Source organism: Euwallacea fornicatus, chromosome 9 (assembly GCF_040115645.1).
Source record: "Euwallacea fornicatus isolate EFF26 chromosome 9, ASM4011564v1, whole genome shotgun sequence".
NCBI classification, from domain to species: Eukaryota; Metazoa; Arthropoda; class Insecta; order Coleoptera; family Curculionidae; genus Euwallacea; species Euwallacea fornicatus.
In genome coordinates, this window is record NC_089549.1 from 2,339,027 (window position 1) to 2,410,371 (window position 71,345).

The 71,345-nt window shown below is 37.6% G+C and overlaps 4 protein-coding genes across 12 annotated transcripts in view; 1 reads left to right on the forward strand and 3 right to left on the reverse strand.

Annotated features, from left to right (window-relative positions):
* Positions 1-324: 324 nt before the first annotated feature.
* On the reverse strand, positions 325-27,778 carry LOC136341340 (scavenger receptor class B member 1-like). Of its 3 annotated transcripts, none has more exons than XM_066286220.1 (6): positions 27,657-27,778; positions 5,684-5,775; positions 5,427-5,587; positions 5,226-5,373; positions 4,966-5,166; positions 325-2,310 (listed from the first exon to the last, which is right to left on the reverse strand). In XM_066286220.1, exons 1-6 carry the CDS (start codon positions 27,721-27,723, stop codon positions 1,351-1,353), a joined length of 1,629 nt encoding a protein of 542 aa, XP_066142317.1. In that variant the 5' UTR covers positions 27,724-27,778; the 3' UTR covers positions 325-1,350. The 3 variants fall into 3 exon arrangements, with proteins under 3 accessions (XP_066142317.1, XP_066142319.1, XP_066142318.1); XM_066286222.1 differs by lacking the exon at positions 27,657-27,778 and adding an exon at positions 24,973-25,233; XM_066286221.1 differs by lacking the exon at positions 27,657-27,778 and adding an exon at positions 5,843-5,954.
* Positions 27,779-39,165: 11,387 nt separating this feature from the next.
* Positions 39,166-54,531, reverse strand: na (sodium leak channel non-selective protein na). 5 transcript variants are annotated; one of them, XM_066285511.1, is made up of 28 exons: positions 54,288-54,531; positions 54,095-54,237; positions 53,860-54,045; positions 53,585-53,808; positions 53,389-53,520; positions 53,182-53,330; positions 52,743-52,990; positions 52,335-52,692; positions 51,922-52,280; positions 51,658-51,864; positions 51,400-51,608; positions 49,626-49,751; positions 49,225-49,407; positions 48,996-49,175; positions 47,260-47,512; positions 46,983-47,211; positions 46,783-46,930; positions 46,605-46,725; positions 46,253-46,552; positions 45,964-46,158; positions 44,793-45,010; positions 44,519-44,742; positions 44,318-44,454; positions 44,073-44,209; positions 42,722-42,878; positions 41,183-41,390; positions 40,704-40,867; positions 39,166-40,605 (listed from the first exon to the last, which is right to left on the reverse strand). In XM_066285511.1, exons 2-28 carry the CDS (start codon positions 54,197-54,199, stop codon positions 40,495-40,497), a joined length of 5,268 nt encoding a protein of 1,755 aa, XP_066141608.1. In that variant the 5' UTR covers positions 54,200-54,237; positions 54,288-54,531; the 3' UTR covers positions 39,166-40,494. The 5 variants fall into 5 exon arrangements, with proteins under 5 accessions (XP_066141608.1, XP_066141609.1, XP_066141607.1 ...); XM_066285512.1 differs by having other exon boundaries at positions 39,166-40,608; positions 49,647-49,751; positions 54,288-54,530; XM_066285510.1 differs by having other exon boundaries at positions 39,166-40,608; positions 44,519-44,739; positions 54,288-54,530.
* A 756-nt stretch (positions 54,532-55,287) lies between these two features.
* Positions 55,288-58,663, reverse strand: Tango10 (transport and golgi organization 10). 2 transcript variants are annotated; one of them, XM_066285750.1, is made up of 8 exons: positions 58,553-58,663; positions 57,685-57,894; positions 57,111-57,251; positions 56,853-57,032; positions 56,522-56,790; positions 56,245-56,450; positions 55,687-55,944; positions 55,288-55,627 (listed from the first exon to the last, which is right to left on the reverse strand). In XM_066285750.1, the coding sequence occupies exons 2-8, from the start codon at positions 57,796-57,798 to the stop codon at positions 55,308-55,310; spliced, it is 1,488 nt and encodes a 495-aa protein (XP_066141847.1). In that variant the 5' UTR covers positions 57,799-57,894; positions 58,553-58,663; the 3' UTR covers positions 55,288-55,307. The 2 variants fall into 2 exon arrangements, with proteins under 2 accessions (XP_066141847.1, XP_066141846.1); XM_066285749.1 differs by lacking the exon at positions 58,553-58,663 and having other exon boundaries at positions 57,685-58,108.
* Positions 58,664-61,174: 2,511 nt separating this feature from the next.
* Positions 61,175-71,345, forward strand: part of hlk (hulk) — a 26,604-nt gene continuing 16,433 nt past the window's right edge. Inside the window, exons 1-11 of one of the 2 annotated variants that reach the window (XM_066285743.1) lie at positions 61,175-61,412; positions 65,094-65,276; positions 67,702-67,842; positions 68,231-68,266; positions 68,697-68,879; positions 68,931-69,074; positions 69,127-69,249; positions 70,642-70,833; positions 70,890-71,012; positions 71,071-71,262; positions 71,315-71,345. The exon at positions 71,315-71,345 is cut by the window's right edge and continues 152 nt beyond it. In XM_066285743.1, coding sequence (XP_066141840.1) covers positions 61,268-61,412; positions 65,094-65,276; positions 67,702-67,842; positions 68,231-68,266; positions 68,697-68,879; positions 68,931-69,074; positions 69,127-69,249; positions 70,642-70,833; positions 70,890-71,012; positions 71,071-71,262; positions 71,315-71,345 — 1,493 coding nt within the window. In that variant the 5' untranslated portion in view covers positions 61,175-61,267. The remainder of the gene's footprint in view (positions 61,413-65,093; positions 65,277-67,701; positions 67,843-68,230; positions 68,267-68,696; positions 68,880-68,930; positions 69,075-69,126; positions 69,250-70,641; positions 70,834-70,889; positions 71,013-71,070; positions 71,263-71,314) is intronic. The other variant, XM_066285744.1, reaches the window with a different exon arrangement.

Below are 71,345 nucleotides of genomic sequence, written 5' to 3' on the forward strand. Positions count from 1 at the left end.
TAAAGCACCTCGCAGTTCTCTGATGATGCCACCGTTGCCAGTAACGTTAGGGTCAAGGAGGCATCAGATGGAGCAGAGGGAGACAAATTGCTGGAGGCTCTATCATCTTCCATGGGCATGCGCAGTATCAGCTTGGAGATAATGGACTAATGTGTCTAAAGAAGCGAAAGAAAGGGCACTACACAACAGAGGTTTCAATGGTATCGGATAATGTAGATGTCCCGCCTGGAAAGACGTGGACCATCCACTTTTGCCCGGTAAATAAAAAAAATTATACCATGGAAATGGTCGTATACACCTTGATAGTTAGTTAAATTTCCACGATTGGCGTTCCAAAAATATTCCTTTATTTAAAAATATTGAGCACTCAGAAATTATTGACAAACTCGTAGCTCTACACGTTTGAGCCCACAAACCTTCTAACTACCCTACTTTGTAAATTACTCCCTTAATTTAAATTTAAAAAATTGGCGTATGAAATTAGTAGCATAATATTTACAGTAAAACTACCTCTATTTCATTTAAAAACTTAAATCAGTCTCTATTTACAATAATTTCTATCTAATGCTTAAAAAATAATATTTTTCCACATACCTGACAAATTTAAGTATTCTTAGGGATCTATCACATTTAAGTTCCTTACTCATTTGACAGTAATATTAAGTGGAACTGACTTATGATTCAGTTAGCTACCGCCCCTCTTAATCCGATAAAATAAACTTATAAATCAACGACAATCAACCATTAACTGATTAAGGGTGAATATGTCCCAGGGGCCTGTCCTGAACGCACAGGTGGGATAACTTACACACCCTATAAAATGCATTTTTAGGCATCATCACATTATTCAGGCAAGGATATATTGGCATTCCTGCATGAAGAAATACTTACAACGTGAATTCTACTATAAACTATTTATTGCTTAGCAACTGAAAAACGTGGGCCCCTGCCCCGTGGAACGCATTCATCCACACGAATTGACTCTCTCACAGCCAATAAACGACATTAAGGGCCAGTTGCGTGAAAGACGATTTATCTGATGGTACTTAAACCAACCCACAAGAATGGAATATTGCTCAATTGGATTCTGATGGCAAGGCTCGGAAAGGTGGTACTGATGGAGGTGCCAGTTTTGATTCGACTGTACCAACTCTTATACAACTAGTGTTAAAACTGAATCACCTGAGCCATTATAATACTAGACTCACTTCTCTAATGGCCATGTAAATTGTGGCGAAAATATCAACGATCAAAGTACCTCTAATGACCCACCAATGATGCTTCTATATCACCGAGAAATATTTGTACATCTTTCTCATTAATAATATCTTATGGCAAAAGTGCCATTACCTATTTAAGAGAGAACCTCTTTTCACATTTATCTATGAACTCGTTGGGTATAGATATAATAGGGATGGATGTATAATCTGAATGGCCCAGACTAATACTCGCGGGAATTTGAACCTTAGTCCTGACCAAAGTATAAAGGGCTGATCCAGAAACCAACGCTAAACCCCCCAAGAGAAGGAGATACTTGGCAATTTCCAAAGCAACTGGCAATACATTGCAAAGCAAGTACAACAGGAATATCACTATTGAGGGTAAATCTGTGGTAGTTATCTCCAACCAGAACAGTGGAACTTGCAGACCGTTGAACGGGGCTACGACATGGTTGGCCATAGTATTTCTTACATCTAAATTAACTTGCACCTTCATACTCCCACTTAGGGGAATCCCAAGTTCAGGTTGAATCACACATACACTACCATGTTTTTCAACACTTGGGTTCAATCCGTTCACTGTTTGGACCATTTTTGGATCAACGTTGAGGAAGTGGGGCTGAGACAACGAAATTGGTATTCCATAATAGCACGGAGCTATGCTTTGGAAGCCGTTCATGCAGTTATTCTTGTAGCAGTAACATTTGTTTTCTTCATTGATATTGAATACGTCTTTTGCAAATTGGTACTCATACTGCCTGAAACCATATTCGCCCACCATCTCCTTGACGAAGGCCAGTTGAACTGGACGGCAGAAAGCCCTGCGGAATAGCTTTATGGTTTGGTTAGGCTTAATGTTTCTGGGGAAGATAGTTCCATCGAAAGATCCTTCTACCAAGTGGCATTTCGTCACCTCCTCAGGAGACAAGTGTTCGTATCCCCAGTCTTTCAGACTGGCTAAGTGGTTCCACTTGGCGATGTGATATTGGAAGTTTTTTTCAGTCTCTGTAAAGAGGCTCTCAGTTGGTGAGTGGTACTTCTTAGGTTCGTTGACGATGGTGGCTACGTTGCCGTTGTCTTTGCTCATAAGCTGAAAGGAAATTCGAAATTAATGTATTGATCAAAACTACACTCCCGAGCGTTAAATTAGGATCACTTGAGAAATTTCTCGAACTTTGTACAGGGGCGTTCAACTTCGGCACCCCAGCAATTTTATACGAAAACAGACGAGCTTCGCGAAGTAATTTTTTCACCACATTTAACCTTAAATAAGAGGACGTAGACTAAAATAAATGCTAAAAACATCAAAATTTGAAAAGCGACGGTCGGCGTCGCGACTCCGACGCTGTGTCGTATAAAAAGTATTTACCCAATATGTTAATAGTTGTTTCTCCTGTAGCTTTTAAATGATTACAAATTTCAAAAAACTTTTTATACAAAACCTGTTTGGAATGTCTTTATGTTCACATTTTTGGGAAAAAAGGGCTATGATTTAAAAAAAAATAATATCGTCGGCGTCGCGACGACGAGCGGCGCTCTGCGATTTTTAATGTTTTTAGCGTTTATTTTAGCTTACGTAGTCATATTTAATGTGATAGAAAAATTACTTTGCTAAGCCCATCCGTCTTCTCACAAAATGGGTAGGGCTTCGAATTTGAAACACCCTGTACAAATAAATTCAGGGGAGCATTTTTCCAGCTTAGGATGGCTTCTCTTCGAAATCTAAAACGACTTTAAACAATTATCACGTGTTTCGATGAGCGCCTTCGACAAAAACGCGGCCTCGTACCAAAATGCTTAGAATGCTTTATCAGCATTTTTTTCTGTGCTTTTATCTCTCTATTGCGAATTCTACGACTGGTTTCATTATTATTGTCATTTTGTGCTTTGTGGAGGCTAAGAAAGATGATTGCGGATGGCAAGAAACTACTAGAAATTCTAGTGTAAGTTGGTTTAGAGTGCAACCAGTGTTTCAGAGGCATGAAGAGCCTGAGCTGCTCACCCGAAGACCCGGATCAGGACGAGGAAGAGCTACAACAGCTAGAGCTACGGCAGTTTTCCTTCAAACTCATCTGCAAGAAGTGAGAAATAGGGGACTGGACACTTAGGAGGCGACTTCGAGCTGCTGGACTGTCCTCTCGAATTCGAGTCACAGAGCCTTCGCTTTCTTGTGAACACTGGATTGCTGGGTCGAATTTGAGACCAAAACACTTCGCTCGAACCATAGAGAATTGGAGTCGCGTATCATTTTCCGATGATTCGCATCGAAAGAGTGTAGCAATGACCGCGCGAGAGATATGCCCAAACGTGAATTGCTGAACAGCTTCCATTTGGTGGAGGCTCAGTTATCGATGGAGAAGAATTTCGTCTGAAGTAGTCTCCATCCAAACTGGGCATCTGAATGCGCACAGGTGCCTGGCAGGGGTTCTAGGAGACCATATTCACCGGTTATTTTTGAAGAGAACTCAATCTTTACGCATGACAATTTACGGCCCCACACTGCGCACATGTTTACAGCTTTTCTGGATGAGGTCCAAATGGCGCGATTTGTCTGGACTGCTCGACGTCCGGATTTGAATCCGATAGAGCGTGTTTGAGATGTGCCGACTTCTAGAAATTTCAAGAAGCTTCGCGAAATGCTGGAGTAAGAATTCGATCCAGAACCTAATTCACAGCATACCTGGTTGTCTACAAGCTGTTGTCATTGGTAGAGAAAGAAATACTCGGTAGTGAAGTTCGCGAAAACTTTCATGTTCGGGATAAATGCATCTTTTTTAATTTCGTTATTTTTACTTCTTGTAGCTACGTCAAAAATTCCTTTTCATTCGAAAAATCATGATAAAATCAGCACATAAAGTTAGTAAATTGCGTTATAGGTTGAAGAAATTGGAACAAACTAATTAAATGCGATTTATGGGGTGACTCTCATCTTATACTCGAGAGTGTAGGTGAGAGAGATTTGAAAGCATTTGGGACACGCTATAAACACTGAGTAATAACAAGTATAAAATCTTGTTCAAAAGAAGTTTAGATAAATCATAAATCTCTTCAGTCCCATAAGTTCAGGTTTGTAAAAATCCCTGAACATTACTTCATAATGTGAGCTCGCGATAGACCAATATTTTGCCGAAGTCTTCAAAATCCCAAAAATTGCTGAACAGAGACAGATATAGTTCGTCGATTATCTTAAATTTTCCTCGAAAAAACGCCAAGTAGGTTCATTTCATTTCTCTGAAAAATCCAGTGACTAAAGTTAATATAAATTATTTATAACAATTAATTGTCGCCTCTTCAGAGCCCCAAATATTTTTGCTGGGGTCGGCTCAGGTTCGTGAAACTCATTTTAAACTTGCTCTCAGTGATCAGTAATTCGGGTTAGGTAAAATTCCTGATAAGTGCCCTTCGTAATCAATTCGAGTAATAATGAATTTTCTGCTCTAAAGGTCTTGGCAGTAATCCAAGGAAAAATGGATGAGTCCGAACTTAATGGAATCCCAATGGAAGTTTAGTGATTGAACTTAAACTGAATTATGCGATTTTACCAGAATTGATTACCGAAATCTGTGGAACACGTGCCCCACCCAGTCTAGGCCTACAATTAATAAAAACGCCAGAAAATTGCTTCTTAAGGCCGATCTGGCTTAAACCAAGAATAATAGTATTTGGTTCGTCTAATTCATATTCCGTGACGACATTCTCTCTTTAAATTGATATCTCTCTATGTTTTTGTATCTGCTGTACTCACCCTCTCAAATATCCCAAAGGTGTTGAAATCGATCCAATGGGGCAAAAATGTGTTTGCATACGTGAGCAATGTATCTTTATATCCCCATAAATACTCATGGACAGACAAGTTCTTAATAGGCTGCGATGCTAAGGTTTTCGATAGAGTTGTTAGAGCCAAGCTGGCGAAAAATCCCTTTTCATAAACAAATGCTTGAAGACCCTATAAATCACACCACAATATGTTTTATCATAACTTTAAGGCCGGTTTCTATGACTTACAACTAGCGGGATGTTAGTGGTCATCATGTGGTCCTCATGGGGATCGCCAATAGATTTCTCTGGAACGAAGAAGAACTCTCTATGGGGGTAATACGTGACTGTCCCATCTGTGCTGTTCAATGTGCCATTTTCGTTGGTCAAAACCTCTCTGAAATGTCCATAATTGGAGAACTAAATTAATTTAACAATAAATTAGGTTACCGATAAACATATGGCCCAACTTCGCTGACGTTCATCTTCTCGCTGCCGCTGAGGAACTCTTTGGCATTGGTGATGTTGAACATGTACACTTTGACGAATACTTCGTAAGGAGGGTTGCTCCAGAGGTTAAAGAACAGGCTTCCTTCTGAGAGATTTAAAATCTAGAAGGGAGAAGATTTAGGTAAGAGATTCCTTTGCGGTTGTCGCACGTTGCAGCAGTGAGTACGCGGTGACTTTAGATTAGACAAACGGCTTACCATGCCAATCAGGGTCTGTCGTGGATTGTGGACGAACATCAACGTAGACGTGCAGACCATCAGCAATCCCACAGCTACCAGAGATATTACGCCTGTGAACAAAAAGGCACAATTACGAAACTGGAAGAGCGCACTTGCTGCTTCGTCAAAATCTCACACCTGAGCAATGTTTGCCACATGAACTGAATAAAAAAATCCGCATTTCGTTCAAAGAACAATAGCCGTAGAATGCATTAAACAACTAATCAAATAATATTTAAATTGCAATAAATTTCCTCGCAGAACAACATTGCATACTAATTATTTGTTATTATTTATTTATTTTGCATTGATGGCCTTGATAATTAGATCAAAGATTGTTTATAATACGTCTAGAAAAATCAAGATTAACACTCGTTTCTGCAATTTTTCTATACGTATTGTTAGTGTTAATTGAAAATCAAGCATGACAGAATACTTTCTAACTTGAGGTAGTTTAGTCCAACTGGGAGAATTGCAGAGAGCAAATGTAGTAATACATGCGCGTGCTGTAATTTTTCATTTAACGATGAGATAAAGTTGCAGGTATCGGCAAGACTTTTATCACATAATTGTCGTGTAATTTATTGTTTCACAAAAGCGCGATTTTACAGCACGTTTAAGCTTGATCCGTTGTTCTCCTCGGGGAGATGTCTGAAAGTGTAAGAGACGCAGCGTTGCTAAGTTAGTTTCTTTCAAATTTAGAACCTCATCCCTAATTTAACAGAAACGATTCGCTCAAGGAAATGGCTAATGCTTCTCTAAATCACGTTCCATGCTTCTGCAATCAAGGAACCCAATTTCTCCCTTAACTATTTCAAGCTACTTCAACTTTACTATAAAGCACACAAGCAAAACTCCACAATAATATTTGTGAAGCTTTTAAAGTCTTTATTGTTTCTCGAAGTGCACGGCACGAAGATCGATGCACTCTCCATGAAACCATTTCTGGAAGCAGTTATTTCCCCCTGCTTTGGTACTGTCAAAATTATCTTTTTGAAGTGGAATTTAAGACCACGCAGTAAGTTATTGATTTTCGGAAAAGTGACTAAATCGCTGGAACTCAGGTCCGGTCAGCACGGAGGACTGTCTAAGAATTCAACGTTTCGTTGCGTCGATTTCCGCGTTTAAATTCAATTGTCTTGCGAACTGTGTGAGAGTTTCCATTGTCGTGATGGAGGGTGCTTCGTCGTTTGGGGTTAATTCTTCCAAGCTCAGCGATGACTTCGAATGGTTCTACAGCAATCGCCAGTAACAGTTCTTTGATCTTGCAGGGGAAATTTGGATACGTAGCCTGCAAATATCGCCACGGTCTGTTTGGATACCCTTCGGGAAGGGATGGCTTTTGTCAATTTTTCTTCAATCAAGTCGACGACTGGCACTGATTTTCGGATTCATATGAGTAAATTCGCTATTGGTGTTTGATACCAATTGCTCCTAGCTCTTTACAGCTGCGGTGCCCAGCAGGACACTGAATTTTTATCGGTAAATCTTCATGGATTTTAAAAAAATTCAAATCCCCAATGATCCTTCAATTTCGCGACACGTCACGTGTCAATCCTCCTTGATGCGCTTGCGCACAACGTCGACATTTCTCTGAGTGGCTGCCGTTTTTGGCGTACTTCCACCAACGAGAAGAAATTGTCCGGCGCGTCATTACCGAAAACAGAAACAAACTCGGAGAGATATTTTCGGTTAAATAATTCTCATCAAAAGTTGTCACAAATTTTTGACACCTTTCGAGTTTTTTCGAAAATTTTTGACGACTTTCGAATTTTCTCGAAAATTGTCCGGACAACTTGTCACCTTTGAAAATTCACTTGACATGTAACACTATACGTGTCGCACCGGAACTTTGGATTTGCTGAAGATTGAAGTTGAATTTTATTAGTGACAGTTGCGTAGCGCCGCCATCCGTGTCCCTGTATAACATAGAAGACGTCCCCCGTATCCATCCAGCAATTGTTGTCTGGGTTGTAGCAATAATTCATCCTGAGTTAATTAATTTTGTTCATTAAGCAAACTGTTAATTAAACAATCTTGAACCAAAAAATACGGCAGTGCTAGGGCAGTTGTACCATAAATTTCTGGCACTTTCTTCCCCGTTACATGTTACACGAATTTATTATCGTGTAAGAAATTTTTCAGTTTTCTTGATAACCCTCGTTCACACTGACGCAAAGCGTAATTCATAATCCTCATGTCTTCGTTAAGAATTAATCTCGTGCCGTATGTTATGACGTTCAGTAAATCAGATTAAAGCTATCAACGATTAAAAATACGAGACATCCTGTGGAATTTCAGACATACATTATAGAGCATTTTATTACTGTTTTAGGCTAGTTTATTGCCCTCATCAAGAACCGTTGGTATTCAACGTCACTGACATAAACTACAAGCAAATCTCTTATCTTCATGGGAATGGATGAATTGACGGTGAATCTAACCTTGAGCCTTTTTTGCTAATTGCTTCCACTAAAAAAAAGACCAGTTTTGATGAACTTATTGACGTAGTTAAGGACACAGATGCTGCAGAGCTTTGCTTAATTTATGAATGTAACACAGAGAGAAGTAGTTGTAGTTTTTTTTCGTATTCTTGAACTTTCATGGCCTCTTAAAACCATTTGTAATCTTTCAAGCAAACAAAAAAATAACTAATCACATCTCAGATAACCTGAATGCTGTTTTATGAGATGATTGAAGATAATGTGAACGTTTTAGTATCATTTAAAGCTCCGTATATGAAAAAACCTCAAGGAAGAAGTCAGGTAGGCACGTGTATCTTGGTCAAGGATCATCTAGGCTAATAGATTCGGTAAAATTCTGAGTATTATGATGTTATGATTGTCTGTAATGATTCTTCATTTATCATCTGCTTTTGTAGCACGTTGTGGTATTTCGAACGCAAACACTAAGAGACTTTGAATACGGTACTAAGGAAATATTTATCAGTGGAATTATGATTTCAATATCGTCCATGAGATCTGCAAAATTGCAAAAAATCTATAAAACGCAAACTGGCGAATACTGATTAAACAATTGCGCCGTTAAGAAGCGCCAAAAACCAACGAATTATTGTTAAACAAACAAAACCCATATTTGCTCGTAATTATCTGTGAGAAACATTGAAAAATTCCTAACATTGTACATCAATTTACTATTTTCTATTTTTCTCACACGTGCTGCGATTCGAGTTGAGCCTTTCGGGTATTCGAAGTAGGAGAATGTTAAAAATATAATGAAGGAATAATAAGGAAAACGTCTAGAGGCGAAAAAGCTCGAAAGTTCAATGACTAATCATGAGAAGTTCAATCTAGCGAGAACACTGCATATTTGGAAGAAATTTCCATTGGTCACATAGATACGACGCGTGCAAAGACTAAAAATCTAGATTTTAGAGTCACTGAAGCGACTGCCTTGTCCCGATGAAGAACCAGGTGTCTTACACGGCTGAAAGTACTTGATCCAGAAATCAGATCAGAAATGAGGTGCTTTCACCAAGTTTCTATGAAGATCATTATGGAGGAGTATTCAGTCATGACGATAATTTTGGAGTGGAGGTTTCGTGTTTGTGCCACCCTGAGTTCCCAGCCGCAGAGGCCCTGTTTTGTGAATAAAGTAACCGAAGACCTTCCCTGCTTGCGTTAAGCCTAAGAAATGATTCGAAACGTAGGAGGGTTGTCCCGGAAATGCCACTTGAAGAAAAAAAAATTGGAAAATATTACATTATTGCATTGCTCTATACGAAGTTCACAGTAAGAAACTTCGAATATTTCATGAAACTCGAACTCCACCATTTAATTATTCACAAATCCCCTATCGCCGAGCCGTTCTTTCGAGTTTGGAAAATAATCTGAGGGGGTTAAATCTGGCGAGCAGGGGGGGCGAGGGAAAAGTTCGAAACCAAGTTGATTGATGTTGACCATCGCCATGACGGATGTGTGGACTGGGGCGTTGCCTTGATGAAGCAACGCCCTTTTTCCTCATGTCTTCGCGCAAACTCTACAATAGATTTGTATAATATTCTGCGCTTATTGTCTTTCCTCTAGGGACATAATCAAGACAAATTTTACCGCGTGCATCCCCAAAAACTGACGCCATCGCCCCCTTGGGGCGACGACTGCTGAGTTCGTTTTGGCAGCTCGTAGGACCGCGTTTAAGCTCTGCCACTTCATATTTCACAGTTGTTAACGAAGGGCCAGAGTCTCCCAAAGCAGAATCTACTTCTAAAATCAACTTTGGAGGTAAGCTTTTTAAGGTTATGTCTTTGTAATATCGGAAAATTTTTAACAAAAAAATCACCATCTACATGCCATGTTGGGTAGTTCTGAGGCTATCTTTGCGGCCAACAAAAAAGCGACCAAGATGAGGACGAGCCATTACTCGAGGCCACGGGTGTTAGCTGAGTATCGGTCAAAGGGTTTTGTTCTCTTATTGAAATTCCCATCGAAAAGCAAACGATATAAAACCGTTTAGAGAATTGACAGGTCTTAGGACTTGCCTAAATTTAAAATTTGAAAAAATACGGACGGTACAAATATGGTCTAAATGGAGCAAGGATTGTAAGACCATCTAACGAGATACTCCGATTACCACATTGACCCGAGTTTAATGATGCAGGCCTAAGCAGTTACAGTAACTAAAACATATTTATCCAACAGTTTTTCTTTATAGACAATATAGTGACTATCCCTAATCTCAACATTATCATTTATCCCTGATCGCGTCCTCTTCAATGAACAATAAAAACCATTAAAACTGGAAATTTTTATTTTTAACCTTTGTGACCTTTCCTTTAAAACTGTTTTCTCGTTATTGAGTCAAATGTCTGTATTTTCCAAAATTAATCAACATCATGAAACATGTATAATTATGTTGGAGCAATGTTCTTTTCTGAAACCGATGGCGCAATAACCGCATCTTAGGTTCATTAAGAGAGATAGATTAGCATTTTTATCTAATTTTCGTTTAGTTGTTTTTTGTTTTGTGTATATTAATGTTACTAATGTGGCTTCTGTTGCCGTAAAGAATACCAAATTAAGTGAAAAAAATTAATTTCTGAAAGAGAATTCTATGCTGAATTAATAAGCAAAAGCTCCTTTAGTCTTGGAACTAGAAGCTCTAGCTGCGTTTCACTGGAATTCAAATTGATCGAGAAACTATAAAATATTTAATCCTGTTGGTCCTGATTTGACCCCCTACATGTACTTAACAATTTTAATTCACGATTCCAGATAGAATGAGTTTTTGACTTTAACGCACCGTCGGTCTCCTTCGTTTTGGAGCAAAATTCTAACGAAACTTTTGTATTTTTGTTCGAATTCCAATATCAATGACTTAACCTGCAGCGTCTCTTGTGGATCTCCCTTTAATAGCCCCATATTGGTTTCTTGACAGCTCACCATTAGCTATGATTTCTTCGTCCAGTTTAGTCTCTTTTACATGCCTCTACAGCTTAGCAGTGAAGTCTACCTGGCACATAGTTATATTCCAACTGTCAAGCACCAACACCTGAACTTGAACATCAAATACTTAACTGCCTCCGGGGGTGTAAAAAGGAGACCTGGAGTCTTCCTGCACTTGACTTTTTCCTTTACCTAATTAAACTCATCTAGCATAAAGGGCATTGGGATATTTTGCGTCAGCTCTGGAGGAAACTGCTTCAGGAAATATTATATCTGTTGTTTCTTCTTTTCTTTCTGTTGAAGTCGGGAACTCGGGCTTGGTGAAAAAACACTTTTCATGACGATTTGTATCTTTGCCCCCTCATGTCAATATTGAGTTCCTCAAAGCGAAGGCTCAGCCAACATCCTTTCTTCCTTCTGTTGATTTTCCTTGCCAGCAATTTTTTTCAGGATTTCATAATTTCCCCAATTTTCCTCGATGACGACCAAATCTGTGTTGCTTGGCTCGCTTTTATGTAAACTCTTCTCGTTTTTTGAGGTTCTTGAAAAAAATTCGTTTCTTTCTTGAAAATTATCTTTCATGTAATGCAGAAATCTGGTTGTTACGTGAAATTATTCAATGCAAAGTTAATAGGCGCCAGACAGCCCTTCTCAGAGAATTCCATTCGGATGAAATATGTACCACCATGGGTCGTTGCTAAGGTAACTTCAAAACGCAGCTTCAGAGGATGATGCCGACGATAGACTTCGTTGAAACGAGGAATATTCTTCGGGATAAATTATATCTTCCCAAATGGCCGCGGAAGGTCCCGCGGCCATTTGGGGAGGTATAAGTTACGGTCGAAAAGTACACGCAGATACTCTCGAGCGTCCAAAGGAAAGCCCTTACGGTGTCCCTAGAGAAAAATCAGACCCCCCACCAATCGACCTTTTACTGCAGGAGTGCTTCATTCTCAGGGCTCTTCGTTGGACCATGGAAACAAATAGGCGTGAGGCCAGGGAAACGACCATCCAGAAGTGGTAAACACGAGGGGCACAACTGGCGGCAAGGCGGTAGTAGACCAAGCGATTGATCCCTAACCCAGTGCTATGGACGTTATGCAAATGTAGGCGTCTTTAACTCGGATACTCTGCGACTGCAGTAGCATCAAGACTCACAGAATAGAGAAAACAGGCCCGAATGGCCGGAACTGCGGATTCCTCAGAATATTACATTTTCCAATACCCGTTATCCCAAGTTAAGCGAAAGGTGCTAAAAAAAACACGCGAACAACCTAACTTCAACATCCCTCATCAAAGGGATGTTGACACAGGGGAAAAGGGGATTGCTATGGCAATGTCATTTCTGCGATGGCTAGGAAAAAGGGGCGCAGGGACTGCGCTACTCAAGAGAGACCACCACCCCGGGCATAAAAGCAACTGACAGTCGAGTCCTCGCGACAGTAACGATTTGTCCCCCAGGGACAATCCCGGGTCGTTGTAAGCTGTGGCAAAGGGAAACATGAGGTTTTTAGTAGGTAGGCTCCCCGAAGAATCCCACAATATCTGGTGGTCAAAGCACGTGACCGGACGTCTTTAAAAGAGTTTCCTCGAGAGGACACCAACAACAACTGCAAATAAGCACCTTCCCTATGTTGAGGGGTGCTATTGGCGCTATTGAGCGAACTGCGAAAAACATGATCATTTGAACGAAGTGACCAGTGGCGACCAAACAATTTAAGCTGAATCTAGAAAATATATGTAGAGTTTGTGTGGGTGCACATGTGAATATTTTGGAAGGTATTCCGAGAAGAGGAAAGTAGGGTACCCTTGGCATGCGCTGCGAAGCAATTATGGAAAATAAGGAAGAAAATGGGATTCCTTGCCTTGCACTGTAATGCTTTGTTGGCGTGTTTTCTGAACGCGGACTTCCTAGGATGTAAAAATTAACGCACGGGAAAGCTTCGTGGGCTCTAAAAGGGCACTTCATGCATTTCTAACCATTCGGAGCCAGGAGAAGAACTTCGAAATGCATCTTAGATTCGGCATAACAAATCGATTTATATACCCGGAGAGGAACGGAGTACGACCTGAGACACAGCATACAATCAACAAGCACGATCTTCGTGGTGGAGGGTTGTTCTTAGATTAGTGCCCGGAGCATCTGAGTATTTTAATTTAAAATTTCTTAGTGATTGAAGTATTAAACTCGATATAATTTAGATGTCCTAGTATTCACTTCAAGCTTTTAGAATTTTCCTAATCGTCTGTGGATAAGTCATACCTTCCGACACTACCATTTTCTGGGTTGAATGTTAACTTGTAGTCTACAGGTATAGGAAAGCGAGCTTTAATTTTGTAGTATAGATAAATCAAACGCGATGAGGCGATACTTAGCATGCAAACATACTTTCCCAGTGGTTCGAATTTTTCAACATGGTAACAACCACCCATTATTAGCCGACAAAACACCAACTTACAGTAATTTGATAAAATTCAAGTTTTTCCACAGTTTCGACGCAAATTGGAATCGCGTCATATAGAAACACATGTAAGGCCCGATAAAATATGCAGTGACATGTCTGACGCATTTTTTTTATCCAAGAATGATGTCAGTTGGTCAGTTTAATTTCGACTAGTAATTTAAGGAAACGACAATGAGCGGTAATCATCGTACAACCAAAGCTGTAGTGGCGAATCGACTTTGGAACAATTTAATTGATTCGGCTTTAATTTAGTCCAAATAAGGTACATTATAGTCCAATTCTATATTCTCATTTTCTAGTTCCACTTTTCGTTTCCAATACGGCAGACGCTCGATAGTGTGGCCGCGCCATAACGGAAACATTGCGTTAACGTGAACAGAAAATCCGCCCTCCGGCTCGTTAACGTAAACAGCTCTTGGCGACAATTAACATCACGAGAAGCTGTGTTAAATTTGCATGTGGCCTTGAATACAATTAATTGGAAAATTATTCAAAAACGTTGGAACAGTCTCGTTTGTACCGATGAGCGAGATGAAGATGACGTTTCTTTAAACCTAATTAGGAAACAGACGCAATCCAATGACGATGTTCTTGATTTATAGAAGATAATGAATCTCAACGTTTTTTGCGCCCCAGTTGACATTAATTTATGGAACGAAGACAAGCAGACTAATTATGCTAATCAGGAGGAAGATGTGGACAGTGAGGACTATTAGGTCGTTGCCACTGATGATAGATGTGTGGCGACTGACGTGCGAGTTATACAAGTTTTTAACAAAGCTTTGGACTGGATTGAAAGAAAAAAGTCTCATACCAGAATATGTTAGTCCTCGAATTACGGGCGCAGGCCCGTGAAGACGGCGCTGAGCGCCCAGTTGCGAAGACTAAAATTGCAGATCATTTCCCTCTAATTTAAAAATACTTACATTAGAATTTTTGTCTATTTTGTTATAGATTCCACTTCATTATTACAATACAATTCATTCCAACGTGCAAATTTCATCGAAATATCTCAAGCAGTTTCGGAAACATTCATTAAGTTCCATTTTTTTTTAACTTTGCGAGTCCGCATCTTCCTAACGAAGCCTTTTTGGACCATACTTTATGTAACAAACTATCATCATTATTTTGCAAACCGAATCCCATCTTAAAATCTCCGCGCATCGTTAAGGAACGCCCTGTATGCAGCGTGTTCCAGGATAGATGTAACGAGAGGACAAATGGATAAAAGAAATTTGAATTTGTGAATGAGATTTGGGGGTTGAGTCCTGCTTGTTGCAAAACTCTGGAATGCAAAACATGAGTTAATTCGGTGTTATACAGTGTAGCTTATAAACAAATTTATTAAAATCATCACCAATAAATTGTCTTTATTTTTCAAGGTACGAAGCAATTCGACTAAGAAAAGTTGTTTAGAATTCAATCTTACATCTGCCTATCAAATTTCAGGAACATCAAACCATTTTTTGGAAAACAAAATATTTAAATTTATGAAACGAACACCGCGTAAACATTATGACAAACACTAAATATAAAATTTGACACTTCAGCTCCATAAACAAACTACTCAGCCATGGGTTTATCACTTGGTAATAACGTCGTAACCACCACCCATATCCGCGTATCTTTCGATCCTTCGTCTGAATCCCTTAAAAGTGTTTAGGATACGTTCCAACGTTAAAGAGTTAACAACATTTATCATTTTTGCTTCAATGTTGCTGCATCGTGAGAAAGGGATTTATTATAAACCAATTGAGTCGACCCCATAAAAAGAAGTTCAATATTTAAAGGTCTGGGCATCTCGGGGGCCACCTCCATTTCGTTGGGTACGGAGATGTAAGATTGCATTCTAAACAGCTTTTTTTAGACGATTTCTTTCTTATCTTGAAGGAGAAAGACACTGTATTGGTCATGATTTTTACATTTTTTTTTGTAAAACACCCCGTACAACACCGAATCAACTTATTTTTTGTATACCATAGTTTCACGACAAGCAGGACTAAGCACTCCACCTCCAATCAAGAAATCAAACATTTTCCGTCGACTCGTCCTTTTATTACGTCTATCCTAGGACACACTGTATATGTATTAAACGCTTCTTCAATAAATTGTTTATTACATAAATTACCTTCACTAATGTAAACATTTCCATAATGTGAAACACACTTGCCCTGAATTGGTTTGCCTTATCGAGTATGTGCTGTATTACCATATTCTTCGAAAATCAGTTCATGTTTTATTGCAAAGGTTGTTTGCCAAATAAAGATAGTGCCAGAGGACTTAGAAGCGATAGAAAAGACTGAAAGTGAGTCAGATTATCAAAAGATATAAATTTTGTACTCTTTCAGAGAATTAAAACAAGAAAACTCTATGCACAATTCACAGGGTCTTCCAGGGTTTTTCCTAAAAATATGCACAGCCAACCCCTTTACGTGCTTTTAGTGATTGAAGTATGTACGGGGGTTGGCTGAATACGAGCAAAAAACGTACAAATGTGGCTTTTCAAATTCTTAAATCAGAACTTACACGAGAGAAAGCGAAGGAACAAACTTAGAACTGAACCATCCACAGTGAATTATACGAAATATGGCAAATTGTCACTGTCGGTGATTACCATTAGAATGGCGATTTCAGAATTTCTCTCTAAATTTCGCAGAACCATCACCATGAAGCCCGCTTTAGTTAGGACATCCTGTATAAGCACTTAATTTATTGCTTCGCATTAAATCGGTTGCAACACAGAGAACCATATGTTTAAATATTTATGATGTTTTTTTTTTAATCCCCAAAACACGCAGGAAATGATTAATTCAGCAAACGCCCCGTGAGGGGGTAATTCTATTCCCGGGCAGACCTAAACTACCCTTGAGCTACCTCAAGCCTTCAGTTTATTCTATAGATAAACCAATCCGAATGTTATTGTAAGTCGCATGTTCCATCTTTTTCATGAGTTAAGTCTGATCTCTTTGATATGCTGCTCTGATGAGTTTTAATTGCCAGTAAGGGTAGCAAAGGGACTAAGTTAAGTTTCTGCTATTAGAGCCTATCTCCGTTTAAAGTGATAACGTAATTGCAGGTGAATCATTGGCACCTGACATTAATCTTGACCTTAAACTTTTTTCTAATTTGTTAAAACAATTCTTACATTAACCAATGACTTATGTTAATTAAAAGGAAATTTCTGTTTTCGTTACATTGCGTGATTGCTTTTTCTACCAATTAGTTAACAACAAACACTTAGTCACAGACAACCAAATTAAAATTCTAGTAAAATGCTTTAAAATTCACGTAGGTGTTTTAATTTTAACGAGTTTACTAGATAGGAGACGTTAAAATCCGATCATTAAATGAGGCTTACGCCATGCTCACCACAAGCTTCAGCTCACTCAAGCCTTCCAGTAAGAAACCTACTGCTGTCGAATCAATTTCATTTGCGCCAGCAACCTGAATCTCATCGAAGAACTGAAGTGAGCTGAAGCTCACGCAGAGCAAAGCTCAGCAGGAAGCAGAAAGGCAAAGGCTTAATCTCGCGATTCGGCCCTAAGGGTCCCTTTCGCTCCCCAATTCACCCCTTTTCATTGTACAGAGGCCCCCTCCCCTTCGACAAAACGACCCGTCCGCTTTATAAAGGACAAAATTCACCCATTCAAGAGCTAGAAAGACCTTTTGCACTGCGTGATGTGTTAATTTCTTCTGCTCTAACGCTTATCGAAGGAGAAACTCGGATGTATCTCCAAAAAGGAATAGAAAATAATGCTGAGCTGGTATTTCTTGTTACAGGTCTCGATACGAAACGCAATAAATGTTTAGCACATCGAGTTTTTTTTTGTACTTGAAAAAACGGTTTGTGAATAAATTCTTACCACTTTTGTAGCTGAAGACGACGCTAAGAGAAATTCAATAAAACCGTTAAAAAGAGTTCAATTGCGTTAAAGTATAGATGTGAACATGTGACGCATCAAAAACAAGAAAACACACTGAATTCGAAAATTGGAAAATTCAAAATGGCACCTACAAGAAAAGCCAAAGTTGATGCCGAAATCGAAACGTCGAGCTTCAAGTATGACGTCATCACGTCGTGAAGAGTCTGAGGACAGCGCCAAAACGTTTTTCCGAAATTTTAGTTTTTTTCGAGTATTTCCGAAAACCATGAGGATTTTTCAAATTTTCACGCGGTAATTTTTTAACTTGAAACTGCGCAAATTTGCCCAAATTCAACCGATCACGTGGTGTGCCTACCGAGATCCCTGGGGCCGAGCCCCAGTAACGACTCCTCTATGCAGTTGGGGCAAATTTCGAATGTAAATCTGATGATCAGTTTTGAAGGTAACGATGAAAAAAGTTTATTCGGGGAATTTTAAAAGTAAATCACTTCTGTTGAGGTACCTGGAAAATAAGAAAAGATATCCAGATGCATTATGAAACGATCTGAAAAATAACCGAATCTGAAAGTCAACGAGGGTCGGTTCAGGTTCGGTAAGTTTAAGTTCCTGGTTAATAAATAAGGGGAAAAATAGATGACGATGAAGACGTCTACTTTGCCGAAAGTGTAGTTTTTTGTGTCTAAATCGATCATCCAACCACTCGATCATTAATAAATAACTTTTTTAAAGCTAATAAAGGTCAGATCCGAGGGTTTCATTTGAGCAATCGTGTTCATCCACTCCATCATTAGTTCGCAGAACTTAGCCGGTACTTAACGGCAAAACGAGGACATGATTAAATGTTGTCCTCATTCAAATGAAATGTGACTACAAGCAAACGGCATCTTTCGCGAAATAACTTTCCTATCTTGACGTCGACGTTTTCGCGGATAGCGAGCACAATCTCATCGGACCCAAACCTAACTTCGCGGGTATAGAAGAGGTCCTCCACAAGTCAACCACCAACAAACGATCAAATTTAGGACGTGCCCTCACAATTTCGAATCATAACGAAAAATCAAAATTTAGCAACCTGTAACGTAAAATTTAACAAGACAAGAATCTTGACATAGTTCTGCGAGCCCAAAAAGTTGCACAGAACCGCCCATTATTTCGTTTGGGTCTTAACCTTAACGATACGCCTTAAACTTTATTAGCGCAACTTTTTATAATTAATTAGTGAAATTACCAATTGTGGACTAAATTATTTACCAAGGGCAGCAGACTTGGACGATAAAACAAGACCCTACATTGCAAAAAAGTTGCTCAGAACAGGTGATGTTGCAATGATACGTGCAGAAGGGGGACTTGATTTGATTATGAGTATATGTTACAAATGCAATAAAGTAATTGGATTTGATAAAAGACAGGTTTGGTGTAAGTATGTCCTGTTTTTAGCATGTTTCGAATTTTACAGGACATTAATTTTGATATAAGAAGAACAACATGTGCGATTGGGCAATCACTCTAAATAATATTAGTAATTACAGCATATATAAATTGATATCGCTTATTTGTTTTTAATCATATTTATTTTAATTCCCGAATAGCGAATTTCTTGTTGTTTACTGTTGCTGATAAATAGCAATAAAAATACTGCAGTAATTGCTGTATAATAGCTGGAATTTTCAACGTTTACACAAAAGTAGCTACAAGTCAACACACGCAATAAATGGGTAAAAAAACTTGCCCATTTTTGGATAACGACCGAGGAATCGCTTCCTGGAGATGCGTGACGCACTTACTTCATCAGTACTCTGTCCCTCGCTAATCTTAATCACCAAAATCTGCGACCCATTGAATGGGCGCAAGCAGATTCGCTTGGAAATTTCCACCACGTAATATTTGTAACTTCATGTTCATTCTATCCATTTTTGCCGAAACGCTGAAAATCCGAAAAACAGACAAATTTCTCGTAAAGAGATGTCTCAGAGAAAAAATCTCAGTTTCAAATATTGGCCTAACTTAAAGGAACTTACTCTCATGGATCGTGTGAGAATCAGCTTGGAGGAATATTGACAGTACCTAATTTCCTACATGAAAATTTTATGGGAGACTGGACCGGGCGACGTGGTCCAATCGAATGGCCTCCAAGATCTGCCGATTTGACGCCCCCGGACTGTTTTTTATGGGGCTGAATCAAGTCGGAGCAATTCGTTACACCACCAGAGAACTTGGCAAGAATACTACGTCGAATCATGGAAATTTGCAGATCTATTAACCCACAAACAATCGTTAAAGTAAGGCAGGAATTTGTTGACAAGTTACATTTTTGACACGAGCAAAATTGTGCCCATTTCCAACGTTTAATTTCCTATCAACCAACAGTTTTCTTTTAATCTTTATCTGTTTTCAAACTAAATTTGTATTGAATTTTTTGCGTGTATTTTTTTGTATGTCGACCCACGCAGTATATAAATTGTTAATTGTCAAAAAACTCGTGAGATTTTCTCCCGCTCGGTCCGAACCGGGCGGAATAGAATCTCACGAGTCTCTCCATCCTCCTCAATCTCCCCGAGGTGAGTTTCGAGAGGACATACCCTTATAAATCCTTGTACAGGGGAGGTCAGGAGGATCGTGCCAAATTTCAGCAGCGTATTGCACATGAAAAATAGATATAAAAGAAACTCAAATGCGGTTATCTGATTTTCATTTGTGTACAAGTTATCAAAAAATGTACAAATTTCGTGGCTCGTTCGTTTCGTGAGATATGGAAAGTACCGAGTGGATGGACATAATGAAAAGTCAGAGTTAGAGCTTTCAGGTGAATTCTTGGCCGAATTCTCAATCATTTTGAGAGTCGAATGTAGGTTTTTGTGGATAATTCACTTATTACGATTTAATTTAAAGAGTTTCGAAATTGATTTAAATAATTTTGATATTTTCAAAAGAGTACCCATACCTACCGAATGTTTATGGAAAAACTGTCTAAATTTTAATTTTTATTCTGTTACGTAATATAGTTATTTACGTGGGAGAATTAAGGTTTTTCAACTTTTTTCTTTTAGATTGAACCACCAGAATTTTGGTTTTAGAGGAGGTTTTGCCTGTGCCAATGAGAGGCGAGACACGCCCGCGCAATACGTACATAAAACGCAAATGAAGCGGAAACTTCCGAATTGATTTGATAGCCAAAAACGGCGTTAGGTGTGAGAGGAGGTAGAATTTTTCAGCAATTTCAAATTGCACATTAACATGGAGAATTTTTTTTTTTTAACACGTACTTTAGGACACGATTAAATTTCGGTTTAGAAACTATGGACGCCTAATTAAAAGACCAACAGACAAGTCACCATAAATAACTTATATGTGATCAGTTTCCGAGGAAAAATATAAATGATGAACAATTACAACTGCGAGTGGTTCTGCGAATTATTGGCGTGCCGCGCTGGTACTGCATAGTACCAGTGCGTGAGTTAAGCTTTAAAAAAATTACCACAATGTCGACAACAATTACGTTTTGTTAAATGTGGTTGACAATTAATTACGAGATTTAATAGCATCGAAATGGTCTTTTGGCTAAACCAACTCCGCAGAAATGGAAAAAACCTTAAAGTCGGAATAGGCATTAAACTTCTCATATTTTTCGCAAATTTTTGGACAACGTTAACATTCTAATTTTAAAAAGGGACACATCTGATTAAAGACAACCAAGCCCTTTGCACACTCGCTATTTAAACTAACTAGTATTATCTCTCTTTTTGGACCACTCTCAAATATGACTCTATATCCGGTCCATGAAGATTTATCTAGTGGCCACACCAGAGCTTTTTCCGCTCCTTTATGGTTTTTATCGAACCTGAATGTATGTTTCCAACTTTCCACTTTCACGTGAGATTTTCATATTTTCGAATTTGCATATACAACAATATGAGCCATTTTACCTCCTATTCATTTTAGTTATTTTAGATGCATCATCATAAGAATTAAGTGTCAAAAAAACCTATTTAATTCAATACTAATTCCATTATCAAGCTGTGACAAATTACGTCAACAAGTTAATAAATGTTTCTTAACAATATTAACATGTAATTAAAGGCCAAAATACACCATTAACAAAAATATCTACTCCTACACGTACGGAGAAGTACCTGCATGAGACACTGTTATTGTTGTAAATTATTAGGTAACCTCACATTAAAATTTTAGTGGCCTGACTGTGCCGAGTACTAGTTTATTGGGCACGTGTAGGATAATAAATTGTTTATGTTTATGACGAAAAGACGCACTATTTTTTAGCTCCGACTAGATAAATCCATTAAATTAATTGATGTACCCCATACATTCTACCAGGACGTCACCACGATGTAAAAAATGTTTAAATTTTTGAATCTAATACGTCAAAAAGTGTCCAATTTTCAAAACTGAGAATGTCAAATTTTTCAATCTAAGAATGTCAAAAAATATCAAATTTTTCAAATCAAAAAGTCAAAAAGTGACACATTTTTTGACAATTGCTCGATTGCCACTTTAGGACATATAGAGTGTCACAACGAATAACGATCTTTTGAAAAGAAGACCCGTTCGAAGATACGATAAAGGGCAAGTATGTATAATGAATCAAAAGTGAGTTTAATTAGAGAGAGTCCTTTCATAAGAAAATTAATAATCATTATTTAGGTGAAAGCGATACTAATTTGTAGATTTTCTTGGAATGTATCAAATCTCAGAAAGAACAAGTCTTCTAAGTGCACATAATCCATTTTCAATGTTGATAATTGTGTAATAATTGACATTTGCCTTTTCTTCTCTATTTCATCAATTTTCCGTTATTGACCGACCCCCGTAAATTTTACTGTTCATGATAGGTGTATTGAAAGCCTTTGCATGTATTATTATTAATTAGGAGCCCCCGGTCACGATTCCTTTACGTCACCTTAAAAAATTGGCAAATTTTCCACAGATAGGTACAAGATCAGAATGACTTTCAATTTAACATATTCATGATTTATACTAGATTCAAGGACTTGTTGCGGGCTTCCTCATATTTGACGTCAATTTTAGAGATAAACCCTCTTATAGAAGACGCGGTATTACTTCGGTCAGCGTGGACTTTTACTTCCCAACTTTATTAGCTCTTTGATTGATAATTTTCATTAGTGCCTCGGTAGTACCTCGGACCTCCTTGACACCGATCGACATTCACATCCAAAACCTATATGACAATTATGCATTTCGAACACACTGAAACATTATAATTTTCGGTTTGTGCTACTTTATCAATTTATTAATTACTACATTCGTTGTATCCACTTATTTCTGGTAATGACCATTAATAATAGCATCCACCCCACATACCAACCTCGTGACCTATAAAATAATAACTGTCGAATATGCATCTTGTTAATAACAATATTCAAATGTGGTTTTTATCTACAAAATTGTGCAAGTTTCCCGGCATTGGAAGATATTTTTGATCAACAAGTTGCAGCTTAAAATAAATTATTTTTTACCGGAAACAGTAATTACATGCTCGTTTCGTATTATGCTGTTACATGCTTTCAAGCAGTGCGTCTGAGAGTAATTTTTTCTTACATTAATAATTCCATAAGTAGAGTCAAACCAGGTGAAAATGGGTCAGGGAAAAAAGAAGTAATCTCCCAAAACGAGGCCTATCACACGACTTAATTAACAAAAATTTTACAGTTTTGTTTACCACTTTAGAAACATAAGTTGGGGATTGTGCTCTGGTTTCGTATCAACAGTTGCAAAACTGTCTACCATTTAACCAGTCGCTTAACGTAACCTGGCCTTAGGGATAACTTCATCATAATTCTTCATTAACCACTTGGATCATGATAAGCAAACAGACATTGCAAGGCAATTTATGGCACTCCAAAATAACCTTTGATTCCAATTTCAAAAAATCGTAATTAACGCGAGAAAAAAATTAATAGATTTAAGGCAGGATTTTCAAGATAAATTTTGCAGCCCCGTCAGATAGAACTATCGGTGGCGCCACCTATGTGTGCCGGGCCTGGGAATCAAATACTGCGTCGGGCATCCATACAGCGAGATGTCCGGCCCAAGACAAAAACTGTAAACCTGATTAATAATGAAATATTGGCAGTGTGAATCATTTTCACCATCGGTATTGACACATGAAATACGCATAAAGTGCTATTTTAACTTCTAGAAGTAAAAGTAGTTTCACGAATTCGCAGCTGGCATCATGGCAGTGCTGTGATTGACCGATTGCCGTATCGTAGGGACGACTGGTGCCACGATATTACTCGTTTTCCTAGCAATATCAAGGAGAGACCTTTGTAAAATGATGTCACAACCGGATTCATTACACTAGGAATTCAAGGAAAAAAAGTCAAAGATTATCAAAGGAGTTCTTTGTGTTGTTTTATGTGATTTTAATAAACAAAATTGTAACCTTCACTTTTTTATCTCACAAGCCCATAGTTTTTAGGATTATTATTGTTTGAAGGTACTACTTAAATATATGCGGCATTTGGCAAATTGAATGCTCATTCAATCATAATACTACTCGTATATTCTAAATTTCCGCATTTCACAGACTCTTGTTCCGTTCTTGACGCACAGTGCGACTGTACTGTGTGGTGCCTTTTCGACTCTTTTACATGAGGACTGGCAAAACGGTAATGGACAGGTGAAATCTGATTTGACATTTTCATTTCCGATTTTGAAGTGTAACGTTATGCTAATATAACATCACGGCAAAGTTGATTCGTTTTTTATGTTCAGGGCGATTTGTAAATTTGGTATTTTTGGGACCTTAATTACCTTTCCGGTTTTCAAAAAAAAAAAAATAACAAAAATGTCGTCCAGAAGATTTGGTGACCGACAATTCTATGACCCCTCGCGACGCAAATCAGGAATGTAAGGGAAGTACAGAAGAAAATCATTCGGCTCAGTCATCAGTTATTCAAGGCAATTCATAACACCTAATCGAGTTTGTTCGGACAAAAATAAATCTAAACGAAAACAGAATTATAAAAACTGTTGAAAATCTCCTCGTAAAGTATGAGAAAAAATGTGAAACTTTGCCACCCTGTATATGGAAAATGATGCATTTTTAGCTATGGAATTATTAGTATTTTTTGCTATTTTTCATGGTTTGAAGCACATTTATAAATTTGCTCTGGAAAATTGGCGGGACAATGTGTAATGAATTTTTATCTATGTAAAATTACCGTGTTGCCAATACCCCATAACCCCAACGAAAAGGCGCCACCCTGTACATAACACTTCATCTGTTCTGAAAATAGTGAAAGTCAAACTAACGGTGGAGTTACTGCCACTAATAATCTCTTTTACTGCAGGTTTATCATGAATTGCCAAAAAATCCCTATTTTGAAGTAGCTAAAAGCGCAATATGCCTGAAAATAATCATAAGGAAAAACTCTGTCTGAGATAATTCTAACACTAAATGAAAACGTTTTTCTTCTGAAACACATGATTTTCCACAAACACATTTTTACAACACACATCAATATTTAACAACTTACTTGTTTTCAATCTGTACCGTAACTCCATTTTCACTAAGACGCGAGCCTCCCTCAATAGCTCAAACTCAAAGTTCAGTCTTTAGCACGAGAAGTCACAACTTTTCAAAACGAAGTCCCTCATAAAACCTCGCTCATCGACAGTAAACAACTGAGAAGGTACTTGTTTCGATACAACAAAATTACAATATTAACAGTATTGTGGCTAAGTCACTCAATGATAACATGTATTCGATTCACAGGGTGTTCAATGTTTATCACTAAAAAGATAGGAAGAATCGTTTTTAAAATCGAGCGTTTAAATTATGATGATGGTGGGGGAAGAAATAATTCATCTGGGTACGTCAGTGCTACCATTGCTGGTATGGTTCCTCTTTGAATATCTGCGTCTTCAAGATCAATGTCACTGTGTCTGCATGCCGGTGGCATTGGAAATTTTGCATAAGTTGATGGATTTAGGTGAAGTTAATGAAAATACAGCAAAATGTTGTTTTTACGACGTTCATTGTGGAGAATACGTGTCTGTGTTATAGAGGATTTTTTTTTCTTTTCTAAAGTCAAGGAAAATGTCAACCCTCGGACGCTGAGCGATGAAAAACATTAATTTCCCTAATTTTTAGGGCTTTTAAATACTTTCATCATTCATGAAATTCTGTAGTAATCAAATTATTTTTAGAAGATCACGGCCTTTTGGACCTTCATGTTTAGCTATACATTTAGTGCTGCACCAGCAGTAGGTCGCTGTCCTTCAGGTTCAACGCACTTTCGACATGGCCCATTTCTGTTTAATTGAGTTTAAGTGACCCTCGATGAGCAGATCTAATAGAAACCACAGCAGTCTTCTGGGGGCTCAACTTCATCGAACAAAAAATATTGCTATCATTACCGTATTTCTCTTCATTGACAGAGACAGAAATGACTAATTTTGTTATCGATCAGACCCTTTGCTGCTATGCATAATAAATTAGCTTGGTGTTAAGGTTAACGGGACGACATTAATTTCATCCCTAGGCCCAGATGTGCAAAAGCTCGTTCAGCTACCACTAGAAAGCGTTTTTAGTAGGGTATCTCAATGTCACTGTTAAAGCTGCAAGAACCACAATAAAAAATCTAGAAAACATCCAAAAATCATTTAAAAATCCCAAGAAACTATCCAAAAGAATCCTTAAAAAATTGCAGGAACCTTAAAAATAATCAATTTTTACGGATCCAATAAGTTGTCACACTGAAAAACTTCCTGATCGGTAAAAATTAGTCAATTAATTTCAGTAGCCATGAAAAGCTGTAAAAATCTCCGAAAATTTCAAATATCTGAGTGTTCATGGGGCAAAATTTTCAAATCAATCAAATCGTCAAAATGCCGATGTTCATCGGGACACCTAGGAAAATAACAAAAACCCATAAAGTGTTGGGAAGTTTGGAATCTTATGAAGAGTAAAAGAGAATATTTTTCAGACTTCTAGGAAATGGCCAGACAATCATCTAAAACCCCGATTCCCGCAACGATCCCCATAAACCCCTCGGCAATTTTGAGAAACACCGAAAATTCGCATAAACTTCCTCAACATTGATCAATTGCAAATAATTCATGAAAAGCTCAAAAATGCTGGAAAACTTTAATACTTCCGGAAAACAAAATTGATACTCTTCAAACAAGCTTGAGAAAGCTTAGATCAGTGCAAGAACCTCAGAAAATGAAATTTTGAATATGAAAATCTTTGGGATCAGTAAATAATTTTTTCCGAATCTCTATATAGAAAATCGGATTTTCCTTCCTCATTTCTGGGAGTAAAGCCGCTTTACAGCGCGATAGAGGGTCCTAAATCATTCCCCTCTTACCTTAGACTTTAATATTATAATCGGTAGGAAAAGTACCCTTTTCCTCCCATGTAATGCAAATACCGAATTGCTCTGATCAGAAAAGCGTAAAATAACTTCTGACTGGAGTATGGACTTTTAGTTACGAAAAGTGGGACTTACAAAACTCTGGGCGTTACGCGAAAAATGCTTTTCTTAGCTGGTTACACAAAAGCAATGATGTAACGTTTGCCCAAAGAACATTGTTACACGACTGGCCATTATAAAAATTTTATAGCTTTTAGAGTGTTTGGTGTATGTCGCAGATATGTATGTATTATCCGTTATATTTTTCATATTTCAATATTTGCTGTTAAAAATATTATGTGTTATATACCTTTAACGTCTCGGGCAGTAATATATTATCATCAACCATAATGCCCAATATATTAAGAGGAGTTCGCTTTAGTCACTTACTAAAATTATATATATTTTTTAGAGAATGTGATGAAGAGCGTGTTCAAAAAATAATTCACGATTAATAAAAATGCAGTTTAAGGGTTCTATGCCTAACTGGCAAAAACAAAAAAATCTAAAAAGGTCTCAACTTGTCAGAGACACCCGGTGCGTATGTGCAAAGTCACTTATTTTTAACATGTTTTGATACATTTGCTTGAAGATCATATTTGTGTGCAATAGTTCAAGGAACAAAATGCTTAGATATCAGGGCAGTATCCACCATCAAATGAAAATAATTTCCAAAATTTTATGAGCTCCATGAGTAGACAAAAACTATAAAACAATCTCTCTTTTCTGCTCTCTACTCTTCTTCTCCGTAGTATTTTCATTAAATTAGATGCGTTAGAATTGATTATGCTCTTTATACTGACCTTTACGTATGCTCTTGAAGGACCTGAACGCATATAATTGGTTCATAATTCCACATTGCAGACACATCACAAGCAACACTCATGCAGGACCTATTTCATACACATAAAATAATAAGAACCATGTGGGACTGATAAAAAAATTGTTCAGATCGAATCTATAAATATCTGTTTATAGAATAAATTTGTTTGTGTTTTCCTTCATGATGTTTATTTTTTATAGATTGCAATTAATATAAAAAATCGTTTACCTACGTGTAGCTATGGGCTTTATCCACAAACTTGGAGGCACCCATACTCCCTTGAATGAGGACACGTAACGTAGGTCGAGCGATACCATCATTGAGTCTGTCCACACTAAATGGGACTGTAGGGGAGTTTGGTGGACCAGTGGCAAAGGTACGTGCGTGCTTCCAAAGCCCCCAGCGGGATTTCGCAGATTTTTCCCTTCTTCGAAAATTCACAATTTTTACGAATAAATTCATCACATTTGAACGATTAAACTCCTGGAAAGAAATTCAGTTCTGAAAAATGATCAATCATTTCCTTTGATTTAATCGTCGCCGTTTCTGCACTCTCACACGTTTTTACAGGCACAATTATTAGATATCAAAACAGGAGTATGGTCCCTGAAGTACCCGACCCGACATATAGATGGCGACAGTTTTTTGTTAAAAATTTACGTATATTACAAAAACATAACCTTAAAAGCTTGTATCTAAACTTGATTTTCGTTCGTTTTGGAGCCGTTTTTAATGCATCCTTTATAAATTTTGCAAACATTGAAAAAACTGGTCACCGATACGTGAATCAATACTTTGATTTGAAAGTCTTAGTCCGTCCAACATCAAAGTGAAGTTGAATTCTACTCTTGGGAGATCTGGTCGTTCGTTAACAACTGTCAAAAACAGATTAAACGCGGTCGTACCAGCCGCCAAGACAAACACCGCAGCAGCAGACCCAACGACTCTCCAGATCTGACCACTCCAGATATTGTGATGAAAATCTGCAAAACGGTGCTGGCACTTCAGACAGTACTGTACATCGCATTTTGACCGAGAATTTGGATATGAGAAAGCTGATGGCGTCAGTTCTTCGGGATGCACGCGGGATAATTTTCATTGACCATCTCCCTAAAGGAAAAAGTCTCGTTTCTTTAAGATGACGCGCCAGTCCACACTTCCATTCGTCATCGCGACGGCCAAAATCAATCAATTTGATGTCGAACTTTTTTCTCGCCCACCCTACTCGCCAGATTTAGTCCCCTCGGATTAATTTCTATTTCCAAACTCGAATCTCCATGGAACGAGACTTGCAAAATAACGAAGAGGTGTGTTCCAAGCTTGATGCTTACTTTGAACCATTCGAAGCTTCTCACTATAAACAGGGTGTGGAAGATATGGAACACGTCTGGGAAAAATGTGTCGATCTCAAAGGAGAAACGATGTAACATTTTCCATTTTTTTCCAATAAGTATGAGATCGGGCACTCATGCGATTGTGGTGTCTTGTGAGTATAAGAAATTTTCGTTGACATTAAACGTTCTCATTCCAACTACCGAAAATGGACTCGAAATTATGACTGCGAAAGTGGTATACGTATCTTTGATTAATCTCGAGAATGTTGTCTTCTAGTTTCTAGTTACACATAATATTTACTTCACATACATCAAATGTTATTATATCAAGGTTATCTTTGTCACGGCGACCCATGTAATTCGATATCTTAATAACGGGTGATCATTCAAAAAAAAGTCGTAATGGATGATACATCCTGAACGTAAGGCGGTGATTGGGCCGTTTGTTATCTACCATCAAAAGGCTAACCGACAAACCGATAACAAATGAATTTATCCACGACATGCATCTGATGTTCTACCCCCCCTTCAGTTTTTTTTCCAATTATCTCCTTTTGCAAATATAGGACCAGACCAGCTGCTCTGGTGATTTCTTGAATGAATTCATTCAACTTACAGAAAAATATTTATTGCACACAAAAATCTTAAGAAGGTTCTTCGTTTCGTCGTCCCAAGGCAGCCCCAAAATTCTGCAGTCGATGCAGTATTTTTCCAAATGTTACACCTTGTATATTTTACAAATGTAGATCCTCCATATATCTGTTTACACATATCCACGCTTCGTTCGGTTTTCGGCGATATTGATAATAAACATAAATAAATAAATAAATAAATCTTATCTCTTAGGATGATGCCGGAAAAAAAACTAGAACAAAACTTAGAGATAGTGGCGAAGAGTTGTAGCAGTTATCGAGAACTTTTAAGCAGTTATAGTGCTGCTCTAAGTGATCCATTTTGGCTCTAACATGATTTAATAGAAGCGTGATGGACTTGGGACAGCAAATTCAGGAACTGTTTAATAACGCACTTCAATCGGATTTGGCAAAAATTAAGGGGTAGGTCAAGGAAATGGAGGCCAAAGCAACAATTCGACCAAGAGGGAATTTGCACGTGCTGGAACGTTCCTAAGCACTAAGACTAAGGGTCAACATACATAGTCGTACTAGGAGGGAGAGGCAATTATCGATTAATATAATGTCCCCCTTTTTAGAACGTGATATTTAGTTGAACAGAGAAGTGGATCTTCTATTGGAATGTTGCAGTTGTACCGACTCAGCGAAACGGGGTCGTACCTAAATTCTAGTTCTTACCAATAAAAGGGACGAAAGTTTTATTAAAAAGGGACATATGTTTTATTTATGAATATTGAAATCTGGCCCCGCCGCGTGTATTGCCAAAAAATGGTGTCTCACATGGGCGTAGCATATGGGTACCTCACAGAAGAATAACATTCTATCACGTGGCACTGACGCGTTTTTCAATTTAATAAATTAATTAAAATTGAATTTTGTTTAATTTAGGTTAAAATTTAATTAAACATTTAATTCGCGGATTTAAGCACTTAATGCTATATCGGCAAATGCTACTTCAGATCGTGCCGATTCACCTCTTGGTGACGTATGTAATTTCATTCAGGAAAAAACATGTCGGCTGTAACGGCTGATCCAAGTGGATTCCATGCGTGTGCTCCTTTAGCCTTTAACCCCCTTTTGCTCAGTGTTCCAATATTGGCAGACAAACGTTAGTCATCCCCAGTATTCCCTATTGGGAACATTGGGATTTTCATTTCTATCGCATAAAATTAATTGTTTCATACTCCACGTGGGCAACAATCGATTTTATGCATGTTCTGCATATAGTGGACTGTAAAAAAAGTAACAGCTATTTTACATACAAACGAAGAAAGTAGCTCCTAATGCACGAACGTGAAATATGATGAACTTTTGATAGCCCAAAGTCCTCTTTTTGAGCAATATAGCACAGACCCAGGAGATATTAAACGCTCCTATGCACGAAGTGACATTTTTTATAATTAAATCAAAATGCCCTTTTTCTAGGTACGCATGACAATAGATAGTCCAAATTTGACCTACATATTGGTTTGTCCAATCAAATGTCGATTTGGACTCGTCCGATCCGAGGACCTCAAAAACATTATTTAAATCGTCTTAAATTCTCAGTTATTCTATCAAAACCCAAAAATGTTCAAGCATTCTTTTCGTCTCGATGAAAATCTTCTAGAGACGTCCGGTCTGATGTTCGGGCTCCGAATGGTCTGGGATTCCCAGGAGCGCCTCTCCCTTAAAAACTTCAAGTTTCCTCATCCTGCAGCCTGCAACGGCCCGAAACCGTCCTTGGGAGCTAAAAGGATGAGCTGCTCGATTGATTATTGCAAGTTGCGAAAATCATTGAGTTACATGGTGCCTCAAACGTTTGTAAAACCTCCATTTAGTTCTTAAAAAATATAGAACATCATAAACTGTCTAAAGAGGCGAGTTGTAAGAGTGATTGCTGCAAATCTCGATACTCTTAACGTTTTCCTTTTGATGTTTATTACCATGTGATAATACTTTCGTCATATTTTGTAAAAATGTAACTTTCCTATTCATACTACACGCACGATGGTCGTAGTCAGTACCGGCAAGAAATGCGGGCAAGGTCGGGCGACGGCTCCGGGCGGCGAACTTGCCAAGGCCGGTCCTGATCACCGTCCAAGAAGGGATAGGACAGAAGTTCCTTTCCAAAAAGTTCAATTCTCTATACCGCCGGGACGCCACGGAAGCTAAAATATTGTTGAAACTCCCTGTAATTTTTGGCCCTTCTAGCATTTATAATTTTTAAAGGGACGACCTACGTGAATGATTAATGCACATTCCGAGAGTGCAAAGTCGACCTATCTACAAATCATTCAAATTTAGTATTTAATAGGTGCTATTTGAAGACCCTTGACCTACTTTGACTAAGATTGTGAAGTCACTTGACCTAATCAGTAACCGGATTTACTGTGTGATATCATTTTATATCGAAGTGTTCATCGGCTTTTATCAAATCTCCCAAACTTGCAACTCTCAGCAGCCTAAAATAGTGCCGTGCATCATCCCCTCTTACTACTCCAGCACTTACCTTTTCTTCTAGGAATTAGTCTAAATATGTATCATTATTTAAGGCATGAAAAGACAGGTACCACGTTGTAACAGTATTTATTTACGTTTTACATCACTGAGAAGTTCAAGGCATCGAAATGTATTCAGCCTTTAAAAGGTCGTCTCCAAACGAGGTCAAACTCATTCTTTGGTAATTTTCTTATTAAACTATTTATCACAATTTAAATAGTTTTATTGCAAAGAAATTCATATTTAACGTAACCCGAAAAGCAAGTAACTCTCAACAAACAAAACCACAATCGCATTAATCCAACCAATTTTTCCTAATAAGTCCGAATTTAATGGTCACCTACCGGCTCCCCCTTCAACTTCCTCATGTTGACTATGAGCTTGGAATTTTCAGAGTTTACCCAGAACAGTAAATGTAAAACGTGCAACGAAAATATAAAAAATAAATTCGCTAACAAATCTGTTTTGCGATTCCTCCTTGGTTGCAACAGCTAGGACTCGCGCCTGAACAGCCGCAAGGTGTTAGAGAATTTTCTTGGAGAAACATCAGAGAACACCTAATGTTTTCGCATAAATGCTCAGACTTTCATCTCAAACTTTTCCTCCCAGAAATGAATCCAAAATAAATGGTCTTCGCGTCATATTCAGGTTGAGGTGTCTGCTGCGCTCAATCGCCGCGGTCTTCTCGGACCAGTGTGACAACGCTGGAATTGATCCTTACATCATTGTCCTTGGTGTAATGAGAAACGAAGTTTCCCGAAATATTTACGATATTTACGTGTACACTACAAATTTAGAACTGTAATTCAGGAACGGGAAGCACAAAAAAAATGTAAAAATAAATTAACATTGGCAAAATCAACCAGCAACAAGTGATGAAAATAGCAAAACCTCAAAATAAAGCTCACTGCAAAAAACACTTTCACGTTTTTCTAGAGAAAAAAGCTGCTTTATCTCCCCTTTTTTTCGTTTTTAACAAATTCTTAATTATTTTCCGTTTTTTTTTTTTGGTCAGGATCTAGCGTAATGGAGGCCACAAAGCCGCATGCGAACCATGTGCATTTAATTGTCGTACAACTGCCTTAAATGTAAATAAAAGCATTATTAACTGACAAGCATTGATTAAAATCCAGTTAAGTTTTTTAACGGAGGTACTCGGTGTCCTCAAAGATTTTGAATAAACTACAAAACGTTTTTCAACTGGGACAATGCGGGCGCACAATCTCAGGACACCAATGGCTAAATATTGTCTGCACGAATCTCCCAGTGCTCCAATTAATACAAAAGCTCTAATTTATCCTGTCAGGGGCGCATAATGAAATTAGGTTGGAAAAATTCGAATGAAAGGGAAATATAATTTTCTTCAAAATAATCACCACGTTTCAATTTGAAATAATTATACAGCAGTTTGTTTGCCAGGCAGTGATGAGCTTGTAAATATTTTTCCGCCTCGATTTGAATAGTGGTAAGTAGAGTTTCACCTAAAAGCCAGGGTAGCAAAGTTTCAGTGTAAAAACAAAACGATTTTTTAATTGAATTCGAAGACTGTTTTACAAGTTTCCTCACAAAAAAATTTCTAATGAGACCAGGAAATAGAGAACTTTAAAGAAAAAACTCCCACCGTACAACCCTCCAGAAAAATATCATAATTTTTGCCCATAGATACAGCGACAAGGCAGATGTTGTGAAATAGTCCTCAAAAATCAAAAAATTAAACTTCCTCAAAATGGGCTGAATTTTCCGACATTTTCTACCGTCCATTTTTGCCAGCGTCAGATGCAGCGCCACTTCCGCGTAAAACCGCCTCGTGCGGTTTGACCAGCTGCTTCAGGGACACCCTGTATAAGGCAAATGTGCTATCTTCAGATTTTCCGTAACTGGTGAATGTAACAACTTGTGCGACTCAGCCAGGACTTTAACCCCCTGGAAATAATTTTTTTGCGTAATTTCCAGGTTGCTGCCGTAAGCCTCACGTACGCGTACGTTTCGTAGAAGACCTGCTTTGATGCTTAATTATTGTTCCTAGAAAAAAGGAAATTAATGGCGAAGTCGTAAGTTCATCAAACTTGCCAAGTCGTACGTCACGGCTTACGTACGGATACGTAAGAGCGCCATGTGCCCAAAAAGTTTTGTTGGAATCTGATTTATTTTGTTCAATAAATACATCACGAGAACGTTTCCTCCTGACTAGAATTTGGTTGATGCGTCGAGCACAAGGAGGTGCGCATGACCATATGGCCACTTTCAAGAACCTCAAGGGCTATTGATTTAGGTTAAGTTGGTTTGAAGGAACACCTCCAGAGGTCCTCCTTTAAAGGGTTCCAACTCCTTCAAGAGGCATTTTTTGGGGTATGTTTACAAGAGCTTTTTTCTATTATTTTAAGCTCTAGAATCACCTCCTAAAATATTTCAACGTTATTTCCGGACACCCGGTATAAATTTTTTTTAAGTAATGACGAACTATAAAATTGCTTACGTGACGTGAACCATGAAAAATCTTATTTTTTGCAAATACATGTCTTAAACGAGGAAATTTGTACAATATATACATAACCGAGTATTATCACAAAACCACAAGTAATCATGTTAATCAAACTACACAATATTTCCGCATGTTTTGCGTTGTTTTAGATACATCGTTTTGGAGTGTTATTTAGTTACGAAGTTTTCTATGTTTCTGAGAATAAAAGCGTTACTGGCTGCTTGCCGGTTGCCTTCCCCCCTCGTATACGCCACTGGTCTATACAAATTTGCCTGATCGCAGAACAGTTGTCCCATTTAAATTCTCATTATGAATTTAGTTTTTTGGTCAATTTAATTAGCGACACTTTCGCCACACAATTTTTTCTTTTTCAAGAACATCTTGAAAACCTAATTTTTTTTCTTTTCTTTTTTTTTGTTTGAAGAAACCTAAATGAACCGTATCGTTAGTGGTACTTATCACCACTAACATTTTTCAATGGAATTTCATTACTGTTCAATTCTTTGTAACACGACATGTTACATTCATTATGCTTATTGACTGCGTGTTCTAATAATCGATAGGGTCAATGATTATCTCATTATTCGCTTTTACCTATCTTAGCCTTGTTTCCGTCAACGTTTGCATGACACTAATTACATGGGGGTCAATTTATAATTCTGGTAGTTGGTAAAAACCCATAACGGGTGCTTCTGTTAGTATGGCCTGCAACGTAACATTTTTGTTTTAGAGAGGAATGGCCAATTGCGTCACAACGATTGAACTTTTGATCTTAACTTTCGTTCTTACGTTCCTACACCACTAAACGTCATCCTGAGTTGATGTACCTCGTATATCTTTCTATACTTTTCGCGACCAGGTCAAGGTTTAGGACGAAATTTTGCAGCTACCTGAAATTTGGAAAAACACACTTTAGAGGTCTGTTCGGTTATTACCTACTTACCATGGATTTATGTTTTTATGATATTTACACCGATCGTCCTCATATTTACGTCCTAAATCTGTCCCGGCAGCTTCACCAAGGAGGCACCTTAATTACTTTCTGGGAGTGCTTAAAATCGTGCGAAATGGTAAAAATTGCGATTTTTTCATTCCGAAACAAATTTGTGATTTTTTTTAATGAGATTTGGATCTACGCTATTGTACAGCTAACCAACCCTCCTAAGTTTCTTTCTGAAAAACTCTTTCTATGACGAAATCATGAATGTCCGACAAACGGCAACAACAGGCGCTACTAAGGAAGAAAATATATATTCACTGGGTGTTTCCTAACTGCGTGCAGAAAAATTTAAGGACGTAATTCTGGATGCATTTCAAGTGGAAAACATCTAATAAACAAATGTTCGTCCATTTGTCGGTTTCAAAATACGGGGAGCTAAAATATACAAAAAAAAAAACGTTTTCCTTGAATACAGCTGGAATTTACTTTTTTGTTCGACGTTTTTACTGACGTAAAAATTAATATTTATATTATTTTTATATCAATAAAATCTGTGTATATAAATATTATTCTTTACTGATTACATTTAAAATGGCAGTTAGTTTATAATTAATGCAAAGTTCTTTTCCATTTTTTTTCGATTCAAGCTTATTTTCAACAGTTCTTTAATATTCAATTAGGTGTTTTTTTGTTGATTTTCCAATAAATAAACCTTGCACTGATCAATTATTAATAAGGCGTTCCCGCAACTTTTTCGCTTCCCTTTGATGCAAAGAACAGAAAAATCGATCTTAACTAACGGCAAACGCACCTTTGGAAATTTCGCGTGTAAATAGAATAATAAATATGTCCCCAGCGTACGCCACTGTCGCATGGAAGAAATCTGAGTACAAGTACGGGGCTTTTTGCTGCACATTCGCATGCTAAGATTCAAAAATCCAATTAGAGTCATATTGGAAAATGTTCAAGGAAAACGTTTCTTTCGTTTCATATTTTAACACACTGTATTTTGAAAATGAAGTATTTGTGGAGATTCGTTCGTTAGACATCTTCCGCGTGAAATACATCCAGGATTTCGTCTTTAAATTTTCTACATGTAGTTAGGAAACACCCTGTAGAAAAAATTTTTCGACTATTTTATTTCCGTAAAATGAATGGACATCGTCTCTAGAATATTCTAGAAAAACTGTGAAGCTGATTTCGGGTCTCCTTCTTCATTATTTCTTGCTCAAAATACAATGGCGTCAGGTCAACTAGTGAAGTGCTGTGACGGCCCGTAGTTTTGTTGTTGGTCATACCACAACTTTCAAAGCTATTTTAGACAGTGAACCTTATGGAAATAAATTTGCTTTCAAGAAATATGAGTCACGTACAAAAGTGCCTGGACATGAGAATGCAAAACATCAAAAAGACGGCTAAATTAGGTGGGAAAGGCAAATGAGCAGACCTCCTTATTAAAAGGATGAACCTTCATTATGGCCTTATCATTCGACGGAATTGCGGCTCTGTTGAAGAGATAAGAAAAGCAGTAATGGAAAGCTTTTACGTACGTCTTTAAGAGACGAAAATCGACAACAGGGCAACTGTCCTCCTAGCGCGAACTCTCGGTGCAAATGACAAATTCCTCAAGTTTGTGGTGAAAAGCAAAAACTCAAATGAATCAAAACTCATCAATCATTTTCAGCTTGTCAAACGCTCTAGTCTTAAACAAAATTTTAATTAATTTCAGTAGGCAATTTTTGGAATAGATTAAGCGTTAGGGATTCTCTACTCCACCAATTGGTCTCCTCTGGGAGGAGCGCACCAATTTCGGCCCTCTCCCCCGGGTCACAGAGGCGGATAGGGGACGAGCATCGGAGATTAAATAGGAGTACTAACGAAATCCAAAAACTTAAAACTTAGAATGTCCTCGTCTCGAAGCAATAAAAGTCTGTCAACAGTCTAAACAACCTAAGCTTTGCTGTGATTCCGGAAAAGTCGATACCTGTAGAGAAATCTTCCTGGGAAATTAAAAATTGTCGAATAAAAAAAGACTATATGGGGAATACTTAAACTTTTCAGAATTAGATGAAGAACACCCGAAACCGGGTCTAAAAGAGTAAAAACGAACAATTACCTAACAGAGTTAAAAAAAAGAGCTTTCTGGAAATTTCCAGAACAGCTTTAATCCAGAAACGTAAAAATAGCAACAAAATGTACTCGATAATCCCAAAAATCTTTAAGCAAATGATAGGTAGGTCTCAAAGGTCCTTCGAATCAACACATAAGAAGAAAAGCTCTTAAGGCCCTCTAGAAATATTTTAAGGACTTCAAGGAAAATTCCTCGAATTGTTTCAGGAAATATGAAACTTATCCAAAAGTACCAAGAGAGTAATTTGTTGGAAAGTCAAATGTATTACCAAGAGAAAATTCCTCTCAAGTGTCTCGGAAATCCAGAGATCGCTCGGAAAATGTTTTCAAACAATGTTGCTAACTAAACTTGAGAAATTTATGCAGCAGTATTTTGACTTTCTAGTGTTACTCAAGTTTTCAAATTTGAATCTTCAAGTGTCCTAAGGAATTTCTTTCGGTTCTTGAAGATCTCGCAATTACCTGGAAATAACTACTTAGATGTGCTTGAAAGAGCTTTTTGCCAGGACTAGTCTAGCTTCGGTTGTATCTCCTATAGCACTTCAATTTGAATGAATGATTCGAACGAGTATGCATCTGATTGATATAATTTTAATCGACTATCGAATTCACGTTAAAAATGTGCGAGTTTTGGAAATCGGCCCTTTCCTACCAAAAATTTCAGATACGTATTCGAAAACAAAGTCTCGCAGGAGACGGTGAACCAATGAACGTAGGGCATTGATTAGGCCATCAGGACTATTCACACTCCGATCATGTAATCGTGTGATCATCATCACGCCTTCGATCATGAATTCACCGCAGACGTGCCCCTGATGTTTCGACGCCTAATTGAGATTTATGTTTTAATGATCCCTTTTTACGTTTCCGTAAGTTCTCGAGACTTCATTCGGACCCTTCTTGTGCCTATCCTGCTCAAATTTTCTTGGTTGGTCAAATCGAGTACTTCGGTCAACTCAGAGAGGATCCAAAGATCAACTTTCAAATAAACTTGAAGTTTTTGTTTTTTTTTTTGTATTTTAGAATTTTTTCCTATAATAAAACTTTTTCAGATAAACTGCTTTTTATGTTTAAATGATTCTTTTCGAGTGTAATACTGTTTTATCATAATTACTGTGTGATTCCAAGTTTGGTTGCGCGCGCATCTACTACACGAGCAGTTACTTCTAGGACCTCAAGCGGTTAAAACCTTTTAGGGTGCAAGGTGATATATTTGGGGTGTTACGCGTTGAGGTTAAACTTATCGACCTAAAGGCTGTCCTGTTTAATCGTCAATCAGGGCTAGGGTACTGCCTTAATACAGGGAAGGCTTTCCGAAAACTTTTCGGTCGTTATCTTAAATCAATTAAGAAGAGTTCATTAACCGAAAACTATGCTGATTTTGTTTGAACTGAGATTCTTTATCTCACCCAAGTGTGATCCAAATTATAAACATGCTGCCCTCCTTAATGGGAACATAACCATCACGAACGCTAAAGAACTAGCTAATGTAATCTTCATTGCAACATTCCTATTGCTGAATCATGTTCCTGATAAAGTGCTTAAGACATTCATAATACAAACTTAAAAGCAAAACAACAAAAGATCGTCACAAAAGTTCAAATTCCATTTGAGTCATGATTTTTGTTGTTGCTGTTGAACGTAGTAAATACACAGAATTTTTGGTCATCAAAGGTACATACACGTGTAACTTAATTAACACCCCAAAACCACAAAATACATAATTGATTTGTAAGTATAAGAAAAATTGAAACATGTTTTTCGTTGACATCAAATCAAATAACCAAATAAAAACCGTTGAATAAAAAATTAGTTTACAGTGTTATCGGCTAAAAGAACGATAATTGAACAAACCGGGTTACGAATATGGAAAATGTTTATTTAAATTTGGGCGTATTGCTGATGTTATTAAGTAAACTAAAGAAACGGATCTAAAGTATTTTTTATTCCCAGTTCCGACAATTCTATTAAGATACCTAGTTAGCAACAACGTGATTTTGACCCCTCTGACTCTTAATTGAGGAAACCACTTAAGCTTTCAATTCAAGTCCCATATTCATGGTGTAAACGTATTACCACGGAGACATTTCAGGGGGCGACAGTACTCTGCATAATAATACAGGAATGTGAACAGACCCACGGTCAAAAACGCGCAATATTCGATATACAGGGTGGCAAAGTTTCCAGTTTTTTTCTCATTGTTTGCGCTTTCCCACCTATGCGTTGAGTGCAATTTTTGCAATTTCGAACAGCTACTTTATTGAAAACTAGACGGGGTGTTACGTTTTCTTGCGCCACGTACCATTTTATGCTTCGCGTCTTATTTTCGGAACGTCCAGTACCGACTTTGATGCCAAACTTAAATTCCTCATTCGATTCTTGAGCTTTTCGGCCTCTTGCGGTAGTTTACGCCATTTTCGTAGTAATCGGCAAAAATGTCTATTGACGCAAATTAAGATAGTCCAGCTTGCACGTTCCGATCTGTAGTTTGGAACGCCATGGCAGAGTTTCGACCGCTTCAATAAATTTATTTTGGTTTTTGACGTTTTACGTTTTCAAAAATCTATCCCGAGAAATACGTAAAAAACGCAACAACGTGAAACTTCGCCACCCCCCTGAATGTCAGAAAATGGTGCGTTTTTGACCACGGTTCCATCAGCTTTTGTTCATTATTTTGCAGAATGCTAGCGCCCCCTGAAACATCTCCTTGATGACATGTTCCACCCTGTATATTCTCGACTGTACGTTCCATAGCACCGCCGAGGGATATCCCATTCCCTTGTATCTTCGTTTTGTCAGTCTTTCACAAACACCTCATTTTACTCCTCTTCACTGGATGACTGGTAAGCCAACTGATCGTTCCACCAGTCTTTGATCTCCTGGATTGCGTTGCTCTGCTTGGGAATTGATGTCGTTTTGTTGTTTTGTATCTGCTGTGGATAATGAGCCGAAATTAAAGAGCAGAAAATATCACAAACGTCAGCTCTAAATCTTTCTGGACGATCGAAATGGTCAAGCAGGCATTTACCTCTCTAGGGATTTTACTTTGCTCGCTGTCGTTTAAGTGAACAACGTTTTTGTTAACGGGTGGATTGGGCCTCACTGTGTTGTTTTTCTTCTTCGTTTGTTGAACTTTCTCCCTTTCCTGTCTAGCCGAGGGATCCGACAAGGTGGGCGCCAGGTATTTTCGCCCTTAAGAATAAAGCTTAACTTGTACATGAAATGCAAATAACCCGTCATTAATAGATTTAAGTGCATATACAACCAATTAAAATAATAGGTCATTCAAAGTTGACATGTATATTAGCAGTTATAGGATTAATTAACCGTTTAAAGTTAATTATGTACCTTCCAAGAAATTGTTTAATTTTGGTAACCACCGAACAAAACGTTAGAATTCCCACAAAACGCATAAAACAACAAGCAATCTGCCGATGTTTCGGCCTTTTTGGATTGTTCCAATGTCAATGTGTCAATGAATGATGATAGGATGAGGCTGCAGCTTACCTGAGCCGCTTCCAATGCTATCTGATCTGGGCAAATTAACGAGCTTTTGCTTCCTGGCAACAGGCAGCTCATTTTCTTTGGTTTCAATTTCCTGTTCCTGCTCCTTTTCTGCGACAGGTCTATTGATCCTGGCTTCTTCTAGCTGTTCTGGCGTGGAAACCACCTCATTTGTCGCTCTTAAACCAGCTATCAGACTGTTTTGCTGTTTCTAGGTACCAAACAGAAAGAGATGAAAAATGGATAAGAGAACTACGTGAAAAAATTATCTGGATTTGGATCAAACTATCGTGCGAGGAGAGTGCCAGAAGACACGTAGACGGTGATTTTTTTTTAATTGACCTATATTACAAGGACCTCACCCCAAAAAACTCATGTTTAAAGTTTGAGAGTACCACGTCGATTTGTGTTTGTTTTGGAGCCCTTTTTAAATGAAGGGTTTTAAAATATTATACAAATTGAGTACAGTGTTTCAGCGGAGAAATTAGGAAAAGGCATTTGGTGCAAAAGAATGTGTCGTTTCATCAAGACAACACACCAGTCCATCACTTTCGTCATCGCCGTGACGAAAATCAACCAAATTGGTTTCGAATTTTCTCCTTGACCAGCCTACTGGCCAGATTTAGCCCTCTCGGATTATTTTCTAAACTTGAAAAAATGGTTCGGTGGAAAACCATTTGCCAATAATGAAAATGGGGAGTCCAAGATCGATGCCCATTTGGAAACACTTGAACCTTCTTACTATAAACAGGGTATAAAAGTCACAGAACATTACTGAGGACAGTATGTGAATCTCACAGGACGCTACATTGAGAAATAATATAATATATATATTTTTTTAATTTCCTTTAAGTGTCAGGTAGGGTACTTCTGGAACTACCTTCCTCGTACCTAGTTAACTCTCAGTGTTAAAACGATCTCTTTTATCTGGATGAACGTGCAATGTAAGGACAAACTGTGCTTTTCATTTAGTATTATTTCAAGGTTAATTGCGATAAAGTTCATTGAAAGAACATTGCAAGTTCAGTTTGTGGAGGCAAAATGAATTGAAAAATCATTGCACTGACGATAGTCTTTGAATGCGAACAACATATTGATATAACTATCATGTGTTTTTTTTTTCGTTTGTAAGCGATAATGACCGAGAAGACTAAAAATAGAATATCAAACAGGGAAATCAAAATAATTTAGTCAAAGATGGTTGAACATTTAATGAAATATTATGTGTCGCATAGAGAGGGGCCCCAAGTGAGCGTAAATGCATTGACAGGCAATAGAGGGAAGGTATAAGGATGGCCAAGATCAGGCGTCCCTTTACCTCCCTACACATTTTTGTGCTCCGAACGAGACACTTTTCTGGAAATTTTAATATCGTGACAGTGGTGATAAGCGTTTTAGAAATTAAAAAAAATTTTGAAAAAAACTGAAAAATTATGCTCGAGCGGAATTTTCAGACCTCCTGCGCATCTATTTCTTATCTCTCAGCCTGAATGAATTATGGCAATGTGAAAACGCAATAGGAATCAGGACAGTTGCACTTACACTTGTCGATCTTATTTTCTTTAAACACCCTTCCAGCCAAGTTCGGATGGTTTGCTTCGCCACCTCTTCCTCTATTGCATACTCAAACTCTTCTCTTGCCAACAACTCCTCCAGCTGCAATGCTTTCCTTATATCAACACTTCTGTATGACAACATGCTGAAAAGAGAATTAACACATTACAAGTAATTATTATATCGTTTTTTTTATCAATTTTTCAAAAATATTGAAGAGCATATCGCGGAAGGAACTGGATAGATACGTAAAATGATAAAATTTAGGTAAAATATGAAATCAAATTATAGGTTTACCAAAAGTCCTATAGCTTAACTGGGCTAAAACAGCCCCTTAAACGGCAAGTTTCTTGCTGCACATGGCAACCTTGTTTACCCAGATCCATTAAATTTTTTGTTTCTTGCACGTTCCACAATGCGAGTTTCAATAGCGTGTTTTGAAACAAAAGATAGGCGCCACATTGCCATTTAGCAATCAAGTTGAATTCGATTACTTTCGTAGATTGTCATAACAATATCGTTACTTTAATTGGCAGCTGAAAGCCAAATGCCTTTGGGCCAAATTATAGGTCTGTCGTCAACTTTAACATCAGACCATTTTCCATAGAAATTTTAGGTAAAATCTGAGTGTTGGTCAAATGTTTGCTTTCAATAGAAACTAGCTAGGTGTTAAATTTAACAGCATATTAACAATTTGAGCCTTAACCAACGGAGCAGAATGCATTAAAAACGCTATCAAACCCAAGTCGTTCACAAAATGAGCGAGATTTTAGGTCTGTTTTATATCTAAACTGCGCACAAAAACAGTCAAAGTGGCTAATTTTCAGTCATTTTTGAGACCTCCGAAGCGTCTTCACCGATTTTAATGTACAAAAAAAACTGTTTCTTCTAGAACTATTGACGAACGATCATGTTAGAAAACAATTTTTTTGTACTATGCAACGTAAAAGAAAATGTCACGAAAAATTGATAAATTTCTACGAACAGCGATGCGATGCCATTTACCAGTTATGCTCGATACCGCGCATCATGTCTGAGGGTTTTTTCTTATTTTTAGATTACAAAAAAAAATTACAAAATTTTCCATAAAATTGCTACTTTTTATGAAATCTCTGAATCTGAAAATGAAATTTTCATAATCTTTAAAGCAGCACCTAATGGCGTTTTAAAAAATCTAACTGGAACTGAGCTGATTTGCAATGAACCACATCGTTTCAGTGAGAGGTCATGGAAAAGGTTCTACGCTCGCCATTTAGTCTTTCTTTTCGAAATTCGTCAAAACAGCTATACACATTTCAATTTTCCGATATTCGTAAAAAATACGTTAAACCGAACTCACTTTAACACATCGTGAAATGTCACATCCTCCCCGTTGTGCAGCCTGTCCAATTCGTAGCACATATGCTTAAACAGGACTCGATCCTTTTGGGGATCGACCTCCAATCTGCCTTTCAGAAGCCGAAGAATAAATTTTACCTAAAGAAATATGCAAATACCTAAGTGTCGGATGAAATACCAAAAACCAAAACCCATATCATTTTCTTTGTTATAGGAAGAAATTTCTAACTTGCACGGATGACTCACTCTCTTGACTGGTATAACTCCTCGTTGATGAATATCAACAACATTCCAGGTATTCTGAAAGTTTCTGATATCAGCATAAGATAATAAAGCGTCTTCTTCGTTAGAGTAAAACAAAGAAAAGTTCTCCATTATAATAGCTGCAAGAGGAAGTAAAGCACTCTGAAGATCTGAAGGAAATATTTAGTTTCAGGGGAGACTTACCCACCAAGAGATTTAATACGATGTAGGTGATTATGACGTAAAATGTGCAAAAATAAATGAGAGATCCCATGAAATTTCCACAGTCAGTCTCCCAATAGTTAGCTGCAGGACTACAGTAAGGAGGTTGTATCATGCAGTCATGCATTATTTTATTCCAGTCCTCTCCAGTGACGATTCGAAATAACATTGCAACTCCAGTAACAGGGGACTGGAAATTTGCTCTTCTGGAAACGCACCTTTAATAATTTTCTACGATTTGCTTTGAAAGTGCCACCTCCCAATGCCTTCTCCGTACTTCACAGTGCCGAACAATATAGTGCCAGCTAGAGCGTAGAAAAAGACAAGCAGGAACATGCCGAAGATAATGAAGAAACTCTTGCATACGGACACCCCAACGGTCAACATCAGCATTTTAAGGGTGGCATGTTTCCCAGTTATGGTGAAGAAACGAAGAACCACCACCATGAATCCAATAAAATAGGTTAAATCGTTCTAAAAATGATGTATACATATATATTTTTTTTTAGTTAAAGTAATCTGACATGATAACAAATTAACCTTTAAGCCTAATAAAGCTTTCGTTGGTAGTATTAAAAATCCATTGATTCCTTTAAGAGCTTCATTTCGGATATGTTTAATTCATATTAAAAGCTGCGACATAAAATATCTTCAAGGCACCTTCAGGAGGTCTTGCAGAAGAATTCGCAATTAAATTGTAACAAAGTCGAGATATGTATATCGGGATAGCTGGGATTTTCAGATATTATTTAGATGACAAAAAAAAGTTGATCCGCCACTGAATTTTAACTGAGACCATATTTTGTTCAAAACCACACAAAATTTTCATATTTCCAATTGGAACTACAAAATTTGATCTTTTATACAGGGTATTTTAAAATTAATTAGAAAAACGAAATTTATGAGGGAAATAGCTGCGTCGAAGAGACGCAGGAAATTATTGGTCTTTATTGTTTTTTTCTGAAAATATTTTCGCTCTCAAATAAATCTTTATATAAAATTTTAAAAACCTTATAAAAGTTAAAAAATCTATATATGTGTATGCATTTATACTTACAAATATTAAGTTGATGGTGGCATAAAGTCGAAACGTCGCATACGAAAATTGTAAGGCGCTATTTCATAGGACGAAAAGTGTTTTTATTGTCATTTTAAAGTATTTTGCTAATGAATATCAGGAAATAACGAAAGAGATTATGTAAATTATCAGTTTTTCTCAATATTTCTAAAACTCCTAGGAATATCTAAAATTTCATTTCAAAGCAGCATTTTCTTGTGTATTTAATTCCGCAACTTCCCCCTATCTAAGCACCGCTTTATCTTTCATAGTTTTCGAGATCCCGGCGATGAGCCTCAAATTTGAACAACCCGGTAAGTCGACAACGTCGCCCTGCAAAGCCGCTTTATTTCGATGTTCTGGTACTTACTTTCAACATGATATGGAAGAACATCCAAATTACTCCAACTACGGTTACGAACAAATCATATCGGTTTCTCCGCGACTGGAGGTAACCCCGGGGGGTAAATGCGATATTCTTCATTATAACCTCCCCCAAAAATATGAGAGTGCAAATCATTGAAATTGTGACTAAAGTGTCGGTTGTCGGATCGTCCTTTTCCCACTATAAATTGAATATTTTTTTATTAACAATTTTGCAAAGAGGACAAGTGTCGAAATCTATGGAAAGGACATCAGTTACAAAAACTATGACTCACTGTAACACTGAGCAGGGCAGAGTTGACCAACACCAAAATAGCAATACTCCTTTTAAACTTCAAATTCTGAGTGATATCGTAGATGAAAGCCCTGAATTTCTTCCCATCCGGTCGGGGCGGCAAGTGCAAGGGCTGGGCAATTTTCAACCTCTTCTTTAGGTCACACCATCTTCTCTGATCGACGGTCAGCAATGCTGTTCCTCGATTTTCCGAATAGTTCGCGATAACCACACCTACGAACAGCGTCAATCCTATCATACATCCCAGGAAAATGTAGATGTGGATGTAGATGGCATGGACCTGGAAACAGTCCTTGGTGGACTCGGATCAGATTGTTATGGAATTTACTCACTGGACCAAGAGACTTAATTAAAATATCCCGAACATCCAGCCACCCTTTGAAAGACAGGACTTCGAATAATGTCAACATTGCATCGCCTATATTGTCGAAGTTGAATCTTCTAGGATTTGCCCTAACATCGTTAAAAAAGACATTAAGAAGCAGTAAAAAATATTCTTGAAAGTAGTACCATACTCGAGGTACTAGGATCTGAGGATAAGTCTCATTTTCCCCGGGCTGCACTTTCATTTTAGTGACAAACACCCGCCTCCAGAATATACCATGACAGTCCTCCCTCCTGGTGATATTAGGGTCGTTGCATCGGGCCAGCCTCCCCCCTAAAACAGCCCGTTCAAACATCCACTATGCCCATCGCAGACAATTAGGTACCATACAACTGAACCCCGTAGCTGGCGAATATAAATATCAGCAAAATTAGCAGAGTGGAGACCAACAAAATTTCTTTAAAGCCTCTGCATAGCTCATAGACAACTTTGCTCATGTGAGGGACAAGAGTGAAAATCCTTAGAGGCCTTAGGCAACGTAAAATCATCAATAGTTGAGCGCCTGAGTTGGGCGGAACGCTCTTTGGCATCCAGCACAGAAACGTTAAACTCACCTAAAACTTCTCCTTGTAGCACAGAAATTTCTGATCTGGAAGACCTACGAGATAGATAAACACATCCAAAACCGCAGCTGCGTCTTTGACGTAAGCTTTAGGGGTAAAGAATAAGCCATCGGCTAAAATTTTTAGGGCCAGCTCCATGCTCATGAAGATGACAAATCCGTATTCTGCCACCTGCAGACTGGGGTTCTCCATTACGCGATAATGGGGAGTTTCGAACATCATCGAGAGGCAGGACAATGTAGTCATGGTGATCATCACCCAATCCAAATACGTGACCAAACTCAAAAAATTGCTGAAATTGATTTAAGACTAAGATTGATCTCTGGGAAGAGAGCCGACGTTTATATGCTGCTCCCCAAATTATGGTCAAATCTTAATAAATAACAAATAGCATGCTCGAGCAATTGCCGCTTCCGTCAAGATCGCCTGACCTGAACCCCATTGAACATGTGTGGGACATGTTGCAAAGGAATGTTGTCGAACATCGCCCCTAAATAATCCCACATCTTAGAGAAGTTCCTCCACAGTTATGGAAAAGTTTACCACAAGACAAGATAAATCATATCATTGAAAGTAAGTCAAGATGATGCGAAGCAGTTATACAGGGTGATATTTTAGCTCATCGATAGATCGAGGCAGATGGAAGGTGAGGTCGTTTTAAGAAAAAAACTTCATACAGACATATACTAATGCTGGTCCAGTTTTACGGCCACCGCGGTCTCCTGACTTAAGTCCTTCGGATTTTTATTTTTTGGGTCATACGAAACAAATTGTGTACCAAGGGATGATAAAAATTAAACAACAGTTAGATGGAATACGGATGGTTGATGATATAAGAAATCGTCCAGATAGGTTGATTCGGGTGAAAAATTCATCATCAGAAGGATATTTTGACCAACCGGTGTGACATTTTAACTTTTAATTGTCTCACTTGTGAAATTTTTAGTAATAAAGAGGTAATATGTAGAAAACTTTGAAGTCTCTACATCCCTCACTAATGTAAATCGGACATATGTTTATATGAAGTTTTTTTCCTTTAAATGACCTCACCTTTCATCTGCCTCACTTTGTCGGTGCGCTAAAAATCACACGTTAATGGAGGCCACATGACGCACTAAATTTTCAAGGTGTAATTTTTAGGTCATTTTCGACTTCGAACAAGTTCTTTATTTTTTTTTAGTTTTCTTAAATAAATTAAAAAATATCATCAAAAACAATTTTTACTTATTTTTTCATTAAAAAAAAATCCGCTGCTGGCTCTGAGCAACACCCAAAGTATCCCAATATCCCTAACTTCTGTGGGGCAGTTCATTTCGTCATTTATGCAACCATGAGATACAAGGGCCCATTCGAGTTCTACGGGGTGCATGTGACGGGGGGTGTGTGTCGTGGCGGTGCGACTTGAATAAGACCGAATTCGTGCCACAAAGATCCATGCATGAAGCTCATAAGCATACAAGTCACGTAATAGTATATTGTGTATCTAGTGAAGAAAGGAACATGTGTTCCGCTGATGATGAAGATTGTTAGGCAAGCTGAATATCAGTTCGTTATTAAGTAGACGCCGACAAACGCTCTTTGTCCACATGCCATACACTATTTCTTACGTGCCCTTAGATTATTCAGATCTCGCCTTCAATTGTAAAGGTAAAAAGGCCTACTAAAATGCCAGTAATGATGTGAAAACACATTTTCGTGAGCTCTTCGTTTAGAAAAAAATGCGCATTTCTCACATCGCATTGCTACCTGGATAGGAAAACCTAAGAATCGCTCACTGGAGTGTTTTGTACTGGACCTTTCTCTCTTTCCCTGTAAGAGGATCCTTCAGCCTGGCATCGTATCGAGCATACACAATCAATTGGCAAAACTTCCGGAATCTGCTTTCTCTGGGAACTGCGAACAGTGGAGTGTCGAAAAAGGGGTGGTTTTCTCGCAAGTCTTCCTCTCTCTGATTTCTAGATACCGCAATGTAAATCTAAAAGAATTGAAGCGCCTACGCCTTACCTCCTCATCTCTGCTTGCTGCCTCTTGGCCTGCAACAGTTTAATGTCCAAATCGTGAGGCCTAGCCCTGGCCGAAGTCACTCGATTAACCCCAATGTCGCCATTTTCCATGAGGTGCTCGTAGGTTTGCTTCAGTTTAATCGAGCCAGATCTAACCGAGCGTCTGATCGATCTGGATCCGAATCTACGACCAAAATACAATTAAATTGAACCAGAATGTCGCCCAATTTCTCCAGACACAAGAGACTTCTCTTATTAATTTGTGCTCTAGAGTGTCTTAAGTTTGTTCTTCTAGAGCTAAATCGTTTTTACTTCTAGGGGATCTACGGAATTTTGGCATGCCAATGATTTCACTACTCGGTGGAACTAAATTTTGGTAGCCGATTAGTTGGGGTCACTCACTTCTTATGGTCAATACGTAACTGTTTCACACTGTTTACAGTCCCTTGAGGTTTCAGGGGCCCTTTGCTGCCCGGAACGGGAATGATGGAGGAATCCCCCAGCATGAGCCTTTGATTGTTTGAGTCGCTGGAAAATAAAGACAATGCGAGAGTTCGAATGGGGTGACAGTTGGAGGAAATCTTTGGTATTGGAGCAATCGATGGTTTCTCGCAGTAAAGCTCTTTTGTCGAAATATTGGTATTATTAACATTATGGTATATTTACGCGCTAGTGTTTGAAATGGATAAGTCGAAAACTACGGAATTTCATGAAATAGTGGCTCTTTGAAAATCAACGAACATGATGATTTCGTGATGCTTCAATATTTTCATTGCGGCACAAAGAGGATAAAAAATTTTGGGCAAGTTCAATGCCATTCGCACCATTTTCAATAGCATATGGGTTGGCAGACTGAAAAGTCTCCACCCAGGTTTTTTTCTTGTAAACGAATATATGAAAATATGCTCAGACATGAAAACTATAGTTTTCAGGGGTACGCGTGTTTTTCATATATGCCCCTCCTCTGTTCCTAAATATACGAAGGGACGGGTGCGAAAGGGAGAGGGTTGATCTTCTTTTAAAAGCAACTGAATTACTTTTGTTATGGAACCCCCCTCGTATTATTTGGCTAATAAATAAAGTGAACAAGGAAAGGTATTAATAATAATATTTTTAGATTTTACTTGGCCCTTCGAAAAACCTGCTATTATCAGTTTCTTTCTCCCAAAAACAGGTGAATTGGAAGACGAGATCATACTGAATGGCCCGCAAAATCTCCTGATTTGTCCCCATTGGACTGTTTCTTGTGGGGGCATTTGAAATTTTCAAATTTTATGCGATCAAACTCAATTCTTCAGAAGACGTGCGCCAACAAATAACTTCGAAGTACTCCATAATGATCGCGAACATTGCGCACAGTGCGTTTATAATTGCAAGGAAGTTGAAAGTGAACATTTTCAACGGTTACTTCATTGGCACAAGTTGCAAGAAATTTTGTTACTTTTAGTTCTCATGAACTACTTAATTGATTCAAACGAGGAAGGTCCCATAACAAACCGAATTTAATTCCCTTTAAAACAAGATATGTCTCGCCCGCTCCCCTTTCCTCACCCATCCCCTCGCAGTTGTTGGAGCAGGGCGGTGCAAAAATCTGTAACATGACCTGAAGAATGCAAGCAACGAGCTTTCATATTACAATTTGTTAATATACGATGAGATCTTTTTTAACTACGAATTCATGAATTTAAAAAATCAAAACTCAACATTTACGCGGATTTAAAAAACCTTTAAAGTGAGGTATTCATTGTGCCGAAAATATCATCAGAATGAGAAGTTCTGATATGAATACTGTGAAGTACAGTATTTTTCATCTTATAGTATGAAAAGGAGTATGAAATATGAAGAATGAGATGAGTATGAAGAATAATTTTCTCTGCAATAGAAACTGGGACTGCTTGGTTGTCCTTTAAAAATTCTTCTGATAGGCACAATTTCTAGTATATTTCACTTGGCTCTAAACATTAATTTAATAAATATATCCTAAATATTTTATCTTAATCTCACATGCTTGAATGATGCACTAAAGGGAATTATCAGAAAAAATACATGTAGCCCAGGGATTACTACAAAAATTTCATTCCGAAAATTACCTAATTAAATTGGATCAGGGAATGTGTATGAAATGCTGACTTAAATCTCCTTATAGGATCAAAACTCCGGTACCTACAATACCAACCTTATGATATGGGACACGGTGGTCTTCTTCAGCTTGATATTCACGCTTCGAACTTTGGGCAACTTATTCAAAATATTCAAAGGCCGTTGCTTTCTGTAGACAATCTTGGAATCGAACATCTCCTCAGCTGTAAGCCTTTTAATGCCGGTTTCCGCATTCTCTTCATCTTCCGTTTCATAGACAAATTGCCTCATAAAACTTTCCCGCACCTGCAAGTAATATTAAAATGCAACAGAAAAATCAGGACCGAACTAAAACCTTAGGAAGATTGAAATCCGATGGAACTTTGTGCAAGGTCACCATCAGAGGACTATCGGGAAACTTCTCAAAAATCCTCAATCTGAACGGCAAAGTCTCTTTAATCTCGGCACTTTGCTCTCGATACTTCAACTGCTTTAACTTCTTAATATCTTCATCCAACTCTAGATTATCCAAAATAACTGCTACGAACAAACTCAACACAATCTGAAACAAAGATCATATCTCGAAAACCCTGGAAATACTGCATAGTACCAAACTCACCAAAGTAACGAACAAATGGTACATGATGAAGTAAAAAGCCACCCAGGGGGCAATCATGGAAGGCGTTCTATACATCGTTTCATCCATGACCTCCACCCAGGCCTCTTGAGTCAGGATTTGAAACATGGACATGAAGGCTTCGGAGAAAGTTTCGAATTTTGTGAAATCCAGGAAACAGAAGAGTTGCATGGAGACGCTGGAGGAGATAATCAGCAAACACATGGTGAATATTATGAGACTGCCCAGTTTCTTGCCAGGGCCGAAAATTTTGTAAACAAAGTCCTCCAAGAGGGGCGAAGCCTTGATTAGGCGAACTACTCTGAGAACCTGGAAAAATGTGAATCCTGTCATGTAGAAGCCTGAAAAGAATTCATTATTGATTTTATGGAGATTTTTTTTGTTGGATGATTCACCAGGTATGACGTGGATGGTAGTCCCCATTGCGCATAACAATTCGAACTTATGGATGGAGTGTTTCCAATAGCCCCTCCACCCGAGGCACCATATTTTAAAAATTGCCTCCAAGTTTAACAAAACAGTAAAGCCGAGTTCCAAAAAATAGTACTTCTCATAAAACACCTCCCTGGGCGTTTTATCATGGTTGAACCGCATCGATGCGGTTACCACAGCATTAGCCAAAATAACCCCCATTACCAGACTGCGGAAATAGGGGCTTTGCAATATTTTCTGGCAGAAATCCGGTGCCGTACTGCCATGCTTATTATCATCAAGAGTTACCAACTTCCAACCCCGGTCATCTCCTACTAGAATCTGGAACAATTTTTACTGATACCAGAAAATCAAAAAGGACATTAGCTTGCCTGTGAAGCAGAACTAGTACTGATTTGGCCCCGGATGCCCCACATTTGCTGAAATTGCACCCGCATCTCATTGAAAGTCTCAGTGATGACGGCTATGAAGACGTTTTTGACCAGCCAAGCCAAAAAGAAGATGAGAGTGCTGAAGTAGGAGACAGCCATCCAGGCTGGTAATGAATCTATTGATCTGTACATTATAAAAACCCAACCTTCTTGAGATGCTGCCTGGTATACTGTGAAGATGCTGGTGACTGTAAGGTAGCAAAAAAACGCGTGGAGAAAATTTTCAAAAATGACTATTGTTTGCCTGATCTTACTGAGTAAATTTCAAGATTTTTCCAAAATTCTGGAAAATAGCAATTTTCTACTCACCTGAATTCAACAGAAAATAAGTTGCTATAAACGCACACTCTCACCTTTTATTTTACTGAATTTTACTTACCAAATTCATCGAATCCATTGAAACCGATAATATACCTAGAAACTCCTTCCATTTTCATGCATTTCATTCCTATTGAGCACTGATACCCTGAGGTTGGATCTAGGGAACAGAACGTATCCGGTATAGCCAAGCTATTTATTGTCACGTCCCTGTGAATAATTAATTTATTAGCGTGAAATTCGGCAAACCCTAAAGTTCAAAGTGTACTTGGGTTCCTTGGTACTGTTGATAACACAATGGTTCTTCAATTCGCCAAAAAACTGGACGCCAAGCAGCCCGTAAAGAGACATGAAGAACAAAAAAAATAAGGTAACGTTGTAGATTTGCTGACTAGATCGTCTAAAAAATACACAAATTTCCACTAAAAATCCTTAATTTCATTTGAATTCCGAAGTTTTATTACTTGAAAATTTGGTTAATTCTGGATTTAGGCATGGAGAATTTGAGAAATACCCTCAAAAATCGGATTACGATTAAAGGGCGCGGGGCTCGTATGATCGAAATATAGGAGTAAGCAGGAACAATCCCAATTATTTCGAATACTTGGAGGATGATGGATATCCAGAGAAAGAAAACCATGCTGGCGTCAAACTGGCACCAATGATCTTTGAGATAAGATTTTTCACCCTAGAAAAATTCTGCGTTTAAATAGTAATTAAACGTTAAAGAGGCTCAAACCTTAAGAATACCGCGAATATGCATTTTGGCGATCATTTCAGCGGTAAAGAGCAGGGCAACAGCAGAATCAACAGTGATTGTGGCTGTTTGCATAAAAGGGAACAGATCGAAGGTTTTTGGAGTATTACTGCAGACAGAGGCAAGACTGAGTAACGCACAGCTTCTCATTATACGCCGGACCCATCTCTACGAGTAATACCATAAATTTCATGGGTATTACGCATGTGGTGCTTACCTTATTAACCCATTCGATGTCAGCATTCTCGTTAAAGGCTTCGTCGGGTCCGTAATCAGCTAACACGGGCTCGCCTTTAAGGCTCTGCTTGCGGCCCAGCATCATTTTGAGGCGTTCCGTGATAATTTTGGTAGAAATTTTGTCTAAAAATCACTGTATTCAAGGTTCAGCCTTATACGTACATTAAACTTACGCTATTTTTCTAAACACCCTTGATAAAACTCAGAGAAATTTAAATTAGCTTTGCTCGCTCTTACAAAGCCAGATATGAAGAGTTTCACCCAAATATAAAAGACCATGCTAGTGCTGTTCTTTAATGCTAATAATGCATTGATTGGCGTTATATGATCGTTTTTAACACGCACATCTTGGAATATTTGTCGCCACTGTGATTTTCCCGGATCGTGGGGATCCAGATGATATTTAGGTCCAGAGCGCGGAAATCGATAATTTAGAGCGCGCACCATTGTAAGCTGCGTTCTGGAATCATCTCACTTTTTAGGTAATTTAAAGGAGCAGCGTAACTCAATTTTGAGGAAGAATTTGAATTTAAGGACGAGGCAATTTTCCAGATATAACTTCTTTTTAATGTCAACCTCTATACCGGTTTTAAGTAGTTGAAATATATCCTGTGGTTCGACCTACCAAAAGGTTAAAAATATTCATTTCTTTCGCTTCCTTTTACCTTTCAAAACATATTTTTCAAGCTCTACTCCCCGAGTATGTATGTATCTACGTATGTACTCCAAGGGAAGACCTTGTTATTCAGCAACTCTCAGAGTTCAAATAAACCAATATCGGCGTAACTAGATCATATAAGTACCTTATGTACCTACCTATCTAATCCATTTTCCCTAATCTTGGGTTATTCACATTCACGCACAATTAAAATCTCAAAATCGCGGGTGCGAATGTTACACTTATAATAATAAAGAATAAAACTTCATATATTATATTTTTTTTGTAGTAACCAGAACCTGCTCATATTAAAAAAATCCGAAATTCTTCAATAAAAGATTGAGGACTAGTAATCTTGAGAAAATTGATATTTCTTGACAATATGGCAGTTTTCATAAATTTTTGACGGGATTTCGTTTGGATCATTCAAAGAAGAAACTAATATCTTAGTAACCCTGTATAATGAAAAAAATTGGTATTTGGCTTGGACGTATCGATAAATAAATCACCACACAAAGGTTAAAAAACCAATATATTAATTAATGGGAGCAATGACTATATTCAATTTTAAGTGATCCCTACTAGGACCGACAAGATAAGGCGTCTCATGCACCGGCTGTAACGCCGCTGCCGTATTCAGCTCAGTAAACGGAATCAAATCATCTATGTTCAGAATTTTATGTTGCGGTGTGAAATGGTGTACTCGTTCTACGACCTCCATTACATGCTCCACACCTCCTTGAACTCCATAAATGAGAATAGAAACCCTGACACGCATGTCCGGCTCCGGGTAGTCTCTGCAAGTCAGGGAGAGACGAACTGTTCGGAGAATTTCTTCGGGAACTTCTAGCGTACCTGAAATCGTTCTTGTTTGTGTTGTTTCGCTTCAAAAACCTTCTTTAAAGCCAATTTACCTTGCCACACAATTAGATAACACCGTTTAAAATGTATTCCCTTCGGGTAGAGCTCAACCACCCACTCACTTATGTTATGTGACTGGTGCTCTGCCGCAGATAAGTGGGATGAAAATACGAATGTACTGGTATGATAACTCTGCAAATTCCAGAAGTTTTCTATACTTAAAGATGCAGAGTAGCTATCTGACGTGTAGAGGCGAGGAGTAAATAAATGTTTCTCTTTACTATAGTATGGCAGTAATTGATCAGTGTAACCTATAAAAAAACATTTTTCACAGCAGAATCCTTCTATAAACTCAAATTAAACTATAAAAAAGGTTCAAATAAAATGTGCAAAAATGAAAGAAGTAGTGAAGAGATAAATAAAAAAGTTGTATTTTCAATATAGGACCGCTATAGCGAGAAAAGTAGTAAAAATGATTTTTTTAAATTATATTTCTAGAGCTCTGAGGAGGATTCTCAACAATGTGCTGAAAAGTTTGGATGCCTTATTAAATCACCCTGTACAATCATAAAAAAACAAAATTTTTATGTTATTTTATCTTTGTAACTAACCTGAATGGTATTTCATTCCAATGGCCATTCTATCAACAAAGAATTCTTTATGCTGTTTTATTAGTGGTGATAATAACAGATCTGCTAATTCCCTAGGGGTCATCATTGGAAATCTTATGTGTATCATTACAGACTCCACTAATGTAAGATAGTTCTGTAGTGAACATTCAGTTCTGTCCATTTTCATTCTTTGCAATTCTAGCCATCTAAATGCAAAGTAACATGTCTTCTTTCAGATTTCGGCGTCCTGATTGGAAGAAACGTCGAATTCACTTACCTGACAACACAGTTAAATAGCATAATTTCATTATGAACGACGACATCATTAGAACTAATAATTTTCAGAAAGGTATCACAGTCAAAGTTGTTATAGTCAGAAGTGTTGGCTACAGCCTCAAAATTCCATTTAAAATAGTTTCTACAGTGACTAAAAATTCTTGTGTGTCCACAAATATTGCTGTATTGTAACCAAGAAGACAACTGATTGTGATAAGCAGCATGTGGAACATGGCGGCACATATACATTATACAAATTCGTGTTAAACTCTGAAAGAATGTATAATTCAAACTCAAATTCTCAATGTTTTTGATTAGATAGTTTACTTTACCTTAACTAAATATTTATCAGCTAAAGCTAGTATTGGCATTACATTTGTGTGTGTTATAAGAATTTTTCCGGTATAAAAATATTCTAAAAATGTAAAGAATACATTCTCACAAATTGGTAATTCCTGAAGTTCAATGTGTGACTCTCTCCATTCTGACCAGGCCGAGTTCATCAGCATTGCCTGAAATTTTTAAATGAGTTTTTACCAATATCAGATAGTGAAAACCAAAGGATTCGCAAAAGAACTCTAACTAAATACCTGGAAAACATCACTAGTGGCAGATAGTATAAATCTATGAGCTCCATATTCTTTATTGCCCACTTTTAAATAAACGTCACACATACTTTTCTCTTGCCATAACTTCTTCAAGACTTTTAATATATTTTCTGAATTATCGATCTAGAAATAAAAACAGTCAACAACAAATTAAAAGAAACTAAATGAGAAAGTTATAATTAAAACAATAACAAAAAAGGGCCAGCTTTATTAAACACACAAGACATAGAATTAACAAAAAAGAACATGCATCAACAAGGAAATTTGCCTTTATGTCCAATCACAAGCAAAAAATTTCTATCTGAATCATACAGATTCCATACTAAACATATCAACATCGTAACAGTACAAGTTAGTAAAGCCACACATCCTTGTCACTAGGTCATTTGTGCTATAATTAGTTTCATGGAACTGAAATGGAAGAATTTACACTATATGGCTGAAAGACAATACATATATTCAGAAACACCCTGTTTAAACTATACACAGTAAAGTTCTAAACAATTCTCGAATTTCATGCATCTCTTCACGAATTAGTTAAACAGTAAACACATACGGTAATCTGGCAGTTATCATTATATTCATCATCCGAGGAAGAAGAGCAAGCACTCCGAGGTTCTTGGGCAGGTGTATCATTGATAATATACATGTTGTCTTCTTGGAAAAACATTCTCAACACAGTAGCGTTGTATCGTTGCAGGAACAATGAATAATGGGCAAATCAAGGAACATTCGTTATTGGGAACTCTTGTATCCAAATGGGCAACTATGGAAAATGGAATGGTTCTTCCTATATGCGATATTAGCGTTTCAACACGAATATATGAAAAACCGTTCTAATAGCTATTATTGTACGTAAAATCGAGCTTATTCGCATAAATACAATAAATTTGGTATTTTGCGTTTTTTAAAACTAAATTGAAATTTGAGGTTAGGTTAAAATTAAGGTCGACACAAGATATCTGAGAAAAACAATAGGTGGCTGTACATGCCAGGGATTTTCGGAGAGACAAATCTAGATCCAAATTGAATTGATTCCTATCAGTCAATTTTCAATTAATCTGATTGGCTGGCTATTAGCGGATATCAATCCGATTGGTTGAAAATCAGCTAATCTGGATCATCGCTGGCACACCAAATAACAGAACAAAAGTTTCGTACAAACTGCACGACCTTACGTTTGAAGTCGTGATGGAGTGTGGAGAGACGTTTGATTTCGAACTTCGTTAAATATTAAGTACTTATCGTCTTTGGGAGTTTTTCCAAGACATCCGAAATTTAAACAATTCTTTCAAGTTTAAAGATATGCAACAATAAACTTGAATTTCCAACATGCTACCACATCGTTAGCAAAAAACCAGACACCGATGGATCCTGTAAATAATGGACATACCAAATATCGCGGATTACATGAATATAGCTACCTTAACTGAGAATATCACTATGCACTGATAGACATTTAAACCCGGTTCAGAATAAATATACTTTCAGACCAGATAGTGGTATTGCCGCTACCAGACGCGCGACTCTTCTGAATTGATCCAAACATAAATGATTGCTGATTTGATAATTTTCATAAAAGAACCATCAAAAGCTACAATATTCTTAGAATAGTCCAGAAAATAACTCCTTGAACTTTTGCCATATGTTTAATAACCACCTTGTATATACGATTTTTTTGCTACCAATATCTACATACATACATACATATATAGAAACTTATACAGCTTCTTTTCCGGTTTAATCTAATAAAGTTCTATTTATTGCTGTCTCACCTGATAAGCTTCACCTTTTCTTCCCCGGATCCAAAGAACAGTCTTTATATTCGTTCTTTTGCCGATGAACCCGACAGGTGATGTCCTACGACAGTTGTTCTTATTAAAATTTTTGGGTGGTAACAAAGAAATTGTCACAAGCCAATGTAGAGGACCTGGGAGCGTTATTTTGTATGTTTATTAAGCTTCATTTTATCTTTTTTGTATTGGATTTATTTTTTTTACTTTTATTTCGGCTAATATTTTAATTATGCATGATTTACAGTGTTCTTAGAAGCCTCTGAACCCCAGAACATTGAACTCACTCGGTTACGCTACTCACATTCTCTTTCTAGTCTCTCCTTGATTTTTTTATATACATTTTTGGAGTTAATCCTAGTTTAAGATCAATCTTTCAGTCGGTTATTACAAAAAAAATACTTCACCATAACATCAAGAACATCTTTTGCGTTTTTTTTATTTTAATATAAAAATAAAAAAATTAATAAGCATCAATTTTCGTTCAGATTTAAAGACTTTGATAATCTAATAAAAATTAAAAAAACTTAAAAATCTAGAAAAATGATTGACTATATCGGAGCCTTGTTACCAAGTTAATACACTTTTGCCTAATTTATAAAGGACATAACCTACCAATATTTCCCGATGGCCATTAAGGCCAAGTTGTTTAACCATGGTTTAAATTTGATTCCGTAAATTCTACCCTAATAAACGTTGAAGACCGCATAAAGTTTGTTCTAATTAGTTCTACATCCATGGGGATTTCAGTTTCCACATGAGATCCAGATTCGGTTAAATTGGGAAACTTATAGAAAATTTTATGAAAAACCAGTATCTGTTTCAAGAATTGTTTTATATTAACTCGTTTTTAGAAAAATTGAAGTATGAAATGCTGCAGTTTTGCTTCATAGAGTTAATCACGACATGCCAGTCATCGTTTTTCTGGTTTCCTTACTCATTAGCTGTGAAAATTTATATTTTACTAGAACCAGTCTAGTTTCACTAGTCTAGAAATAATCTGAAAATATTCGGAAATTTTATGTATCAGGACCGGAGTCATCTATGCCACTCCCCACCGCGCTATTTCTGGCGCAATAAAACTCTTATAGTTCCAATACCAAACCAATAGGTCTTACTCAACTGGGAAAACATTTTTTTAATTTTGGCATTTTGTAATGAAAAAACGTTGTACAGAATATTCTAAAATTACATGTAGATATTTTGGGAGGCTATTTCTTAGATAAAATTAAAATAATTTTTAATTTCTTTAATTTCTTTTAGAATGTGTAAAAAGGCGATAGCAAATTTTCAAAAGTATTTTTTGCTGAATTAACAGTGACTAAAACCAAATAAATTATCGTTGAAAGCTTAAAATTATCTGAAAAATCTGTAAATTTAATATGGCGGGAAGTTTAGGCAGCCCTGCTAAACATATTTTCCAATATACAACACTAAAATTGAGTACTTATCCCTCAGGTAAAAAATTACCTTTCAGGTAAAAACATGAAAAAAGTCAATTTCTTCTCGGTTTGAAAATAATTCAGTCTAGTAATGTTGAATAGGCGATTCAATATTCGATATTTTTAGCTACTCGTTGTTTGCGTTTAGGCTATTTAAGACTCAGTCATGTGTTTTGTTTGTTAAATGATGTTTGCTAAAGTACCTTTCTTAAGAAATATCCGAAAGAAATCGCAAAATTCTTCTTTTCAACAAAATGGTAACTTTTTTCTATTCTAAATAAAAATTACTGCAAAAGACGAGACTCCTACATGGATTTATTTGGTAGAATCTTCAAATTAGGCTATTTTTACATACATCAAGCCTCTATCCTTAAAGTCGAAAATATGGCCTATGAAAACGATGATTTCCTGACGAAACTCTCAAATCACGCTTATTTAACTAAAAACCATTAGTGTAATTGCTCGAAAACAGGGGAATCGGGCCCCCTTAATTTTATTGTAGAAAGATCGATTCTCATATGATCGCCACATGATTTTGTAGAACTCTTTTCTACGTTATCATTTTTTCGTTATACCATACGGCTAGTTATACTTAAGACACCCACCTTAAAACCGACACAAAAGAGGGTTCTTAATGGACGGCGGCAATTGAGGATCCTAACGGCCGTTGGCCGTACGAAGCACTCACAGAAATGTGCATACTTCTTAAGTAAATGACCTAAATAACATTTGTTTCGGCCTTAACCATAGAAAGAAATATGCCGAACTCACGAACTGAATCCAACTCTGCTCCTCGCCGCGAAACCCAAAACATTCACGGTCTCGAGGGGTCTCCCACGTCTGGACGCGGTCCTTTCCAGCTCAGTCAGCATAAGCGGACGACGTAGTCGTGATAGGTTGCAGCATGCTGAGGTGGCTGCTCCTAGTGGCGCTGGTGGCGGCCAAACGCAGCCCCCCGCAGCACCAGGACTCCGCCGTCATCGAAGAGGTCAATGCCAAGCAACTTGACCGGGTGCTCCAGGACAAGGGCTATGTCGCGGTCTTCTGGTGTAAGTACCCGTTCCAAGAGTGCCGTCAGTGCTTTCCGTGATTTCCAGTTCGGATTGTCGAAAGCCTCTCGAAAGTGGTGAATACCCAGTGCTGGATTTGGTGCATGTGGTGGTGAAATAGGTTCATGCTCAAGCAGTGAGGTGCCTTGAATGTTCCTGCGGGTCATGCAAATAGGTGCCAAGTTCGTGACTAATTCAGCTCCGAACAAACTGGTGACTTCATTGTTTTAGTCACTAAGAAGTTAGCTTTAAAAATCCACAATTCATAAAAATTGCCAGCAACTTATGCTCAAACAATTCATTACATAACACAAAAGATAAACATTTTCTCGCTACTATTACTTTTTCTAAATATAAAATTTTTGCCCACTCAGCTCAAAAACAAGCGAATTCTCGTTAAGCATAACGAGATCCTGTAAACACGGCACATAATTTCTCCCCCAAATACAGCAGGTGTTTTATTAGATCTTCGACGGGCTTTCGACAGCGCAACCCAGCAAGAACAATAATGTGGAGTTTACGCATAACCAGATTTGGGTATCGTATTGTGTGTCCTCCCGCTGAATGATGCAATGAAAATCAGTTTTCATTGCCAAAGGACTGTGAAAGCCGGGATTCGAAACACGTTGCGTACGAATTTCCCGTTACAGTGTTGTCACGAGTGGCATTTTTGTCATACATTCTTTGCTTTCTTTGGACCCGAATTTCCTGGGTTCCCACGTGCACATGCGCTTGTTTACATTTCAAATTCTCCAAATGCGATCTCCTGCCAATCACTAGCTAGGAATTCCGGTAATCTAAATTACGCTTCTGTTAAACTTATCAGAACACTAATAAATCGGCCCTAACAGCGAAAATGGGTTTGCATAGGTTTCGCAGGTCTAAGTGGCTATTTATTCTAGAGGAAAATGATTTTACATTGGTATTCGATTATCACCTTGATGATTTTGTCAGGGAATTATTGCTCTATTGTCCCCGAATAGCTGGCACTGTAGGAATAAAGCCACACTACGAGCACCTGTTGATGTGTAAACAATTCGAATGCCTGATCGGAGCAACGTGGCTTAAGAACAATGGCAACATCGTCGAATTTTTGGTTTAAAAATAAGTTCGCAGATATCTGGTTGCTCCCATTTTACTCAGGCATAATTGAGTCTTTAAAAATAACCATCATCACTGGCTACGCTCTTAATGTCATAATATTTTCACTGTATTACTTATTTGTCCCTCCCTAGCATTTTCCTAAACGTGGTGGTAGAATTATATGGAGTGGCCCAAAAATATTTAGTAAGGCTACCTTCATTTTCTTATTCTACTCGTTTGCACCCAGTAGGTGTCTATGTAGATATCGTCATACGAAAATTCGAGGTGTATCTCAAAAACTGTCGGAGGTACAGTCACAGTTTTCAGAAATAACAAGTTAACCTTTGACCTCTTGTATATCAAAAGCACTAAATCTCTGTCCATACCAATTGACGAATGTCGATTTTTTGTCTTATATTTATTGATTCTCATGTGGAAATATTTCGATCTACATTCTGTTAAAGTACTGCTTCAAAAACTCGCGCTTTCTCGACCTCCCTGCGAAGTACAAGACATTTACAATTTGGCATTCCACTTTGTTTTAAAAAAACTGGATGGTAATGGCCATTTTGCCACATCTCGAACCATTCGGAAGGCGCGGCGCGCCCGGCGAAAGGGCGAAAGGGCGAAAAGTGCCATATTTCAAACGTCGACTGATATTTCGAAAACGCCACGAAAACAGGTACCTTAGGGAACTAATGCTAAGAACTTGCAAAGAACTAAAAAATGCAGCAACACACGGGAGGCTTTCTCATTGAACTGTTTTTCTCCAATTGACAAAATAGCGAAAAACGAGAGAAAAAGCAACAATGACGAGAACATCAGGTTGTAAAGTTTAATAATACGGAAGCTCGAAGCTATAGGTTTTAACTTCAACCTAACAATGTATGAGTTAATTCAGGTTACTGAAGAACACCATTTATGATCAATTAGAAAATGTGCGATGAGATGAAGAGTTTTTGCAAACTATTCGGAATCTCGAAAACTGTGAGAGATGCAGAAAAAAACTAGAGACCTGACGGAGAAATGCGATCTCAATTTGATGAGGTGAAAACTCCCGCAAAAACTGTGTATTTAGTTCCAAATAGAAAGATTTTAAGCAGTAAAACCTGAGGGGTCTTAAAATCCAGTTTGGAACTAACTATATAAAATATCTACCCGGAAGGAACTTTTGGCCTGAGGAATGAGTTAAGAAAGCTCGCAAGTCCTCAAACGTTCGGGGCTAAAATATAAAAACAGCTTAAGGGGCCTAAGAGAATGAAGTTAGTGCTACTAAATATGTCTTCTAAAGGTGAAGGTCGCTTCGTAACCAAATAAATTAACAGTGCATTAGCCAAATAACAACAACCACGCACGTCATTGGTCGCAAATTAGAGCTGTTAAAATTATTAAATGTTAAAGTAACCTGATCTAACCTGGGACAGACTAGACAAAAAAAAACGAGCGATATACCAGAATTAATTTCGGTATAATTATCCGTAAATAGGAGAAGATAGAATCTCAAAACAGATAACAATGTTTTAGGTGTTAAACCTTTATCTGCTCTCTAATTGTTGATGCGGGTTACGCTGACGATATTTAAATTTTTAATGGTGTCTAATACCATCTTAGCAATTTAAAGTTTTGCTGGAAATCGGGAGAACCCTAAGCGACACCCTGTATTTTGTCGAATGACTTCGGCACATCCAATGCTGAAAATCCTGACTATAGTTTATCTACAAAAACAGCAAAATTATGTAGCTGCGAAAATTACAATAAAAGAGAATAAAACTTCTGCAAATTTCAAGCAGGAAGAGGAGTGAAGAAATTTAAGTAGCATGATAAATCCCAGTTAAAGCTATATATTTATTGCCCTTATTTAGTGTTCCTCATTGCTCCTAATTAGTGCTCTTCGTGGCCCTTATTTCGTGTTTTTCATTATTTAACGTTCAACAATCAGAATTGCGACAGTTCAGATCAGTACATTAAAGGCATTTTTTCTTGACACTAACAAATTAATATAACTTATAAATTTTATACGAAATCGCTGGCCCGAGCCAGCGATTTCGCAGCATGACGAATTCATTCTGGGTTATAACCGAAAATTTGGGACAATTCCAACCAGTTTTCGATAAGGTACACGTCGACCCCGGACAAAAGACGTGGACGTTATCATTTTACTCAAATTTAAGAAACAATTCTTGACCGTTGTCGTGTGACAAAATAGACCCATGGTGATCTCCTGGGACTCGCCGAATATCGGCGCGTCCAAAAATTAACAGATGAACACTCTGTAAATGATTTAGGTTTAGGACATTGAACTTACAAAAATCTATTACGTGTCGCGTTAGCGAATGCTCAATTCAAGCGTTAATGAACACCGAAAATTTCTGAGAAGTGTATTTTTGGGCGCTATCCAAAATCTTGTTTTTATAAAGTACAATATTTCTTCACATTTATAAATAATTTTTCAAAACGACGAAACGCAGTCTTCCCCAAAAGAAAACCTATTGAAACCCAGCCTTTCAGGTTTATTTTCGTCCTAAACGCCGTAGTGAGTTTTTCCAGGCGATCAGCGTGAAATTTCGAAGTTTAATGATCTGTCGATCTTTTTTCCAGATACGAGAAGCTGCACGACATGCGACAAAGTGTTAGAGGAACTCGAGCAGATCGACGATGACACGGACTCCTTCGGGGTGGACTTCGTGAAGATTAACGATAAACGACTGGCTAAACAGTATGGCATCACTAAATTCCCTGCCCTCACTTATTTTAGAGACAAACAACCTATCATATATGAAGGTAAGACGTGGTTCCTTCACCATTAATCCCTTAACGGGGATACCGAATAATCATCCGAATGGTTCTAACCAGGAGGTTCTTCCCAACTCTGGATTTAACCTCCAGACCTAAACGTAGGCCGAATGTGGGTCACAGCAAGCGAAATATATAGAAATATAGCTCAAGATTTCAAGCTATTTTTAAAAGATCCACCATAACGTTTTCGAGGCTGGCTTAAAAATAAACTTTTACAACATGCCACTTGTTAACACGAGTTCTTTTAAGTTTTTTTTGCGTTCGATAGAAGGAAACCTGGATGTAATAGTCATTACGTAATTTTACCGCACAAGATCGCGAGTTCTCCAAGGTTGCCAGAAGACGCTTCCAGGCTTCATTTCATATCCATCCATGCATCAGCGGACTCAAAATTAAATTCATGTGGTCGACCAGACCAGAAAGTTCCAGGGCTGCAGAAATCGTGCCACCTCTCTTCTGTTCGCTTAACCCAATTAACGAGTTTTTCTGGAAAATGGTAAAATTCTAGATCCTCGGATTTCCGAACTTTTCGGATCACCATGCGTGGCTTTTTGAAACACATTTCCTGACGAATCGTATAAACGCCCAAAGAGCATCAACACAGAGGATGGAATGGTGAGTCCCACAGAGGACAGCTCTCATCTGCACAAGGACCTGATGAGATTATTGCCTCCTCTATGATGATCCGTCCCAGGCCACATGTGCAGTATCATGAAATGACCGTTGGAGTTTGTTGTGTATGAGCTAAACTTATAATGTCCCAAGCGTATTTCATCTGTTAGAGATCGATGGATCAAGGAGGGGGCGAAGAGAGAGCAAATCAGCGAGAGTATATCTTGCAAGTACTCCAACTCAACTATCTCACCTGTAGTTGTACTTTGACTAGCTGATAACGCTAATACCCTTTTCCAGGAACAAATAATTGGCACAGGTAATGGTGGGAAAATTGAGAAATTACGTATTTCGTTAACGGAATACACTTGCCCTCCCCTCAGTCAGGCCTATGAGGCTCAATCAAGTTATTCCAGGGAATTGATCTTCGGTGTGCCCAGAAGGGGTTGGTTTGGGTTACTCAAGCAGCACATATTTGTTCATACAGGTTTTTCGTGCGTTTATCCAGATAGCTTTCCTTTATTAATACATTGAAAAACCAAAATTCCATGACGAGATGAGGACGACTTGTCGTCCTCATCTCGTCCTGAGAGAAAGCCCTAGAAGCGCTGCTAAAGAATGGGCCAGTAAAGGAATCGGAAGGAAAATATTTGTTTAGAAGGAAAGTACACTTACCATACAGAGAACTGATGGTGGATGTGACAATCAAATGAGAAATTCAGGAGGATTATCAAAAACAGACTATAAAGCATTTGGCTTCAGTACTTTCTGGAGAGGATACCGGAGAAGCGAAGATCCATAACTGTTTCATAAGTGATAACGCAACCCTACAGGATGTCTTTAATATGAATTATAGATAAAATCTAAATCTGTGTTAAAAGAAAAACCTTATATATCCAAACAGAATTGCTAAATCATTAACCATACATCTAACAAAAAAGAGAAAAAATATATATGGAGAGATGCGTTTTTACTTATTGGCTTCATCAGGCAAGTGCACATACAATGTCTGAGAATGTCGGACCTCTCACGAATATGTGTGCACAGCGTGGAAAAGATGAAAGCGCACTATAAGCAGGTATAAGCTCAGTAGTTGAAACAACAAAGATTTTCAAATATGAGCTCAGAACATCCCCAGGGGACTCGTAATGGGCACAAGCTTTGACTGGCCCAGCCAGGCATGTTAAAACCATGGAAACATTACTTCTATCTACCATAAAACATAATACCTCCGATTTACCTCAGCAGCACTTCTCAACGTGGCCACCTGAAGATTTTGATCAATGAAATGGGCGGATATTCAACGTATGTATGTGCACCAAAAGAGTAAACTAGCGAATGCTTTTCCATATAAAAGGTATAGAATACATAGAATACAGTGTCCTGCATTACAACTGTGACAAAGAAGTGACTTCTCGAAGATTTTGGTAAGATAGCTCAGATTAGATGAGGATGATATGGACACAGTCCTAAAATACTTCCAAAAACGATTGCAATAGTAAAGGTCAATGAGGGCAAAATTGGAGGTGAAGAAATAATGGAGATTATACTAGAATTGCCAAGGAGCTTTGCTTACTAATACAACTGGAAATTACTAATTAATGAAAATATTGACAAAATGTGAACAGAAACAACGAGGAAAACTACAGAAATTCTTAGAGAGCTGCAACATCACAGGAAGTTACACAAAGTTCTTTTTCTGTTCTTTTGAGATTCTCCCAATTTACCTAATGAAGAAACATAAATTAAAATTTCCAATAACACAAAATCTCTAATGTTTGAAATCTTTACGTTTCAGGAGACTTAATGGACGAGGAGAATGTCCTGGACTTCCTCACCAGCCTCGAGGCAATGGACCTGCCTGACCGAATCGAAGAAGTTAATGCAAAAATATTGGAAAAGATTGTGCAGGAAACCGATTTTGTTGCCGTATTGTTTTGTAAGTAACGTTCTATCAGTTAGATGTGTAAATGTTGAATAGACAAAAATGTTGCTATGAATTAATTAAAATACACTTAAAAAAATTTTGATGAAGAGGGCACGCACCCTTAAATCTCAACGTAAATTCTCATTTAAAGCGTTTAGAAATAAACGATTGAGTCCGGCATTAGTCCGAGGTATACGTGAAACACACCAGCAATGGTCAATTAATTACTACTCCCCCTCCCCCTCCCCCGTTTCAAAAACGCTACACCACGTGGGTGGTACACACTGTAATATCCTAAAAAGACTATTGAGATCTCCAGTAGGAAGGGCGTAAATAACAGTCTAATGTACGAAAAATGCTATTAATTAGTTACTAACGTTCTTTAACATTTTACCTTTAGGTCCAGACGCTGATAAATGCCAAAAATATGGAGCTAGTAAGTATTATGCTTTGGCTTTACATTTTCTTGTTACACTCTAGTTAATTACGACTCAACGAAACAACCTAATAAAACTTTATTTATTTCTAAACAAGTTTATTCTAAAGCGACTCCTAAATTCCTATTTAAAAATTTGTTAAGTAACACGTATGTGTATATGTTTCAGTGCCAAGATATCAAACATTTTATGGCCTCAGGTTTATAAATCCGAATAACAGAAGCGGAGAAAATAAAATGGTTTATATTCGAATGAAATCGCATTGAATTCCCCTTTTTTCCATTTGCCATTAACTTCAACGATTAATTGAGAATGTTGAAAATGGATTATTGGCCGCATATAGGAAATGAAATCATTCACCTCCCGAACGTTCATAATCACATCATTTGAGTTTACGAGCAGAAACCAATGCCGATATAAACCGTTTAGATAAACCAGAGTGTAAGAAGTGCTCAAAAGTGCTTCTCGAACTGGAAAACATCGACGATGAGGCAGACCAACTGGGCATCGGATTTGTGAAGATTAACGATGAAGATCTTGCTGAGGAATACAATCTAGGGCCTTTGCCTGCACTCGTTTACTACAGACATCAAATTCCCATTATTTACTCAGGTAGGAAAAATCGTTTTTGCCACATTAATCCTAGAAAAGAGGTTTCCCTAGGCGACCTCACTAAAGAGGACGACGTCTTGGAATGGCTGGTTCAGAACAAAAGCACGGGAGATGAGGACGATGTTATAGAGGACGTGACCTTAAAGACACTTGGGACTTTAATCAACAGCGTTGACCATCTCGCCGTATTATTTTGTAAAATTTTCAACTATCAAGTAACAGTTATTGCAGATATTGACTATTGCAGATGATCGTGACGATGACGAGTCAATGCAAGCACTGGATGAGCTGGAACACATCGATGATGATTGCGACAAATACGGTATTCAATTCGTTAAGATTGATGACCCCGTTGCTGCCGAAGAGTACGGTAAGAATTTTTTTACAAGAATTAACTTGAAGAAGGATGCTTTAGGAATCTGTATCCACAAACCGTTATTAGTAATAAGTGCCTGACTCTAGGACGGGGAATTTGATCAAGTTGCGTTTTGGAACTCGAACAGGAATCAATCCTTGTAAATTTAGTCCGAGCTATAATTAAAACGATAAAAATTTTCACAAATGCCCCAGCAACATGCACAAAATGTGGCCATTTAATTTTTAAAAGACTGGTAGTTCATTTTTAAATTTGAATAAATTATTAAATTGCATAAACAATTATATAAAAAGTAACAAAAAATAAAATAAAAAATATAAAATATATAATAAATAACGATTACATATATATATGTATATCATATTCCATGGAGTTGTGCTGTGGACTCCAAAAACGAACCATGACGTAAAAGTTACTCAACATGCAAATCAACGCACAAACTAACTTTTTTACTTTTACTTTGCTTCGGTATAACGCTTCACACTCAAGAACAGATTGTGATTCTCTTAGGTGTGAAGCGTGAATCCGAAATGAAATATAAGAAAAAATGAGCAATTTCCAATTGTTTGAATCAAACACAGCCTCAAAGAGATAAATAGAGGAAAATTATACTCCAAACAGAGCGTAACAAACTGCACAAGTAAACGGTTTAACTAATGCAGACTCTAAGAGACTTTGTCACGAGCAATGTTGATGAACATTTAAATTAACAAAAATAATCGATTTGCTCACAAACTAACAAATAAATTACCCAAATTTATAGTTTCTCGTAATTAACAAAAGAGTTTAACTATAAAATGAGATACCTACATAATGAACTGGTACCTACCTATTTGAAAAATTTAAAAAATTTGAAAATTTTGAAAAATTTTCCAAAATACAAATTAATACGTGTCCTTTTATTAATCGAAAGTTTAGATAGATAAATATAGAAAGGTATGCCTAAAAGGCTCGTAATAAATAGATGGAAATAAATATAAAATAAAACACAGAATGTCAAGCTTAAAGAACTAGTTATGGAAAATTGGCTTCAACACGAATCATCATTACAAAGTCGCTCCACAAACAAATTAATGCAAACTTTCTATTTATACAGGATGTACCACTAAATATACCAGGCATTCTAGGGATCATTCTCAATACACCCAAAAGGCATATAAAGAACAATAAAGCCTTTAAATAAAATAAAATAGGGAGAATATTAAAAAAAAAATTATATGGGGACTAGAATAAGAATTAGGTTTTCAATTTTAATAGCATTAGTAGCATTTCCAGTGTTCCAGAATCAGGAAAGTTTCTGAAACATCTGGTTGGTCTCTATAGTACTTTAACAATCGTTTTCCGACGCTAAAGTCCCCCTACCCCACGCATCGTATTGCTTTTCAGGTCTAGACTCTCTGCCCTGCGTTGTATACTTTGAAAAGGGCATTCCAAATATTTATGACGGCGACCTAGAGGAAGAAGACGAATTCCTTCAATGGATCGTGGAACAACTGGAAAAGGACGAAATTGAAGATGTCACTGACGAAATGCTTGATAAATTAATTGGGGAAGGAAAAACATTAGCGGTTTTGTTTTGTAAGTTTCTCCCCTAAACTATAAGTCGACTTCGACTGATTTAACCTCCACGATAGACGATGACGATGACAGAAAGTCGCAAAAGGTGCTAAACGAACTCGAAAACATTGACGACGAATGCGACAAACTCGGCATCGTGTTTGTGAAAATCGACAATGAGGATGAGGCTAAAGAATACGGTAAGACAGGATTAAATGTCCCTAAAAGCAGCACAAAAAAACGAGTACCAACTTCCAGGCATTGAAAAAATCCCTTCGTTGGTATATTTCGAAGCTGGTATACCTACTCTCTACGAAGGTAACCTAGAAGATGAAGAGAAGGTACTCAAATGGTTCGAACATCAAGTGACGAATGACGAAATTGAAGATGTAACTGATGAAATGCTTGACATGATTCTGGCAAAAAAGCAATACGTGGCTGTGTTGTTCTGTAAGAACCACCAAGTCCTTTATAGCCTTACGTACTCAGCATCTGGTTTCAGATGATAAAGATCAAAAGAAGTCTCAGAAAGT

What these genes read in the sequence shown, in the direction of transcription:
- Tango10 (XM_066285750.1), bottom strand. Translation starts at nt 57,798, where the DNA reads ATGTTTTTCCAAGAAGACAACATGTATATTATCAATGATACACCTGCC. An exon ending in CCACTAGTGATGTTTTCCAG is followed by an intron (nt 57,033 to 57,110) that starts GTATTTAGTTAG and finishes TAAAAATTTCAG; the next exon opens with GCAATGCTGATGAACTCGGC. An exon ending in CTGATAAATATTTAGTTAAG is followed by an intron (nt 56,791 to 56,852) that starts GTAAAGTAAACT and finishes ACATTCTTTCAG; the next exon opens with AGTTTAACACGAATTTGTAT.
- LOC136341340 (XM_066286220.1), bottom strand. Translation starts at nt 27,723, where the DNA reads ATGTGTCTGCAATGTGGAATTATGAACCAATTATATGCGTTCAGGTCC. An exon ending in CTTCAAGAGCATACGTAAAG is followed by an intron (nt 5,776 to 27,656) that starts GTCAGTATAAAG and finishes TTTTGTTCACAG; the next exon opens with GCGTAATATCTCTGGTAGCT. An exon ending in GTTGGGCCATATGTTTATCG is followed by an intron (nt 5,374 to 5,426) that starts GTAACCTAATTT and finishes TGGACATTTCAG; the next exon opens with AGAGGTTTTGACCAACGAAA.
- na (XM_066285509.1), bottom strand. Translation starts at nt 54,199, where the DNA reads ATGATGCTGGGCCGCAAGCAGAGCCTTAAAGGCGAGCCCGTGTTAGCT. An exon ending in ACCATTTGTTCGTTACTTTG is followed by an intron (nt 51,865 to 51,921) that starts GTGAGTTTGGTA and finishes TCTTTGTTTCAG; the next exon opens with ATTGTGTTGAGTTTGTTCGT. An exon ending in GAGTTATACCAGTCAAGAGA is followed by an intron (nt 44,210 to 44,317) that starts GTGAGTCATCCG and finishes ATATTTCTTTAG; the next exon opens with GTAAAATTTATTCTTCGGCT.